The 62,986-nt window shown below is 43.5% G+C and overlaps 1 protein-coding gene across 1 annotated transcript; it reads right to left on the minus strand.

The window, feature by feature from the left end:
- Positions 1-8,541: 8,541 nt before the first annotated feature.
- atp2a3 (ATPase sarcoplasmic/endoplasmic reticulum Ca2+ transporting 3) lies at positions 8,542-58,522 on the minus strand. Its single transcript, XM_080508792.1, has 21 exons — positions 58,196-58,522; positions 45,498-45,515; positions 45,077-45,159; positions 40,778-40,882; positions 40,424-40,562; positions 34,833-34,913; positions 34,454-34,539; positions 32,982-33,446; positions 22,921-23,009; positions 21,613-21,715; positions 20,347-20,478; positions 16,867-16,983; positions 16,561-16,779; positions 14,849-15,184; positions 14,148-14,368; positions 13,843-14,045; positions 12,875-12,960; positions 12,417-12,550; positions 11,393-11,510; positions 10,611-10,728; positions 8,542-10,340 (listed from the first exon to the last, which is right to left on the minus strand). Exons 1-21 carry the CDS (start codon positions 58,311-58,313, stop codon positions 10,297-10,299), a joined length of 3,015 nt encoding a protein of 1,004 aa, XP_080364918.1. The 5' UTR covers positions 58,314-58,522; the 3' UTR covers positions 8,542-10,296.
- Between the last annotated feature and the right edge of the window lie 4,464 nt (positions 58,523-62,986).

The raw sequence follows: 62,986 nt of genomic DNA on the forward strand, positions 1-62,986 counted from the left end.
AAGGGATGGATGGATGGGCTGTGGCTGCCTTGTAGTCTACAGATGAATGGATGGATGGGTCACAGTGAGTTTTTCTGATTGACTGATCATGCTTTAACAGCTCTGTCTGAGTCATCTAGTGTCTTTGAGATTTGTGCATAAGAACTCTAAGAAACAGAAAAGTCTAAACAAGCCCTGAAACGTGGCGTTTAAAAAAAAATAAAATAATAATAATAATTGCTTCATATTAAAATTCAGTACTTGAATTGGAGTTGGTTATATCTAAGTACCGCCCACAATACCATCCTCCTTGTGACCTGGTAGACTTGCACGCCGGTCTCTGAGATCTCCTCTCCCTCCCCGTCACAACAGTGTTGAAAGTTCAGAGCAACTTCATTTGGTTTCTTGGCAACAGCTTCAGCCTCCCGGCACATCGCAGGCTGACACCCCGGGATAACGGGGCAGCATGTCCTCCCTCGCGGCACAATTGGCCCCACAAATTTCAACTCTCTGTCCTCTTTCTGTCTGGAGGCGCTTTTGGAGACGCGAGTCCTCGCGGAGGCCGCCGCCCGGCGAAGCAGCATCTGCTTGTTCTCGCATGAGTCACGGCGAGAAGCAGCCACAGCCTTGTATGTGCAGAGTTAGAGAGTCCGCATGAGACACGTTCAAAGGAGGCGGTTCTGTTGGACGTCGTACAAATGTAGTGAGATATTTAATGATATCTGGCAAAGGGGTCATTTAACCCCTCAGCACTCACCGTCTATAAAGGTCAATCAATGGGAGCTGCTGTGTTGCAGGGAAACGGAGATGCAGAAGAAAACAGGGTGAATGTAGAAACCCTGGCAGGGCAGGAGTGTTGGAAACATTCCCAGTAAAATTCTGATTTAATTTCACTCTTCTTTCCACAAATGGCTTTTTTTGTGGGGGAATCTGACTCACTTTTTTTTTTCTGTGATTGTGTAAAGTTCAGAGTGTCGGTGTTTCCGCGGAAGCTTGATCAAGGTGTCTGATTCATTTTAGTCCTTTTGTCTCAGCAGGAACAGAAATGACAGGTTGGAGCCGCGAAGGAACTGCACGGAATATTGATCGAGGGGCGTCTGTTGTGCTGCTTGCTCAGGCTTCAGTTCAACCAGAGGACGTTGTCCCACACTGCATTATCGCAGCGTTGTCCTCGTGTCACTGTGAAATCAGCGAGATGAAGGCAAACGGGGGACCCACTTCTCTTCAATTTCAGACCAGAAAAAAGAGGCTGGTTTTAATGCATCTGCTGGTGAACTCGGATGGAAATGTGTGGGTCTTTCCATTAGTCACGTCAAGTTTCCCCAGCCTCTTTCCCTCGGCCTTGTGTGTTTGTGTGTCCCTGCTGAGTTTCCCCATCCTGCATCCCCCCTGAGACCCGGGGTGAAAATAACAGCTCTGATGCTGATGAGATCCTCGTCTCTCCTCCCCGCTGACTTCTGCCTCCCTCCTTCACTGCAGGAACTTCCCCTCTGGGGAGGATGCGGATGCGCGTTACACACACATGGGAGCCGAGTGGTAATTGGTAGCCCTGCAGACTGGTGTGTTCATATTTATAACTGTGTTCCAAGTAAAAAAAAAAAAAAAAAAAAAACAACAACGTGTCACTCTTGGGCTTCAGTTTTTTCTCTGTTTGTATTGTCTGCATGACTTGTCTCTACAACCAGACCAGCTGCTTGAGGATAAAGAAAACATACACAAAATCTCAGGTCACCTCATGACTTCCTCTTCATGCAAGCAGAGAATGTGGTGTCACATCACCCCCTGCTGGACAAACCTCTCCACAGCATGAACAGGAAGACCAGCAGTGTGTCACTGGTCATATATTGTCTCCTTACCTGCAGGACTGTAGGAGTTCGAGCCTGAACAGGTGGTCCGGGTTATATTGTGCCCTTCATACCTCCTTCACACATGCATGAGAACATGGAAACCTGAAACAGAACCAGAGTCATTGTGATGTGAGGCGAGTGGTTACCCGGAAATATGATCAGTCCAGTCTTTTCCGATTTCTTTAAGATTACGTACAAGTTGATAACACATCAGAATTCTGATATTCAGACTGAAACAATGACATTATGGAAGATTCCTGAAGACATTCATTGGAAATTGTTGTCTATTTAGATACATTTTGTATTATTTTGATTCATTATCTCAGTTTCCACGTTTTAATGAGTTTTGCACTTTGAAACAGATTTCTTAAAAAGGATGCAATTGTGTTTGAATCTAAAAAGAATCTAAAAATCTAAAAAGTCACAAATGTAAAAAAAAAAACTAAGTCTTTCACAACACTGAGAAATGCTGAAATCTTTTTCCAGACACTTAAATGAGTGTACTATAAAGAATTAAACACTACAGTGCTTCCTAACTTTCCAAATAAATATTTACTTGAACACTTCCTCCAATCTAAACCTGTTTCCAGTCAGAGATAAGTACCCCACACACACTTCACCTTATAACATCTACCTGTATGAGGACTTTAATTCACATGATGAAGACTCTTGGCCCCTTAAAGATAGGAAAGAAAACATCAGTCACAAAATCCACACATTTTCACAAAGAAACTGAATTTAAGCATCTTACTCCTCATCAGATTCAAAATTCTGAGTAGGTCAGTTTGATTTTTGGAATTAAAATTAAAAAAAAAAAGGCGAAGAGTGATTTTCTGTAATACAAATGCAGATACAATACAAACCTATACAAGACTGAACTTGACAGATCGGCGACAGGGAGAACACGCAGTCTTACCGACTGCTTTCTGTTGTATCAACACAGGATTTTGAAACATTTGCGTCTGCAACTGCTGAAAGTCGGCACATATTTCTACACTAAACAGTAAACGGGAACACGGCGTTCACTGGACAGCTGCCTTCACTCAGTGTGACCATGTTTTCAACTGTTTATTAGTTCTTGGCGTTACGCAAAGTCAGACTGAACGGAGCAGTTGTTTGTATTGCTTGGTCGCATGTCTCCAACTGCACTTCACCTTTGCAAGTGTTTGTGTTTCATTGTTTGATATTCAGGTTTTTTTTTTTAATGATCGATGGCCTGTTGACCTGTTCGGCCCTTTTATCTCGTGTCGGCTAGAAGATTCTTCAGGTCCCTTCGGCTCAATGTTTGATTCCCAACATCACACGTTTTCAAAGGAGGAACAGTAGCTACTGCCCATTTCTCACTTGTACCTGGAGACATTTCTCGACTTGCTCATATTCGTCTGAGTTGCTAATCCCCCCATATGATGTAGCAGAGGCTCTCAACCAAAGAGCTTTCTAAGGTTACCGACTCCTTCTGAAAATACAGGCAGTTCTTTTACTCTCAAATTATAAAAGTGTATTCTAATTCAACCCGAACCCAAACCACAGTGAGAAAGATATTGTCGATTGATTTTCTTTTCTGTGGTACACAAACCACTAGTGATATACGAGCAGCACACTCTAGTGGTATGAAGAGGAAAGTCAGGGTTGAAGAAAAATCATCAAAACAATATTTAGTGTGAAGAATGGCTAAAAGATGTAATGAAACACGTCTTTAATTGGTGTATTTAAGTCATTATTGATGCTGATGCTTCTAGGTAAAGAGGTGCTGTACCAAGTTGGGATACGTTTCAAAAATGAATTACAAAAAAGGTTAGTCAGGAAAAACATAATTTTTAAGTTTTCTTTTACTTTCTAAGAAGAAATTATGTTCAAAATATATGATTGGAGGATAAAACTGTTACCTCATTAAATATGGCAGTTTTAGAACTGAATTTATTGTGACAGATTTTTTTTTGTTTTTTAATCCGTCGTACAAAACTCTAAAGAGCAGTCATCATTCAAGATGTCTTGAAAATAAGCCAGGAATTAAAATAGTGGGATCCACTGGAGATTGCAGCTCATGCTGACTCCACTTGACACACAAACTACAATAATACAAAATACAAAAGAGTGTTGTTGTTTTTTTTTTAATAATAATGAACAAAACCCTTGAGGTTTGGGTTGGGGAGGAGATGGTTTCCTGCAGGGGAACAAAAAGCGAGAGATGATCAATGACCTGAACACTAACAAGACCAGCTTTTATTAATGAGTGTGTCTGAATTCATTCAGCAGCCACTCTCAGAGGTGTCTATCGTCGTAAATATTCTGCATGATATGGCAACAGATTCTCACCTCCTCATCCTGCGACGCGTCTCCAGTTGGTGTGGAGCCTCCCACTGCCTGATGGGAATTTGTTGTCCCGCCGCCTCTCTGACTGATCGGCCAGCCGGCGTTGATTGTTGAGCCTTCTTTGTTCGGCCTGCTCAGCAAGTACGCGGTCCTCAGCTTCACGAAGCTGCTCCACCCGACGTTGTTTCTCCTCCTGGTCATCCAGACGACGATCAATGTTCAGCCGTCGCTGTCTGGCCTGCTCCGCGAGTCGCCGTCGCTTCTCTACTTGTTCGTCCAGCCAACGTTCATTATCGGACAACTTGTGTTCTTTGTCTTGACGACGCTGCTCCACCTGGTGGTGCTGCTCCACCTCGTCAGCCACCCGAAGTTTGTGGTTCAGCCCCTGCTGTTCGTCCTGCTCAGTCGATCGATGCTGATCAGCCTGGCAGTTTTTGGCGCGATCACAGATCACATGCTCCTCGGCCTTCTTGTCTTTGGCCGCTTGAAGCTGCTCGGCCCCCTGGTCCTTCACGGAGTATGACTGGAACGTCTCCTGCTATTTGAGGTAGAAAATGAGAGGAAAGACATCGTTAATGTCCACAGAAGGACACAGAGGAAGAAGTCACAGTGATCTTCTTCAAAATAAAAGGAAGGCCTGGTTTGGGCTTGTTTTTAACTTTATCTTATTTTATAAAGTTCTAATTAGCACAGCATATTTTATGATACCCCATCATTTATTTAAGGGTGTATGAAATGTTCATTTAAGCATTTATAACACTGGTCTACATTCTGTCTTGAGCTAACATACTTGTCATAAGTTGTAATTCCTGGTCATTATTCAAATTCTAAACAGAACTTACCAGTGGAGCGGGAGACTGTGCTTCCTCCGTGACCTTCTGCTGAGCGGAATGCAAGGACAATTGCTCAGCAGACTCGGGGATGCAGCATTCAGCAGACTGAAAGTAAGAGAAAGTCATGGTTACCAGCATTGTCATGGGTTGTTGACTGTCTATTCTATACTATTAAAATTCTGAACAGCACTCACCTGAGGAACATGAGACTCTGCTTCATTTGTGACTCTCTCCTCACCAGAATCTGCGCACGAGCCCTCAGCAGACTGGGGGACCCAGACTTCAGACTGGGTCCCCCAGTACTCAGACTGGGACACCCAGACTTCGGACTGGGGGACCCACCACTCACACTGGGGTACCCAGCATTCAACACACTGAAAGTAAAAGAAACTCATGGTTTCCAGGGTTGTCATGGAGTTGTTGACTGTCTATTCTCTACTATTAAAAGTCTAAACAGCACTCACCTGCGGGACACGAGACTGAGCCTCCTCTGAGATCCACTGCAGAGCAGAATCTGGGCATGAGCCCTCAGCAGACTGGGGGACCCAGACTTCAGACTGGGGGACCCAGTACTCAGACTGGGACTCCCAGACTTCGGACTGGGGGACCCACCACTCACACTGGGGTAGCCAGTATTCAGCACACTGAAAGTAAGAGAAAGTCATGGTTTCCAGGGTTGTCATGGGTTGATGACTGTCTATTCTCTACTATTAAAAGTCTAAACAGCCCTTACCTGTGGAGCATCAGAAGGAGCTTCAACCGCCTCCCACTGCTGAGCAGACTGAGGAACCCAGAATTCAAACTGGGGGTCCCAGAATTCAGACTGGGGCACCCAGTACTCAGACTGGGGCACCCAGAATTCAGACTGGGGAACCCAGAATTCAGACTGGGGCATCCAGCTCTCAGAGTCAGGGACCCAGAATTGAAACTGGGGGACCCAGAATTCACACTGGGGGACCCAGAATTCAGACTGGGGCACCCAGCACTCAGGCTGGGGGCCCCAGAATTCAGACTGGGGGACCCAGAGTTCAGACTGGGGGGCCCAGAATTCAGCCTGGGGGAACCAGCATTCAGCGGACTGAAAGTCAGTGAATGACATGCTTTCCAGCGATGTCGTGGGTATGGAAAGTCTCGGAAGAACGCAGGTGAAGGAAGAACGGAGGTGAAGGAAGAACGCAGGTGAAGGTAGAAGGGAGTCGATCGCGCCAGAGGGTTGAACGGACAAAGGTTGAAGGGACGAGGACCATTTATATTCAATATACAATCAAAGCCAAAGTTTGTCCTTTGATCTAGCATCTCGCCTTTGTTCTGACATATGCAAATCAGCCATCTCATTAGCATATGCTAATTAAGCCACGCCCCCAACGACAATGAAACTTCCCAACTTCTTTTAAGGTTTACACCAAGCATGTGGAGATTAATCGATATGAATTGGTATCAAGACCCAAACGTGCGCAATATGAGTGTAACGATCCCTATATATACTGTGAAATCAAGATACATTGGTCACTGCGTACCTGCGTCGGTAAAATCAACGGTTGCATCGATTTTGTCATGTTGTACTTTTTCAAAAAATACATCGTGAAAATTTGTTTTGCACGTCGTATTTTTTTCACGTTGTATTTAATCATTTCCTGTATTACCGAGGTGCCTTGAATGCACCATCAGCCGGCACGCACTTTTCACCCTCAAGCTCGTGCCGCAGCACGGAGGTCACGAGAGCAGCATAAAACATTAATATGAGATATTTGACGCACTGAAACACTTAAAATCAGGCGTTTAGGAGTACTTTGGCTTTTACAAGAAAGACGGTAAACTTGACGAGACGCAGGCGGTTTGTAAAGACTGCCATGCTGCTAAACCTTACACTGGCAACAAGTGTTTCTCTGAAGTAGTGTTTAAGCACAGCAGGTATTATTTACATTATCACTATATTATTGTGACAGCAGAGGCAGTCTGCTTCTTCCTGAGAGAGAGCGAGAGAGAGAAAAGCATAATGAAGAATGGAGTTAGTTTTTTGGGTATTTTTTTAAATTGATTTTCTTCCTAAAGGAGTCCAAATGGAGCCAAAAGTGAACTTATGTGCAAGAAAAGACCACAAGCTCTGAATAAATAACAAGATAAATAATCTTTATTTCCACGTCTTTGTCATTTATAAAATTATGTGTCCACAATTAATATTAACAAGGCAACACAGAGAATCCTTTTTAATTTCTCAGCGGTGGGATTCAGGCTCTAGAGACCGTTGATGTGAACAGAGAAACCCACTGGTCATGAGTTATTGAAGAGGAGCCTGATCGTCGAGGGAGATTAGATTCATTCACGAGCAGATCGTTGGAAGGACCAACCGGGGGTCTCTAAAGCCTGCGTCCCCACCAAGCCCTTCAATGTACAGTCAGAGAACTTCATAACCGAGGATTCGTCACTGCTCATCGCCCAGTGTAAACCAGACACAGTTTCATTCACAATTTCTGAAACTTTCTCACACCGGGTAGCCATCACTGAAATGATCCGCCTCATCGCCGGGGAAATTAGCACAAGCTTAATTCTTGTCTACCTTAAACATAACGTCGTATTCATTTTTTTGTTTGTTTGTTTTCTTCTCCCTACAGTAAAAGACAAAAAAAAAACCCAAGCAACTGTAAAAACCAAACAGGAACAATGAAGAAACAACCTCTATTCTACAAAAACAAACAAAAACTAAGGAGATCCTTGGATACCATGTGCTCAAGATTAAAAAAAAAAGTTTTCTTGTAAGTCTGTCTGTTGTTGGTGAGCAGGTTTCATTGAAGTTATCAAAAATTAAATATTACATACTGTATAGGTTATTATTACAGTAACAAGGTTCCATGCGATCATTATTCTCATCATCTGTACAGAGTTGAGGATTCAGTAGTAAATAACAAGGCTATACAGACTGACGGTGGCCGGAGGCCCAGCATGTTACAGAGCCGTGGAGAGCCGGGATGGGGACGGCGAGTCTGCTGGTCTGGACAGAGGGGCCACCACTTTAAATCAATGGAAACGCTGTTTTTACAACCGGCAGAATCGAATTAAAACCAAAAGGAAAAGCCCGCCCTGAAATCTTCAGGTTATTTTTCTCCTTTCTCTGAGTTTACTTCATCTCCATGGACAGAAAGCAGAAGGATACAACTGGTTTAAAGTTGAATTATTCCTCCAGATTTTTTTTAAACTACGCTCTTGGAAATGAGTCCTGCTGCGTGGAATCGGTTCTGGAAGCAACAGAAAAAGGATGGAAAAAGTAAAGAATTTGCACACTGTGTCAAACGCTGCAGCCAAACTTGTGGATTTTTGTAAGACCTACACGTCTCAGCGTGAAATATTTACCTTTCTATTCCATCAGCGCAGCCTTAAAGATGTAAACCTTTAAGCTGAAACAGCTCGCAGATGTCCATTTTCCACACATCAACACAAACGTATCTGTTAGTGATGTACACACTATCGGTATTTCTGTATGTTGAAGCGGCTTCAGACCCAAAATGCAGACGACCCAGTCCGCAGAGCACCAGCCCCCCCACCCCCCCCCTCCCCTCCCACCAGACACAAAAACCCAGAATGAAGACTTAAAAAGACACGATCTGAAACCCCTGTGGGTTCATTCAGTCAAATACATTATTATTTAGTCTTTATAAAACAATACCCAAGTGAATTGCTAAAGTTCTGAGAGAGAGCAGGAGGAGCTGAGGGGGCAGCGCACAAAGCACAGCAACAAACAAAGTGTGTGTGTGTGTGTGAGTGGAGGGTTCTGTTCAACATTCAGAGTTGCACAAGTGTCATTTTTCGGGCACGTATGAATGGAAGTGGTGCGTGGGAAGCTGGTTTTTAAAGGATTGTAGGGCAACATTCATTTAAACCACGTTGAAGTGGAGGTGCAGTGGGCTGTAATAAGGCATGGATGTGCTTATATATGAATCACAATCAAGCTTTTTTTTTTTTTCTAATTTAAACTCACTTTTAACTATCTGAGTGAATTATTGACTGAAAAGCTCAAAGCAGGCAAATGTATTCAAGTAAGGCTATCGAAAACAGACACACATATAATGTGACGCATGTCAGCTGTCGATCAGGGTTGGAAATAGATGAATAATTTAAAGGATAAACAGAAGCATTGCCTCGATGTTCGGCTTCTCCTTTAAGTCAAGATGAAAGATAAGTTAGAGCGCAGCAGATGGACTTTACAGAGGTCACACAGGCCCAGCCGGGCTGAGCTGGCCTATGACTGATGCTGGTATGGTTGATTTTTTTTATATAATTTCTGCCAAGTGTGTGAGCTGACCCCGGCTCCTCCAATTAAAAAAAAAAAAAAAAAAAAAATAGCTGAAAGAAGCAGCTAAGCAGCATAAAGCTATTCACACCTTTCGGCGGAGCGACACCTCCACGCACGCACACGCTTAAAACTCTCAAACCGAACCCCCGAGGGAGGGAGGGAGGGGAGGCGGTGGTCACCACAGCTGCCTTTCCTTTCTCTAACAGGCAGAGAGGAAGAGGAGGCGGCTGCAGCAGAGCGACAGAGATGGTGACAAACAGGCCACAGAGGCGATCGTGTTGTTCTGATAAGCGGCGCTGGGAGTGTGGAGAGTGGATGCAGTAGCTCTGTAATGATAAGGCTTTGTGGACACGCACACGTGGGTACAGTGGCTCACTCACAAAACACACACACACACACACACACACACACACACACACACACACACACACACACACACACACACACACACACACACACACACACACACACACACACACACACACACACACACACACACACACACACACACACACACACACACACACACACACACACACACACACACACACACACACAGCCGCCGCCGCCTCCAATCCCGTCTGTTTCCCACTTTTTCTTGCCGATGCTCTTCTTTTACCGTCCCTCTCCTCCACACTGCTATATTTATACTGTACAGTCCAAATGAGAAAACAAAAAAACAAAACAAAACCTGTGAGCTGAAATCTCAGACAAAAAAAAAAATTAAGTAGAGCCTCGGGCAGTTTGATCTGGATTTCTGCTGCCGTTTCCACTTCAAACACAGGTCTGCCTGGTTTTTGTTTTTCTTTACACACACACATGCACACAAGCCGTTGCCCGCCAAGCTCTCTCGCTCAGCTCGCTTCTCGCCGCGCTCTGCTGGACATGCAGGAGTGGGTGAACGAGGGCAGAGAAGACACGGGGAGAGAAGGTTCCTAGCCGGTGGAGGGAGGTGGAGATGGTGGTGGTGGTGGTGGGGGTGGGGGTTGGGGGGGGCGTGTGAGTTTAACTGTGTGAGTGCATTGAGGGAGAGGTCTTAGTTCAGCTGCCATCTCTTCCGATATCGCCTCTCATCATCACCTGTCAGAGAGGGAGAAAGAAGAAAAACATTATTTGGGAGTCAATCGGTTTACTTCTGTGAGATTCAAGTGCAAAGGGGTGGGGGTAGAAATGAGCGAAGAGTACCTTTTCCCAGAAGGTGAGATTAAAAAGTTTAAGCTGAATTAGGAATGCAGGAGGAAAAAAAAAAAAAGAAGCAGAAAATAAGATCAGTGGACAGAGAAACCGCACCAATGTTAAGATTCCAAACCTCCGAAAAGGAGGGGATTTTTAGCAGGCGGATTATTTTACCTTCTAGATGATTCCTGGAGACGTATTTCAGCGCCTCGTCCAGGAGAATGACTGGGATGGAAATCTTCAGGACCACCATCCACTGGGACCAGTGCAGAGGAGTCACCTGGAAGATCAGCTGGAGAGACAACATAAAGAGTTGAAGAATACAAAAACATGAAGAAAAGAGAAATATGACCATAAACATCCTTCGAATAACATTCCAATAGTGTAATAGCATAGTAAACCATCATCATAACATATTGCCAACAATCCAATTGTATTAAGAAGTAGCATTTGGTTTTTTTTAACATAATTTTAAATAATGTAACTACAACCAATATTGTAATAATGTAAATATGACTGCATTTCTTAAAATGTCAAGCTTTTTCTGCAGATTTTGCACTTTGCTTATCAAAAATATGCATAGTGGACAACAACGCTCTTAAATATGGCTCAATCTATTATTATTTTATTACACAATTTCCTTCCTTACACTCGGAATAGCCAAAATTATTACATTACTGGGAGTTACTACATAATTGGTAGTTACAGATGTTTTTTGACATGAGGGCATATTTAATCTATATGGCGTTATTTATCACAGAGGGCATTTTAACATTCAGAAGTCGAAAACAACAAACAAGCCATCATGGAAACAGTCTGCACTGATAGGAAAGAAAGGGGGGTGGAAGTGCTTCGTGCAAACGTTGTTCGTAAGGTGTCCAATATTTAAAGTAAATATGGCTCAACTGTTGAATTACTGCTGGTATCAAGGTCAGAGTGGACGCTGAAGGACTCACCGGCAGCGGCTCCACGTAGAGGATGAGGAAGTGGAGGGAGAGGGAGAGGATGATGGCGCCCAGCAGCCAAATATTGACCCAGGGAGGCATCCGCAGCAGCGACTGGTTCTCAGACAAACTGGCAGGGAGGAAAGTCAACCAATCAAAACATGGCGACAACTCGAGTTTCTTGTGTGACACGACAGGCAAAGATCTATCTCGTATCTGAAAAGGTCAGAGCTCAGGCATGACTTTTTTTTGGCAAAGCGAGGAGCAAGATTTTCTTTAAAATCCACTATGTTGCTTTGTCGAACTTGAAATGAAACACAAACTTACAGTCTTGCCTACGGGCAATTTAGAGTCAACAATTGACTTCAAATGTTTGTTTTTGGACTGTCGAGACAAACTGGGGTACCGGGAGGAAACCCGTGTTCAGGGAGAACCAAAAAAGCTCAGGAACCAAAGAAGTTTTGCTCATAAACTAAACTAATCATACTTTATGAATCCCTCGTGAGGACACTTTTTTTTCGGCATGTCATTCGGCCACATTACGGCGCTCCGGGGAACTGATGGAGGTCAAGGGCCTGCAGCGGCTTCTTGTTCGCTCTGGGATTCAAACCTGCAAACTCCCGACGCCATTTTGATTTGATAAAACTAACTGAACAGCTCTTTACTGTGTTTGTAGGTTTATAAGGGTTATTCTCATGAACAAGTGATTCATTTAATTACAGGCCAAAGAAATTAGATTTTGATAGTGAGGAAAATTCAGGTGCACACAAAAACATTTTGGACATTTGGTTAAATGCCATAAATATTAATTTTATCCATAAATGCACACATTTCAACCTAAGACTGAGCAGATGAGGGGCTCTGGACACATTTTGGTCATGATTTACCAAACAGTTTGTGAGGTGACTTTGGCTGTACCAAAGAACAGTATTACAGTCACACATATATAACAAGGTGAACATGGTACACAGCAGCGTCACATGCTCCAGCTGTGTTTAACCATTATGTGTATTTGAACCCGACACCACACACTGACCTGTTGAGCGCGTTGAACATTTCGATGGTGACCAGCACAGACAGCGCCATGGTGGTGGGGTAGCGGGACTCAAACACCTCGCAGTCGATTCCCTTGAACATGGGGTTGTCCTCGGTACACTGCATGAAGTGGCGCTGCAGAGAGAGACAGATGGGAGTCACCGTGCACGAGTGTGTGTGTGTGTGTGTGGGCTGGCAGGTCGTCAGCAGGACCTCTGCCACCCGGTTTGATGGGGGAACAGCTGCAGGCCGCTGGCCTCCTTCCAGCCCTGCGTGCAATCAGTCCACACGGGTCTCACTCTGCTTGCTATTCCTGTCCACTGCTGGGATCACCAAAACATTACTGAGTCCAACAGCAGGAAATATAGAGGCGGCGGCGGGGCGGTCATGAAAAAGTAATATCCTCTGAGAACCAGGCCAAGCTGCAGCAAACAAAAGGAGACACGCGCCGCAACTCACCAGCTGATAGAAAGTCACTTGTGGCCCGTCTTCGTCAAACAGATACCACCAAGTGGCTGCACTCACGGTTCCAAGGCCAACATAGCCTGCAGAGGAAGACATGATTACATGAGGTTTTATTCTTCCATGCGTTTGCGTTTCAGTGCCGGACAGAGGCGGAGCGGGTTTTTCTCGTGGTACTTCAAGAAAGTGCAGGTGACTTCTAAATTGTAGTCAATCCACCAAGCAAATTGTAAAAATCTTTATATAAAATTGTATCAGTGATGCTTTCATGAAAGATAGTCACCTTATTACTTTGCAAACTTGACATGCCGTAAATACCTGCATAGATGCTAAAGGAGATGTTTTTTGGACGTTTTTACTGTATTTTGCACAATAAATTGGCTTTATATTGAGATTGTTGTAATTTTCCGTAATTATTGTTTGATATAAATAGAAGTGCTGTAAATAGAGGTGTTGGTATCTTTATTATCCAAATGATGTTTTCTTTCACGTTTGCTGCTGGCTGTATGACAAATTGTGCTTCGGAGATAATAAAATTCCCCTTAACCTTGAGTTGACCTCGTCTTTCTCCGTGATGCACTGCTGGAACCTGACTTAAGTTTAATAAATCATTAAAAACCCCCAAAAAAACATTTTATTTCATGATATTCAACCATGAAACTTTTATATACTTTATATTTTAATTTTCACTTAAAAGTATCTCAGACTATGATAATATCACCAGGTTATTATTTTTTTTCTTCCAATTTCTACTTGGAAGTCAGTCATGAGTTTTATTGTAAGTACTGTAAACGGACAAACTCGCAGAGATAATCTGCATATTACCATGAAATTAAAGCTCAACATCATCTGTTTGAGGGGGCTTCTCTGTTTGGAGGTTGTCAAAAAAAATGTTTTATTTCAGTTTTATATCTTCATATGAAAATGATTCACTGGAATCAGTTTGAGTATCATATTTTCAGTACCTCCGATGGCGAGGTATCTGAAGAAGAGCCAGCCGGAGATGAGCGGCTCCTTGGGGTTGCGTGGCGGTTTGTCCATGATGTCCAGATCTGGAGGGTTAAAGCCCAGAGCGGTGGCTGGCAGGCCGTCCGTCACCAGGTTGACCCACAGCAGCTGGACTGGAATCAAAGCCTCAGGCAGGCCCAGGATGGCAGTGAGGAAGATGCTGTGGGGGGGAAGAAAAAAAAGAGTAGAGACACAAAGAATCACCTCAAGTTGCAGTGAGAGAGAAAACAGCCTGGAGGTGTTTTTCTTTTTGTCTCCTCACCAGACGACCTCTCCCACATTGGAGGAGATGAGGTATCTGATGAACTGCTTCATGTTGTTGTAGATGGCTCTGCCCTCCTCCACAGCGGCCACAATGGTGGAGAAGTTGTCGTCCGAGAGAACCATCTCGGACGCAGACTTGGCCACGGCCGTGCCCGAACCCATGGCGATGCCGATCTCCGCTTTCTTCAGGGCGGGCGCGTCGTTCACGCCGTCTCCTGTCTGAGACCAGAGGGAAGGGAAAAACCTGTATCATCTGGCTAAAATAAAGACCCGTGCTTGAAACTTCCAAGAAAAAGCTTGTGATTTAGACACTAATGAGGGGTTTCATCAGATCTCGACAGCATCCATCTAAAGCTGCACAGCTCGGGTATTTATCCGACTTCACACGGCTGCAAATCGTGGAGCAAATCTGACAGGCAAACGGCGATATCGTTCCCTCCTGTCTTCCTTTCCGATCAGCCCTTTTCTTTTCCCCCCCCTGAGACGTGCGTCTGATAGGAAGCTGCAGAGCGGGACCGGAGATGACAGCGTCTGATAGCAGCGTTTGAGAGAGCAGCCTCATAGAGACTCCCAACATGTCGCGCCTCAGTGGTCTCCTCTCGTGGATCTTCCACAAGTCATTCGTGGAAAGTGGTTCATTTGTTAATTTTTTGTTTTTGCTCTCAACACACAAAAAGGATCCTCAGCAAATCTCCTCACCATGGCCGTGATCTCATCGAAGGACTGCAGGAATCCCACGATCTTGGACTTGTGAGCCGGCTCCACGCGGGCGAAGCAGCGCGCCCGCTTCACGGCGTCCCTCTGCGCCTCCTGCGGGAGGTCGTCGAACTCGCGGCCCGTGTAGGCCATCCCCATCACGTCCTCGTCCTCCCCGAAGATGCCGATCCGCCTGCAGATGGCCACGGCCGTGCCCTTGTTGTCGCCGGTGATCATGATGACGCGGATCCCCGCCTCGTTGCACAGTTTGATCGAACCGATCACCTCCTTCCTGGGAGGGTCCAGCATCCCCACGCAGCCCACGAAGGTCAGGCCCAACTGGAGGGAGGACAAAGACCGAGCGGAGGAGGGAAGATTAGTATTCAATCGCATTTAAAATACAATTAAATCATTTTCTGTTTTGCAAACAAACTGGAAAGGAAAATGTTTCAGGACAGAAAACAGTAGAAAGCAAAAGTAAGAAAAATTAAGTTTTCAGTGATATTCACATTTATTTCGTTCTTCATACACTCACAACTAATAAACTAAAATGTTTAAACAATTTTCTTGATTTTAATTGTGATAATTAAATCTTTTGGTTATTTGGCCAATCAGTTACTTTTTCACTTGTTTTCGTTTACATGAGTTATTACACTCATTTGTGCCCAGACAATTAATCTGGGATTAATAATGTATTTTCTACTTCTGGTATGCTTCATAAAGTGTGAACCCGACACTCTCTAAAATAAGTGGACCAGCATTTTGGGCTTTGTGCTTTGCCAAAAATGTGAGTGAATTCTTATCATACGCAAAACTGTATTTATTCCTTCCAGCTGTTTGCAGCAGCCTTTCTTCTTTGTTTGTCAAACCCCTCCAGCATCAGGTGTGGGTGGGATATATTTATATCACTGTGCAAGAGAAAACTACATTTAAAATGTGTCGGGTGGAAAAAAAATAAGCATCGATATTTGAGCAAATTTAAGATAACTGATGTCTGGTGTATATCAGAAGTGTGCAGAAAAAAACAACTGTCGCCATATATCAACCTAGTCCATGCATCTGTGGCTCTGATCCAGCAAAAAGCCAGCAATAACTTTTGAATTTACCTAAAACTGTGCAGAGAAGGACGGGATCAGTCATCACCCGAGTCAGACTGGCACAGGCCACAGAAATACTTTATTTGTTACACATCAGCCGTCCTCAAAGCCGAGCTCCTTCACAGGATTTCAAATCAATTCCATTTTGATTTCTGCGGCACAGTCATTTCAACGCACTTTTACAGAGAAAAACCCAACGATTCCACATGAGCAAGCAGAAGTGGAAAGAAAAATGTCTCTTTTTAACAGGAGGAAACCTGCAGAATCAGACTGCATCTTGCCTTTAAGCACTTCCTGATCAAAGTTAATTTCACTTAATATTTTAATTTCAATGTTCATTTTGAGCTTCATCGACATTATTTTGAGCTGCATTGTACAAATACAACGTGCTGCACAAACAAAATGATAAGAGGACTCATGTGGAGTTTCATATGAAGTTGAAAAAAATAAAAAAATCCAAACTGAAGTAAGATCTTGATTAAGGGAGGTTGGAAGAGAAATTCTGTTTATAATAACGGACACTAGTATTTTGTCCTTTCCTCCAGTCTTCATCAACCTTCAAATATACTCACCGAACCCCAAAATGCAACTTTTAATAATGAAAAGCGACCAAAATACCTCATAGTGAGCAAACTTGGCGGAGTTCTCCAGGTCCATGTCCTCTTTGCGTGGTGGACTGTCGTGTGTGGCGAGCGCCAGGCAGCGCAGGGTGTCCCTGCCCGTCCCCCAGTCCCTGATCTTCGACAACAGCTGGTCGCGCAGAGCCGGCGTCAGACCCACCTTCCCCGTTCCAACCCGCAGGTACTGGCAACGCTCAATCACACTCTCCGGCGCTCCCTGAGGACGCAACAGACGTAAACTCTTCGTGCAACACAAATGCAAGTGTGTGTTTGCCATTTATCCCTCCCAGATTGTATTATTTACCTTAATGAACATCTTGCTCTGGGAGCCCGGTTTCACCGGGGTGCAGTACACCGACATGGACTTGCGGTCGCGAGAGAACTCGAGGGTGAACTCCTTCTTCATCAGCTGCCGGATCACCTGGAAGAGGGGGAGGAAGAGGAGGAGGGGAGTCAAAATGACAGATGTAAAGAAGAAAGAGGCAGAGAGGCTGGACTAAGCAGCCGTATTCATGAGGCATCCGTCAGGTGAGCAGCTGTTTGGATGAAGCTCAATAACCAACAATCAAACCTCACGTCTGGGAGCGGCCAGGGTTTATTATAGGGTTTACTGAAGCTTTAGGCGTCCAAAGAAAGACACAAAGACTGTGTATTCCCAGTCGTTGTAAAGCCATGCTCCTCCAGTAGGTGGCCCTGTAAGTTCAGTCTCAAGGAGAGGCTGTGAAGTTTCACTCATTACTGTCCTCTTGCAGGACTTTACAGCAAAGAGAGCAAAGGAAGTTCGTTCTGGCCTGCAGGGGAAATTATTCAGCTTTATAACTCAATACAGTCTGGAAAAGTTAAGTACATGTCAGATAAAGATTTCCCAATGATGGATGCTCATACACAGTCCTCATTTATCTATATTTAGACTGAGGTTCAATGGATTTATTCAGAGATTTGAAATGACAACAAAATGATCAATTATCCAGGACAAATGATCTCGCCGGATATCCAGAACATCAGACATTATCATTATGTCTGTGTACACGGAACGACCGCGGCTCAGCAGACACGAGCATCCAAGTGGAGGTTACAGTGACCCTGGCTGCAGGGGCGACGAGGGGCTGCTGCTGATCGCAGCTTTTCCACTGGATTCTGCAACAGCTGCCCCCTCGTGAACCACATCCCAGAAATAACATGTGCAAATGTGAAAGTGCTGCACTTCCAGGATGTTTTGATTGCACTGTGGTCTCTGCAGGAAGGCCTGCTGGACAAAATAACTGACGAGTGGACGAAAGGCTGAAAACCAATGTCACTCTATTACAGACGCTGAGAAAGGAAGTGACTTAAAACTTTCTGATCATCTGATTCAAACACAAAATTTAGAACGTCATTGTTATTGCTACACCCGGAGTGTCAAACACTTGATTTTTTTTTTATTTCAGAGGCCACAGTTTTATCTCGAGTGGACAAGACTGGTAAAATAATAACTTTTAAATGTTACATTTTCAAGATTTTCTTTGTTGTGGTGCAGAGTAGGTGTATTTTTTTCCCAAAACCAAAAATTGACAAGCTCAACATAAATTTTAATTAAACATTCTGGTGCGAAATACAGTGAAATGTCAAAATAAATTCCCCCTAAAGCTGTTGCATTATGCAAGTTTTTACAAACTCTGATTTTGTCTGCTACTTTTAAGAAATGTGTTTTGGCAGCTGAATCAGAGCCTCTTTCTGACCGATTTTGAATCCCCTGTTCTACAATCATAATATATGAACTACAAAGTATCAAGAATTATTACATTTCTGATGTTTATTATATTTGTGATGTGAGTAGGAAAATTAGAGATTCTGAGATTTATATGCTAAAATGTAAAAAGCAAACAAAAATACTCGGTTTATACTAAATATTCAGTTTATACTAAATCTAACTAAATGGTGGAAATTTCACCGTTTGCATTATATTAAGCTTAAAGGTTATGATCATGAATTTTAACAAGTAGAAATTTCAATATCAAACTGATGCAACACACAAGCCTAATGTCTGAGTTATTTTGAATCTTGTGACATTTTTAACTCCTAACTAAACCACCATGTGTTCACACCCTGAAGTCAAACATCAGCAACAATGAGCTCGAAGAAAGAGTGGGACTTTACGCCTGTTGCCTCAGCATTAATCACTCTGGATTTAACTATAGAATATGTAAATATGTGGCACAAATGCCTGAAAACAGGTGCATGCTGGGTTATTACTAGACTGTGTACTGTATACAGAAAACAGTGAGAATAAACATGTTTAACATACAGATTTGGCTTAAACACTGTTGATAACACTGTCAAATGTACCATTGAAAGTGGTTTTCTTACTAGCAGTTTTTTTTTTATTGCATGCTACGTATCTGGTCTGAATGTGAACTTGTCAGCCGACGGTGTGGAAGAAGTTGCAGTAATTTGTGTGAAATCGGCATTAATATGCTAATTCATGCAGAACCGTGCTCCAAAATCTAATTAGATCATCGTCTCCATATGGAGCGCAGGGTGCTCCAAGTAGCCTGTGAAGTCTGCACCGAGCTGGCGCGCTCACAACAACCAGTCCACGGTGCGGAACAGCGAAGTTCACAACGCAGCTGGAGTGAGACGACGAGGGGCGGAGAGCAAACTCACCTCAGTCCCGCTGCACTCTCGAGTCCTTAACGAGCTGCTACAAGTCACTTTAACCAATAGTAAACAATATATTTCATTTGTGACGCAGTTTATAAAAAATAAAAAAAAAACCTCAAAGTGCTAGAAGAACAAAGTTAATAAAAAAAAAAGAACAAACATCCAAGATTACAAATTCTATTGTGGACGTCCAATATAAAACTTGTTGATAGACTTTAACTACACAGAAACGGGAAACTGCAGCTCTGTTTTCTTTCATTTAGAGAGAGGGAGAGAGAGAGATGGAGGGATAGAGAGAACAATAGAGATAACGGTACAGAGATAGATAGCGATAGAGGGATAGAGAGAGTGACAGAACGAGCGATAGATAGGTAAAGACAGAGCGATAGAGAGCAATAGAGATTAATAAACAGAGCGATAGATAAGGACCGATAGCGAACAATAGAGGAATATATAGAGTGAGAGATAAACATTATAGATATACTTTCATTGTACAAAAAATATAAATGTATTCAAATAATTTAACTAACACTATAATGCCAGGCATGAAAAAATGCAGCGTCGACTTCCTGTTGGGCGAGCGAGGCAATGGTGGCACTGGGAAACGGGCTCACGACATTTTGAGATGAAATCTATCAACTACGACTCGAATAATTTTAAAACTTTCAGTAGAGGCCGACCTCGGATCGTGGGTCTCCAGGATGCCTGAAGTACAGCCAAATAGAATAAACGCAGTGGAAGTTACTTGAGCGAGACGAAGGTCAGGAGCATGTGGAGGACGAGGGCCGAGTTCAGACCGTCGTCACACAGGTTAGCTTTACCCTGCTGGTGATGAGTTGTTGCAATGGTAATCCTGCTTGTGTGATATCAAATAACTGAGTAATTACTGTGGAAAAACTGCATCAGTAAACTCATTATAAAGAGAGCAACATTAAATGCATGCGCGTCGATTTGAGCGTGCAGAAACTTGACTTGTTGAGTCAATCGCAGCTATTTCGTATATCCTTCCAGCAGAAATAATTGGCTTTAGTTTGGCCTCCTGGTAGAGAAGATTACCTTGTCATGGCCCTGACAGTGATCAGTTGTCCACCCATGCCATGATATGACCTTTTAAGGGTAGCGCGCGTCTTCAGATGCCACGTACCGAGTTGCAGGCACCGGCACGTTCCACTTTGGAGAGTCCGGACAAGTCGGTCTTGAAGACGTTCATCTTCTCCACCAGGGTGGTGAGCGCCGTCTCCGTGGCCTCGCCCACCTTCTCGTACACGCCTTTGGCCTGCACGACGAGAGAACAGGGATCAAAATTTGAGCCACACAAGTTGGTCAACCACAATGGTGCGATAAAATATTCAAAGCTGCAACATTTTCCTCTTGGAATGGGAATGAACTGGACCAACACTCACCAGTTCACTCGCAATTAACTGAGGGATGCATGAATGTTGGGGCGTCGCAAGGCTAATAAATACAGAGTTTCTCAATGGTCTAGAAGTCGTTTTGTCATCAATCATCCAGCAGAATGGAGCTCTTAAAACAACCTGGATTAACATCTGATTGATATGCTGACGGCTCATTTCTGTTGCGCTCCAGTCTGCAGAAACTAAATGGAGTGAACAAAATTCAAGGGCCTTTTATCTCCTACAAATGTTTGGAGATACTTTAAAACCTCCATGACGCCTATTGTAATGGAATTAAGTATCTGATGTGTTTATTAATCTTTCAATTCAGGCCATTTCCTAAAAATACGTTAAATCCGAGTGGCCTCTCTTTGACGTTACGCAAGAATGACTCCCGGACAAACATGCGGCGAGTAAACCTGCGGTCCATTCCCCTCCTCTTCCTCCTCCACCATAAATTTTGAGTCATGCATGCAAACCGCTTTTAAACCTGCGCCCTCGCCTGCAGAGACGTGAAGCAGGTGAGCCCAAGCACTAATGGCACATTACACGCCGTTTGTTTGTGTGAGCAGCAATTGTGGCAATAAAACACTTCGCTCCCTTCCTGCTCCTCTCTCCCTCACACCTGGGTGTCTTTATTGAAAAAAAACCAACAACAACTATATATATACATATATATACATACATAGAAACGGGTGGCTAAAAGAGTCATTATTAGAAGAGAAACCAAACGTCATGGGAGGATGCATGGGGAGTGGAGGAGTGCCGTATCCCTGGCCTCGCTCCTCAGCATGGTTACCATGATACCATGGCGATGACAAAGAGGTGAGAAAAAGCAATCCGAACCAGAGAAAAAGATTAGACACCGGAGTAAAATTAGCTCGGCCGAAGGAGAGACGGCTGCAAGTAATGCGTCTAAAAGCTGAAGCTGCCTCCACTCGGGCGCTTATCCACAGATTGTAAACGATTGTGGGGACCCAAGAAGACTCTGCTTAAAAAAGATTGCGCTTATTTACCTCATTGTAGTCCAGAGAAGAGTCGTTGCACATGGAGCACACGGTGGCCAACTCCAAAAGTCCATCGTAGTCCCCACACTGGACGGGCCTTTCTCCTTTAAGTCTGGGACACACACACACACACTCTCTCAACAACAAAACACAAGGGAAAAATCCTTCACAGTTGACTGCACCTCAGACAGAGTAACCTCATGAATATTAATGCTGGGGACGATATTCGGTTGTTTAGCATTCCAGAGTTGACTGGAGAAGCCGAGCTTTTACAGTTGTAAACAGTGTATGTGTGTGAGTTTCTGACAAGCAGTGCTGATTGCATGACAACCATGGATCCATTCCCAGCAGAGACTGCAACCGTTGCTATCGAAGCTCCCACACAATAACCCACACTCGGCTGTTATGAAATCGACAGGTTCATGCAGAGTCAGAATGCTGTACTCACCAAAGAATAAAAACAAACACACACATACACTCAAATCCTCCTATCTGATGACCAGCCACTTACCTGTAGTCCCCCACAACGCATTTTGTTTTAGAGGAAAGTGTCTCTGGATCATCAATAACAACTTTACTTAAGTTTTCTCTACTTTTCTACAATGGAAAAAGATCAAGATTGAGTCACGTGGCTGGAAAGATTACTGAGGAACTTTCTTCTAGAAATAACCATTATGCAACAGAAATATGATTACATGCCGTGTGTTGTTGCAGAAATTCCTTCACATGGACATGTATAACAAAGAAAATCTACTTTTCATCATCAGAGGGGGTTGTAATGACTTGAAGCATTTGTATTTATAGTCTCAGCCAAGGACAAGGAAATGATTAAGTCTGCATTTAGATCCATGTCGATCTACAGTTTACCATTTGCAGGGCGACTCAAATCTTTTTTTTTTGTAACATGAATGCACATACAAAAACAAGCACTCTGTGTAAATATCATATGGGATGTCAAACAGAAGGCCCGAGGGCCAAAACTGGTCCACGAGAGGCTCCAATCTGGACTGCCAAGCAAATTTTTTAAGAATTTCAAAGATTTTCTTCTAAAGAAACTCTTATAGAAATAAGGGACGCAACACAACATTGAGACCCGAGCTGAGATACAGGTGATGATGCCATGAGAGATAGCTATAATTATTAGGATTAAATCAAAATATACAGTTGAAAACATAGGGATAAATAAATATAATAAAAACTTTGCTGGAAGATCTTTAGCGAAATGTAGCAGACAATGGTTTGGACAAGTGTTAATAAAGCAAACAGCCTTCATGTTTTTCTCCTAATCGAGTCATATATTTCCACACTGTGACTCACATCTGTCCCTCGGGGGCATACGTTGATCCAGTTATGTTGAACTCGTGCAGGATGCAGTTTGAATTCTCCACCTTGTCGGTGACGAACATCTGGAGAGGAGAAGAAGAGAAGACGGGGAGGATCAGTCAGGGTGCAGGTCGGTTTGCCCGCGGCTGTTAAAGACCGCTAAAGAAGGGTCAGAAGCACAAATCCATTATCGTCTGCTCAGAAGTGGAAAAGACTTGTGTAAATTTGACAAAAAACAGAAGTTGCAGGAGCTCAAAACAGTGAAGAAAAGCTGCACTGTTCATCCCACAAATGCATGGAGCAGCATTTTAAAAGGAAAATAGTCAAGCTTTATGGTAACACTTCGATCTGTACAACGCAAACACAATGTGGAGATAAATCTTGTCAAGAGCTCAATTTTAAACTTTAATCATGTCTTTTTCCCAGTAAAATGGATACGTGACAATATGCATCCACCAGTCCTGCGTTAATCGCAAATATTGTATCAACACATCGAAGTGCTTCTGTAAAGTAACCTGCTAATGAGAGATAATCATTACTAAGGAGTGGCGCTTGGATATGTTTTCCTTAGCACCCCCCCCACCCCAAACAATTTCACAGAGGTGTTGATTCAATTGTACGCTCCAGCATCGTTAGAGGAGGTGTAAAAAGACTGCATTGTGCTGTTCAGAGGTGTTTTTAATTTTCTTCCCGGTGTCCTGTTTACATTTACACTCCCGGATCCTGAGGGATTTCTCTCGTTTGTTTACTTTGGGGTTCGGAATTCCAGTGTAAAACATGAAATACCACTGGAAAATCCAAAAATACAAGAGTAGCTTTACTTCATGATGATAAAAGGACAATATCCTTCTAATGCATCCCAGTACAATACCGCCTTTATTATCCATTAACGCGGTAATAAATGTATAATTGTATTCCCACATTCCCACAGTGTCGCTAAAACCTGACCGTAAATGATAAAGGCAAAATTTATGGCAGAGAATTTGCAACTGAAGTAATAAACAGAGTCTAAATCCATCACTGAAGGTTGTATAAGTACACACACTTCACTCCAATGCAGAGTGATTAAAAAAAAAAATAAAAAAAAATAATTCTCTTTAGCCGTGTACAGGAGCCGAGTTCACAAATAATTCTACAAACTGGCAAAATTATATATATATATTCTTATCATATTAAGCAGGCTTTGTTTTCAGTATGGCCTTCATCCTCTATTTTGAAGCCTTTCTTGTATAAAATGATGCTCGATGCCTTAAATATTCACCTTCTTTGTATTTTTGCTTCGTTCATCAATAGATCGAAGTCAGTTTATTTCGGAAAGCAGAGAGGATGCAGAAATAAAAAGACCAATTGCTGTCAAATGCAACCTCAAATCAGATAAATTAATGAAATGTGGTCAATGGGAGTGAAAATGCAAAGTCGTCATGAACATACATTCTACGGTCATGATTTTAATTCGCCTCAAAATGAGTCTGTGCACCACCTGCAACAACCAGAGCAAAGAAAGCGATTTCTAATACAAAAAAAAACGTTTTCTTGAAACAGTAAATGCTTTAAAACTCGTTTCATTAAAAACTCACTTTTTTGAAGGTCAGCCTACATTTTTGACTCAAATCCCATTTTAGAAACGACATTCAAATACAAAACAGGAGCCTCGAAATGAAAATGAAGGGCAGTTCAGTTTCTCATCTCAGTTTTCACCCTTCAGAGCAGTAAAGCTTCGCGTCGCCCCAAAGTCATTACCGACCCCAGATTGTCAACCACGAATGGAGAATTACACATTAACCTCATTCTGATCACTTGTAAGTGAAATCACGGATATCAACAACTTATAGTTTTTCTGCTCATGTTCGAGTAGATGGACGATAACTTTTGCCTCCAGAGTGTCATGACTCCCAGTCTACATTCTGCCGTTGCCGTGTAAACGGACATCGGTTTCAGAACGCCGACGTGTAAACGTGGAGGCTTTCTGAAACAAAAATGCAAGAAAAATGTTCCGCCTGCACAGCTCTCACTGTGGCCAACTGAAAAAAAAACACTAATTACTCTTGAAGACGACAACACAGAAGGAAAAGCAGCACGAGTAGAGAATAAATGACTCAGACGTGCGAGTGACGCAGTGATCGCATCACAAACTGCAGGTCACATCAGATAACCAAGCAGAGAGGATCTGAGCCGGCTCGTGAAAAATCACAGGAAAAAAGATCAACAGAAAAGGTCGCTGAACGGGTGGAAATCAAGCTGCAAGAATAGAAGTGCACCACCACCTCTTCTTCTGATTATTTCCAGACATGTAAGCTCGTGAGTCGTGATGTACGGCTTCATCGGTTCCTCACGCTGCCTAACAAGTGCCAGTCGACTGCTGGAAAACAAAGAGGAAGTCTGTGAAAGGAGGAGGGCGAGCTGGAGTCCCAGAGCTGTCCAAGGATCCGCTTTGTTGGCAAATCTTCTTGCTGAAATTCTCTGAGGGAGTGTGGGCCGCTACGCACTGATAATAATATATTGATGAGTGCAGCAGCCAGTGTTTTATATAAAAAAAAAAAAAAAAAACACCAGCAGAGATGGCAAAAGCACTCAGATTAGTTAATTAAAAGTACAAGAGCACATATTAATCCTGAGTCCTGATTTATTCCTTTATTTTAGTAAAAGTAAAAACGTAGAGGTGGAAGCCTTTCACAAATTGCAGAAAGCTTCTGTGGCTCAGCCAAGACTAACACCCACAATCTGATCAAAATACAACGCTAAGATGAATTTTCCTGAGTTTTGCTCCAGAAACTGAATAATTCATTAATGACACGGGCCAATGGCAATAAAGTGCAAATTTTCACAACGTTAAACAAAATCCTTATTACGTTATTACAGATAATCACAGCTTAGATGTATAAAACCATTTTTTTGTCGAAGTCTGTTTCACCTTGGTACAAAAGAGGTCAGTGAGTGCAATGGAGTACAATATCAAACTTCAACAAGCAGGACACAAGCAAACAGTAATAAGTACTTCATCATCAAAAATTTGAAAGTGAAAGCCTTCCGTGACCAGCAATTACTGGGCCGCCTTGAATATTGAGATTTGAACCGACAATTGTCGAGGTTAAAAACAAACAAATAAGGTGATATTTACAAAGTACAGCTGCGTTTCAATGGAGGAAGGAAAAGCAGAAAAGTCGGCCTGATTCATAATCAGTGTTTTTGACTACTTGACTCACAGTGAACGCACACAAAAACCAAAAGGCACGTGAAAAACAAAAATACACATATGCACAGAAATCCCTCATTCAACCTTCCTGTTTGAGACTCCTGTAAAAACCTGGTTAAACTGGTGATGCTGCTTGCAGTGTGTGTGTGTGTGTGTGTGTGTGTGTGTGTGTGTGTGTGTGTGTGTGTGTGTGTGTGTGTGTGTGTGTGTGTGTGTGTGTGTGTGTGTGTGTGTGTGTGTGTGTGTGTGTGTGTGTGTGTGTGTGTGTGTGTGTGTGTGTGTGTGTGTGTGTGTGTGTGTGTGTGTGTGTGTGTGTGTCTCTCTCTCGACCGTAGCCATCGATTGTACAAGGAACACAAGATGAATGGTCTCGTCAGATGAGAGGCAGCTGATGTTCCTCCAGAGCAGGAGCCTAAAAGGCGAATTTTAACCTTTTAATGGGGTAATTATTGCCTAACAATTCTCCGAGCCAGCTGGGTGACGGCCTTTACTCCACTGCTGCTTTCAAGTCCAGACAAGCCCAAACACCGTCACCTGCCAGTCTAAATCATGATCATTATAGCCGCTATGTCATTACAGCTTTTGTCACAAACATGCAATTTTTACATTTTGGACAGTGACATCAATGGTGCTGATGTTTTCCAAGTGTCATTCCCGGACAATGCTGCACAAACAACCACCTGGACAACAACTGCATGGGTGTGTGCGTAAGAGTTGAATGAAAATTACAGAATTCACACCAGGGAAAGTTCAGGATGTTCCTGAATTGGGAACGCAGTGAGTTTACTAAATATTCAATACAGAGATGATTTTATTCTGTCAAGTAGGTTGTATGCGTAACGCTGCACCACATGCAAAAAGATGCTCGGCAAGATCGAAATATCTAAATGTCAAACATAAGACTTGGGACAAAATCGATCTGTAAGAAGCGCCAATCCAACCAAAACAAACCACCAAGCAAATTCTAAGAATTTCAAAGAAAACATTGTTTTTTTTTTATAAATTTCATAAGAATAGTGGACACAAAACTAATTGACAATGTGAGTTTGTATCTACAACCATAATGCAACAGCTATAGGAGAAGCTTTTTGGACATGTCAATGTATTTTGCACCAGAAGGTTTCATTACAATTTTGGATTTTGTGAAAATACAGACATTTTCATCTCTGCACAACAAAGAAAAACTTTAAAGTTTTAATCTAAAAGGCCATTATTTCCCCGGCCAGGCTAACTCAAGATTAAACTGTACATGGCCCCTGAATAAAAATGACATTAAAGTTACTAACAAATGCAATCGTCAGGCAACAAAAAACAACTCATGTCTTGCCCATGAGATGTTTTCATAAAAAGTGCACATGTCATGACTGTTTAATAACAATGATCTGATTTTATAAAAGCTTTAATAAAACAATTACTAGTTTTTCCCATGTATTCACTGCTTTTTATATATATTTTTCCCCCCTCAAGAATTTCATGGAAAACAAAACCATGTGGGGAAAAGTCATGAACCCGGAAACCCAGATTATTAAAGCAACTTGCTCCCCCTGAAGCTCCATGACTGTTTTACCACAGTCGAGCCTGAAACTCCCCACTCTGCCTGCCCTGGTGCCTAAAATACTCAACTGGTGAACCATTCGCACACACACATTAAAAAAAATAAATAAATACATTTAAAAAGCCACCAACAAAGGACTTTTTTCTCCTTAAATGCACAAAACTGTTGGTACATCAGCAGTCGAGGCTGACATCTGCTCTCAAATTAAACATCGCTCACAGCCAGAAAAACTGAATCCAGCCAAAAAATGTTTGCAAACTGAATAAAAATAATAATAATAAAAAAGTTTCAACTTCACTCAAAGATAAACAGACTAAAAAAAACGGGTTAAAGGTTAAAATTTGACACACGTCCCAAGTGAACATGAAAGATTTAGAACTGGACGTCTGCGTCCGTCTGTCCGCCCTCACAACACGAGACGGTACAATAATCAACTCCACAAGAAAGTGGAAGCAAAATATGACGATCAGCAATGGCGAGAGGCCAAAACAGTTCAGCAACATCGGCCTGAGAATTGTGTTTTACAAGCATTTTCGCCATGCTTTCAGAGGAAAACATTTCAAGGAGAAAAGCAACAAATAAATAGTTGGACGCAACAGGCTGCCGCCTGCCTCCGGATAGTCAAGCATAGAAAACTACTGGAACTCTGCTCAACAGCAAGGTGGAGGCAAACACACTTTATTTAAACAATGACAGTTTGTACCTGTGGACTATGAATAATAGAGGCTCAATGTTAACTGACCAAACAATAAGAAGCCTTTGCATTTTCTACCAGCTGGAAAACAAGTTCGCTTAATGTTAAAGTTCTTCCAATCGTTCATTTTTCTGAGAGTTAAACATCTGCATAACTTGAATTGCATATAGAAAAGAATAGGACAGTGTCACAACTTCTAAATTATTTTTTTTTTACAGTTTCTTTGTTGTGGCACAGAGTGCACGTGATGAAAGTGTCCATTTTTGCAAAAATCAGACAATTACTTTGGAAAATTTGCATCATATCAAGATTTCTATTCGAACACAATTGCCCATCCCCGGTATCAGTTACATCATATTCATTACCCTGCTTCTGTGTTTAGCAGCTTTCGACACAGTGACACGTCGGTCTGGTGCATCGTTATCATCGGTATATCCTTAAAGGAACTTTACTCAGGTGCACTGGGAAACAATGTCCGTTTGTAGCACCAATAAATGCGTTCATCTTTTAAATGTATTTTGGCTGAAATGTCAATCATCTTGCTCTGAAGCACATTTTCCCTGCAAGTGATGCAGGTCTGGGCGATCATAATATCGACCAGCTTTTATGTGTCGGACACTTTGCTCCTAGTAATGCTGTACGATGAGGTACCCCTTTAAAGGGGCTTTTAAACATTTTGTCCTTGATAAACATGTAATTATTTGGTGTAATGTGTTATATACACATACAACACAGTGTTTGTGGCACTATCTATAGCAATTGGGAGAAAACAACTTCACAGGAAGTGGATGTGGTTGAAGCATTACTTTTGTACCGCAGACCCTTAGGATATTACAAACAGTCATTTGCAGCCAATAGATCTGTTGGAGCTCCACTATCAAAGTACTGCAGCACAAGAAAACAAGTACGAGGCAAAGCCAACGAACACTAAAGTTTCAAAATGGCATTTAAATGCTCTTCACCCTCTCAGAGTTAAATTCAACAGCCCGGACATTTAAAACGTCTTGACCGCTTAAATCTCTGTCGCATTATATGGTTTCGTTTCAGGATGCCCCTGCCCTTCAAACTGCTACAATTATCTTCAGTTCTTCTTTCCACCAAAGGTCACCGAGCCTCTGTGGATCTCCGTTCCACTATTCTGCCCCGAATCAACAACGGCCCAATAAACTCCTGCAAAGGCAGATCCAGCAGTGAGGCCCGGCTGTGCTTCAGTCAGTTTTCCTCTCACGATGCGATCGGGCTCCAAGGAAAGGAGGCACCGTGTGACCCATGTGACTCGGGTAGTTATTTTCTACTCGCTTCCTCTGAGCCGCTGTGGGGATGAATGGTGAGTAACCCCCGTTTTATGCGTGCATGAGAGGAGAAGAGGAAGGCAAACAGGAAGTGCAGTGTCAGAAAACAGAAGGGAATCCCTGGAAATCCTGCCGATGGGGGGGGGGGGGGGGGGGGGGGGGCTGGGAGACGCACGCAACGATCAGGGTCACTGGCAGGAGCCCAGGGCAGGACTAAAGCACAGATGGATAAGCCACTGCAAACATGTGAGCACTTAAACCTCGACACACTAAACAGGACTGACTCTGAAATCCAAAACACACGACAAACACACACAATTAAACAAGACAATTAAATAAACGGCCCATCTCCAGGACTCAGTGTGATTATTAGAAAATAAATACAATTTTTTTCTAAAAGAAAAGCAGAAGTGTGATTCATCTGCGAGACCGTAAACATGTCACATCTGGTATCGGAGAGAGTTTAGGTGGAAAGCAGAAGGTCAATATTTGCCAGCCGGTCTGCCGCGTGCTTTTTCTGTCCGTGAGGGTTTTAAAGGGCTGAGCAAAGATCGCCGCTCTGCCAACCTCCTGCTGGAGGGAACTCCCTGCAGCTACGCATTAATCACACAGACGCTCCACGTCATCCGAGGCGGGGGGGCAGTGGGGGAGGAGGAGGAGGAGGGGGAGGAGGAGGAGGAGGAGAAACAGCACACAGCCCGTCATGCAGGAAACGCAGTCCTCTGACACCAAACTCCATTTTGAAACGGACAGGAACTCCCAGTGAGGAGGAGCTTAAAAACAATGTTATTTTTCCCATTTTAGCAGGCAATTGTAAGCAATGTTCTAATTTTAATCGTTCCCCTGTTCAAAATTTCTAAATAAACAGAATCAAAATCAAATGAGCTCCTGCAACCAAACCAACACATTGAGACTGAAAGGCATTCAGCTTCTGAGCCACTAAAATGATTCAGCAAAGCTTGTGTTTCACTAAATGTCCAAAAAAAAAAAGGCAATTCCCTTTCAAATGGAGAGCTTTTACTTCGGTAAACTATGTACTCCGTTGGGTAATGACTCCGGCTGAACAACTTTCTATTTGAAATTGTTCACTTGACTTTCAGACGCATGTCCTGGTGTTTCGTATTCACATTTCCATCGAGAAAATCCAACAATTTGACAAACCGCTCACTGATAACATCGTGGGGGAAAGTAACCAGAAGGGACTCTAGGGAAAGAACTTTAAACACGGTGACTCTCCTGCATCCATTTATCTCCACTGCTTCATTTAACTCAGCGTTGTGACCTATGATACATATTTCTGATAAGAAAACTGCACAAAACAAGATTTTTACATGCAATAAATACATGTATTAATGGGTTCTTCCATTATTGGCAGCAGTTCTTCCATTTTTTAAATGCTACTTTAATCATGTAATAAGTCATTATATTATTGAAGATAATGGCTCAAATATCTATTGGCAAATTATGGGCTTTAATACACTGAAATAGATACAAATTTATATTATTAGCAGGCATTACATTACTGGTTAAACATTTGCAGGTGAATTTAGACCGAAACATTATCTCTTTGACTAATTGAAATAAAGCACCTGTAGAAACATTTTAATCTGCATTATTGAAATCATTTACAAAATGTGACTCTTGACCTATGCTTAGGTCAAGAATCAGGTTCAAATATACACAGTCAAAGTAACAAAACAATTGTTTATTCGCCATTACTGCATCACCAGTTCCTACACTCCTGTTGTGGATTGGTGGCATAGACGACAGATGAATGAATCCGTTTTAACTATGAGGGATGAAATACCACGATTTTTCAACCCCGTTTAAGAATGTGACTTGGTAAACTCACTTCCTGAAAAGTCTGTAGATTTACTTGGACTCAAACCTGACTGCACCACCTGAGCCAGCTGTTACCTGCTGCTAAAAGCAGAATTTGCAATATTCTTAACATCCTCAAGTTGCTTTAACTTGCTGAGGCTCAGCCGTTTACATGCAACCTAGCTGCATGTGATCACTTGAGATTCATGTGGGAAGTCATTGGGAGACGAACTTCAATCTGTCCTCATGAACCAATTCACATGTGATCACCAGGTTTAGATGGAGTCCGGGGTCATTATTTAGGGTGAGAGGTGAGACGGCGGACGTGAGGAGGCAACAGAGATTAGCTCTGTGTGTGCGTGTGCGTGTGTGTGTGTGTGTGTACGTACACAACTCAACAGAAGCCAAGACAAACAGCAGTGCTGGCATTTACACTATGCTTAGAGTAAAGTCAATTAGCAAGCAGCACACACACGCACACGCGCACGCACGCACGCACACACACACACACACACACACACACACACACACACACACACACACACACACACACACACACACACACACACACACACACACACACACACACACACACACACGCACACACGCACGCACGCACGCACGCACGCACGCACGCACGCGCACGCACGCACGCACGCACGCGCACGCGCACGCACACGCACTAACAAAGGACAGGGTGAGGCCCGGTGCTTCTTGTGAATAACAGTGGATAAGATCTTTCACTGTTGGTTTAAACTGATGCAATTATATACATATACACAAAGCTATTCATACACTATAACCTGCACAAATGTTGGCGATGCAAGGCTCTGCATTGTGTTTAGCTTTTACCGCCAGTGTGACATTTTGGAAACCCTGGCCCTGCATGTGCCAGCTGATAAACGTCGGCACTCTGGGTGCTGCTGGCTTATGCCAGCCTGTAATACTCCCAACTGCAGCCGACCCAGACCGGCTCCAGTGAAGGTAAACATTACAACATCACAAGGATTTTCCAGCCTTGCTTAAATCCCCTGCTTGCGTAAAAAAAAAAAGAGAGAAAAAAAAAAACATATTGGAAAGAACAAAGAAAAAAAACTCAAAGATGGATGAATTGCTGGCATTAATAATTAACCGCCAACTCTGAGTTCACCTCCACAACACACTCTCACAGGGAATTTCCACAAGTTTTTAAGAAAGTATTAATCATATGACGGAGAAAAGAAAGTGTACTGTGACACATGTCGCTAAGCTAAACGACCTCACTGACATTCAGGCGGAAATGTACGGTTTGGGTTTTCATTTCAGAAAAGTTTTGCGCATACATGGCAACGTTACCGAAAATGCTGAAAACAACGTTGTTTTCCTGCAGAGCCACCAGTGGGTGCTGTTCTTAAAATATAATAAACAAGAACAATGGCGAGTACAGGGACGTTCGTATGGGCAGACGACGCATTTTTCCTTTTCTAAAACATCAAACTGAAGTTGGAGATGGCGACTCACTCTGCAGACGGACATCTGGTTGGTGGTGAGCGTCCCCGTCTTGTCGGAGCAGATCACGGACGTACAGCCCAGCGTCTCCACGGAAGGCAGGCTGCGGACGATGGCGTTCTTCTTGGCCATGCGGCGCGTGCCCAGGGCCAGGCAGGTGGTGATGACGGCGGGCAGGCCCTCGGGGATGGCGGCCACGGCCAGGGCCACGGCGATCTTGAAGTAATAGATGGCGCCCCGCATCCAGGAGCCGCCGTGGACCGGGTCTCCGAAGTGGCCGATGTTGATGACCCACACGGCCACGCAGACCAGCGAGATGACCTTGGAGAGCTGCTGGCCGAACTCGTCCAGCTTCTGCTGCAGCGGCGTCTTCTCCTGCTCCGTGGACGCCATCTGGTTGCGGATCTTGCCGATCTCCGTGGAAACGCCCGTGGCGACCACGATGCCGATGGCGCGGCCTGCGGCGATGTTGGTGCCCTGAGAGAAGAATGCAGGAAAAGGATGAAAGTAGAAGAATTCCTTTAAAATTAAAAACCACAAATAAATCCTCCAGATGACTAAATCTATGGTCTCTGACCAAAACGTCGACTCTTAAGACGTCACATTAGATCAAATGGAGCACTGGATCGCTTTTCTTTTTTTGGTTTTTGCACAATTTTAAACTGGAAGGTTTGAAGGATGGAAAAACAACAGAAATCCACTTTTCACTAATGAATACATCGACCCTATTCTCTTTTTTTAATGCAGATCTAATTTTCCAAAGTTCTCCAGTGTCCCCTGAAGATGACCTCGTGCAGGGAGCCATTTTTTTTTTTTTTTTTTAGATCTTTACATAACTCATGTACTTTTCTCAGATAATTTCCTGAAATATGCAATAATGTTGTACAGTTTTGAAATAACAGTATGTGTAATGATAATTTCTCAATATCACATTATCCTGCACAAGTGGAGCTGGAGTGAACCAATGCAGACAATGATGTCAAGTTGCACTTCCGTTGATTGTTTATTTTAAGCAAAAACAATGAACCTACAGACCTATAGCAAGTTGTATATATTTGTACTAGTTATCTGGTCTAATGAGAACTGTGTGCCCTCCGCCAACCTGCCCTCTACATATCTGACCCGTGTCTAATTACCACCAAGTGTCCATATAATACAACCAAAAAATATCTAAATAAACAAAAATTAAGGCTTCGACAATATGATTTAGGATAAATACATAGACTTAAGTTAATGATGTTAAATTAAAGCTCTTTGAATTTTCTTCTTCCAAGAAACAGTGCTCTTGCTGCTAGCTAATTACATTTTTAAAGAGGTAATTTCAATAAGTCGCACTTTTCTGTCTTGGATATAAAAATGCAGCATTTTAAATCGAGCAACAATTAACGTGTGACATAATGTAGAGCCTTAATCTTCAGAGGTACAGCTTTGCTTACGGAGACATCAGGTCATTAAATGAACAAAGTAAAGAGTCAGTAGCTTACAGAAAACAACATGTTCTTTTTGTCCTGGTTTACGGCTCTGGGGTCGGGAACGGGGTCAGTGTGTTTGATGATGGAGACGGACTCCCCTAAAGGAAGGGAGGAAGACAGGGGGGGGGGGGATTAAAAAAAAACTAAATCAAGACTATAGTGGAGGATTAGCCGTGCATTATTACACCATGTTTCAACAGTAACAGAGCCAAACAAAGTTACCGCCGCTGCCGGAGAGAGAACACAATGTCATATCCAATATCACAAACGCACCGTTGCAGAGTGCTGATAACATTAGGTCCTCCAGGATCAGACAATAAAGCTGCGAGGGAACACACCGCGCCACGCAATTATGAGAAAGCCTGGAGAACGGGAGTGTCGGGTGAACTACCTGTGAGGATGGACTGGTCTACCCGCAGGGTGGTGGACTTTATTGAGGTCACTCGGATGTCAGCAGGCACCTTGTCACCAACTGGAGGAGGAGAATGAAAAAGAAAAAAAAAAAAAAGACAGCGTAGGAGTATTAACAATGAAAACCGAAGCAGGACAGTTTATTGAGAGTCGGACGGCATCGCTTCAGGGCGTCTATGTGACTGAACTGTGGTTGAATTATGGCGGCTGGTTTAAATCCAGTTGGATCATTTACACTGGATGCATTTTATAAGACCTCTTAAAAATGTTTCAGTCGGAGAAATTACAATTGATATCTGGTTCACAATGACCTTCCTGCTCTCATCAGTTGCAAAGTTAATGTGTTCATACATCCAAACAAAATCAGGATATGCAGCCGCGAGTCACGAGTTACAGCTCAGTTACCTTAGTAAAACTAGTTTTCTGAGATTACATGTTAGCTGTGTAATATTAGTAGAAGTCTGTCAAATAAATGTTTAAATATTCAATTAGGACAGGCTTGTTAAACACATTTTAGTTCAGAGGCCACATTTACACCTAAACTAATCTCTAGTGTCATCCCCGGTAAAATAGTGCTATAATAACTTTTAAATTAAAGTTTTTGTTGTGCTGTGGTGCAGATTATACCCGTCAATATTTTCCCCAAAACCAAAACAATAACCATCGAAAACATTCTGCTACTTGTGGGCCGGTTCTATGTTATATTATGATTCCCACGCCTGACTTAGATCTTTCTCATTAGATGATTGATGAACCAAGCAAAGAGTGAGATGTTTAGCAAATTATACAAACATGATTTTTTTTTTCAATGAGTAAATGACAACCACACTTTATTAGAAGGTGAGAACTCACTGCATTCAATATAGAAATCCAGATAAATCCTGATGCTCTCCAGGGTATTCCACCTTTCACAGATTAATAGGCGGAATGATAAAGTGGATTATTTGAGATTATGGAGGACAGAGGAAGGGTTTGTGGTTTTCTGCAGCAGCACCTTCCTCCTGAATATTCGAGACAAGGTGACTAATGCATCTGTGGATTAATCCGTTTTAACCAGTTTATATTCTGGTCACTGCACATTGACCAGTTGATCTTTTTTTTGATTGCTCGTCAAGTACCTTTTATTAAAGTGCACTTACAAAAGCAAAAAAGGTAAATGAGTAGTAATGTTTTGCCTACAGGAATGTCTTTATAAGGCATTTGATTAAAGGGCTGAACTTTGTGCTTTAAACTTTTTAGATCAGCAGAAAACTATCAAGTATTCCAAGAGGGGAGTTTTCATAGTGATTCAACACATTTTAGGTGTTTTTTTTAAATATCATAAACTTATAAATTATTATACTTTGCTTCTATGGACAGTGAATTGATACCATTTTAAAATTTTACAAAAAAGATCAGTGGAAGACTTAAACTCCATAAATCTAGCTTAATTCCCCCCCCCCCCCCCCCAATTACATTCTCCTCCAACCCAAACTTACAGACACAGACAATGAAGGAACAGTGTGCGTTTCCAGTACCGCTGCCTTCTTGAGGAAAGTCCACTTGTCGCTGCGAGCGTAGCTGCAGGCGAGCATTCACTCCCACCTTATTCAAGGTCCGTGTTCAAACAAGAAATCCTTGAGCAAAGAAGCACAGGCGGGCCGAGTTCGGGCTCCAGCTGCAGCCGCAGGTAAACAACAGCTCGATACAACCTTGATGGAGTCACGTTGCAGTTTTAAGGCGATCGATTATTTCCCCTCCCGCTTTGTTCCCTCTTCACACTCTGCAACTCGGTTACTCGCAGCCATAAACTACAGATACCTTGCGTATACACAAGCAATGCAGAAAATGAAATGTAGCTAATGAACCTGCATATTTAGACATTGTAAAGGTCCCGTCTCTCGCTAATAGCCATTCTGGGCAGGCCTGCAGAACGGTGATGGTTCAACCGTTTCTCCCCACAGAAAGTCTTGCTCATTACTTTGTGCAATAAGTGTCCCAGAGTCCTGAGCCGTCAGCGCTTTCCAGCGTTCACTGTGAATGTTCATGTCTTGAGTTTTCTGCACCTCTCTTGACATTCGCTCGCAGACCTGAAGGGGTGGGGAGGGGGGGGGGGGTTTCGGGATGTTTTTTTTTGTTCTCTGACGGGACAGAACAGGCACTTGGAGGCAGAAAAGCAAAATCTGTGCAGCTTAAAAGCCTTTGGTGCCATTCCCAGAGGAGAGTGTGGGAAGGGTGTGTGTGTGTGTGTGTGTGTGTGTGTGGGAGATGGCTGGGGGATACAAGTTCACTGTAGCAGGACAGGCCGAGAGCAGATGAGACATTTTAAAAACGCCTACCAACAGACTGCTGCTCCCACAGACACACCGAGTTCAGATAGTTTTACATATTATAAAGATTAAAAAAAACAAAAAAACTTGCCTGGCTTTAGTATCAAAATATTTTGAACCGTCACCTTTTGTCTCTCAATGATCACTAACAAATTGGACCGTAACACCGGGTGAAGTCAGCCTGCTCGAGCGGGCCAATTGCTCCTTCCACTCGGTAAAACTGGACGCCAAAACAAGCTGCGAAAATCTTGCGTAACATACGGGGAGAAAGGATGTTCCTTAACGTGCAGGATAACCGTGACCCGTTTCTGGCTCGCTGCAGGTTTCCCCCTCTCCTCCGGTCCCGAGTGAACCCTCACAGCACTCCCAACAACCTGACCGCAGCACTCTTTAAAAAAAACCAAACATTTAAAAACAAAACGCCGGGGAAATTTCCAGCGGAGAGGTACATCACAACGGTGTCGTAACCTTGGACGCCATCGCCAGCAGTTGCACGGAGAAAAGCATGGCACGGCGGCAGAAGTGGAAACTCGAGTAAGTATATTTATGGATTTTTCTCTCCTTCAAGGCACTTGCGGTCATCAGTGTCCTTTTCCACCCCCACCCGCACCCCCACCCGCACCACAACATCCCGTGGAACAAGCAGCAGCTTAGAAAAGGTCTGGGAAATCAGCAAAGGGAAAAGTTAAATAACCAACTTGTTTGCTTTGTCACCGAGAGCCTACATGATCCAGGTCGGAGGGGTGTGCTCGGAGATCCCTGACACACATATTTTCGAAGCGAGGGGAGTGCCGTGCGGTCCCTACCTCAGCTGTTTACCTCTGTTTCAAAGTGCTTAGCAACGACGTTATGTCAGACGGAGCCCAGCGCTCAGCGTTACATTCTCCTCGTGCAACCTCCGTCTGTTTTATGATCACAGTTTATTCAAAGAAGCAATAAAAAGTCTATTAATCTGCAGGAACATAATCAGATAATTTTTCAACATGCTGTTTTAACTACAGTAACACACTAAATAAATCTATATATTGTAAAGTTTAACTTTGAAACGTCCTCCCTTCTGCTTCCATCACTGACTTTAGAGTTCAGAGAGATCAGATTAAAGGAAACAAATCAAGTAAACATGTCTATTTTAATAATGAGTTGGCTGCTTCAGTAGATCATGTGATCTGTGGGTCTGACTTTGCTGTTCCTGAAGTGGCGTGTAATATCAGTATGAAATTAGATTTATTATTTTGCTGACAAATTAAACCACAAAAAATAATGGTGCACCATTTACAGAGGTATTATGTTGATCATGAATAGAATTTACAATCGACTTGGATTTAAAATGAAAACAATAACCTGATCCAATTTGTCCAGTTTGCTAGTGAAGTATCTTCGTTCGCTAAATATAATAAAGCAACAGGAGGGATATGCAGACCATTTCTAAACAGATTTATAACCAGTACATCTTTTACATTACATACATTTCACTGTTGTTTAAAAGAAGCTCTGCATGGGTGGCCATTCTATTCAATTCCTGCAAAAGATAATATAAACCAGTTGTAAAATATAACACTTAATCGAATATGCAGTTGACACTGTTTGAAAACCTACAAACTATCAACAGTTTTATGTGCACAGTGCTGATGATCAGGTAGAGTCACAATTTTCCAAGTAGTCTTTTTATTTTTAAGGGGTAAAAGCTCCGATTTGCTGCATTACTGTAACATTACTTGAAACGGGAAGAAATGAGCACGATACCAAATATGGTCATTTTAACTCTTTTCACCATTTGATTTTTCGATACGCGTTTTACTGATCAGTAAAAAAATGTTATCATTAGTTACGTCAGTTGTTGAAAGCTACATCCACTCGTAAAAATTGCACACCGCAATATTTAGGATAAAAAACTTGGCTTGTACGTCTCCCAATTACCCCGTCAGCCGTCACGGATCCAAGCGGGCGGCTGCTGACAGTCGACCCCAAACATCAAGCCTTCTTACTCAAACACCACATGGCTCTCATTTGAAGTCTCGTCCGTCCCCAGCGCCGCGCTGTCATCACCGTTGTCGTCACAATCTTAACCCCTGGTGAACCCCAGCGCCACCGAGGCGAGCCCGGCGGAGCGGGGAGTTGTTGTCATGGCGACGCCGCCGGTGTTGACAGCGCGAGATGACGACGACGACGACGGCGGTGGTGACAGGTGGGCGGGGCCGAGGCCGGGAGTCATTCGGCTACCTGTGCGGGCTTGTCCACGTCTGGCGGCGAACACGCGCATGTGCGATGGGAAGACGCTGGCCGTGACAAGCCCGAATTCCAGAGGAGTTCAACCGCAGACTAAATGAGCGCGTTTGATTTAATGTAAACTGAACCCTCAGCGAGTGGACGGATAATTTACCCCCCCCCCCCCGCGAGAACCCAAGTGCTTTTCACATCTGCCTCGCCAAAGGGGCTTCATCAGACGTCCCTCAGTGATTGTTATTTGAACATACTATTTATTTTAGTGCTAAAATCGCAGGCCTCCAAGCAGCGGGCTTCTCTGAGCTGTGATACACTTAAACACAGACACACACACACACACGACCCTCTGATCCACCTCAGACGCATCTACTACCGCATAAAGCTGACGGATTACACTCTCAAAACCAGCCATGTTTATAGTGGAACGAGCCACATCGTGCAGATGTGTGTGTGTGTGTGTGTGTGTGTGTACGCGTGCGTGCACATTAAACTCTGGCATACACAGATGTTCTGAAGCCAGAGTGACAACAAGACTATATTTAGCCGAGGCTGCCCACACATGGATGATTTTACAGCAGGAGAATCGTGCGTGTAACATCAGAGAGTTAGAGGTGTGTGTGTGTGTGTGTGTGTGTGTGTGTGTGTGTGCGCGCGTGCGTGTGCGTGCGTGCGGCTGACAAACATCCAGCAGCGTGCAGGTGGCGAGACTGAGAGCATGGAAAGCAAAGAGAGCTGGGAAAGCTGTGGAAAATTAAACTGGGTCTTAAATGCAAGCAGTGACCACAGCCACTTGCACAAATCCTCACACACACATAAACACACACTCGCCACACAGAGCAACCCTGGCACCTGCACGTTCAGAGGGAAGACTCTTATGTAATCCGCTCACATATTCCAGCAGTGTTTCCAGACTCATGAATGGGTGGCAGAGGCTGTGTGTGTGTGTGTGTGTGTATGTGTGTGTATGTGTTCCTGGTGAAAGTGGGGATGAAGTAGAGTAAAGGAGTCTCGGTGACCGACGGCGAGGGTTTCAGCTGACCTGCCACCTCCACGATGTCCCCCGGGACGATGTCTCTGGCTTTGATCCTCTGCACGGCCTTGCGGTTCATGCGATACACCTTCCCCATCTCCGGCTCGTACTCCTTCAGAGCCTCGATGGCGTTCTCTGCATTTCGCTCCTGCAAAGTTATTTGTGACACACCTGCATCAAAATTCCTTCTTATTTCACCCAAGTTGTCCCAAAACAATTCTGCCTTTCGTAGCACTAATGATCAGGGATCGAGTCCGATTATGTATGTTTTTTTTTTGTTTTGTTTTTTTCAAACTCATTGTTGGCGTTTGTAACCATGTAAACGTCAACTGAATTCAGCCGCCTCGTGCTTGAAGATCTCACCTGCCAGACCCCAATAACAGCATTGGCGATGAGGATAAGAAGAATAACGACGGGCTCCACAAAAGCGGTGGTGGTCTCCTCTCCTTCTTCAAACAGAGCCAACACCTAGAGGAGCAAACAGCACACAAAGCCTCAGTCCACATGTTATACGGCCTCTGAGCCACCGTCCCTGCAGAGGGAAACTCATTTCATGAGGGAAAACGGCTTAAAAGCACTGGAAAAACATCCGTGTGTTTTAATTCTGAAAAGATCCGACACCACAAATTAAATTTTCTCTTCTTCTCCGTTTATCCAACAATCATTTTAAGCAACAAATGGATATTTTAAACACTTATTCAGCTCTTTTCCCCCCCTCATCTTCTATTATAACCTAAACATCATCAGATGTTTTTTTTGTCTTATATATTGTCTTCTCATTTTTTGTCTGTCAATAAAATCCTACATATGTGTAGTAATCCTCATCACCTGAACTGACCGACCACTTACTACAAACTATAGTGGATAGAAAATGTGCAATACCCCTTGTGCGTCCCTGGTGGTCAATTAAATACACTGCAGTTCAATTTCAGAATTTCTCTTTGCTGGAAAATTTCATCCGACTGGTCGGTTCTGGCCCGCGGCCTATACGTTCAACGCTCCTGATCTACAGTCTTCTGCTGTGTTCGTTTTAATCTGTGAGTTTTGTCTAATTATGTTACAGCTACAGCATCTGTGCCGTTGTGGATCAGTCGGCCTCCGCAGCCTGACTCACCGTCTCCGACACTGAGAAACTAAAATGTGCCAGAGGCTCCAGGTCTGTTCTGGAGTAAATATAATTACAAACTCCTAACTCTTCAGATTGGACACGGCTGCAATGTATTGGAGGGCAAACTAGAACAAAATAAAAACAACTATTTTGTTTCTGTATATCCAGCAGGAAGAATGGGTGTTTTTTGTATGAGATTCAAAGCAAATGCAATTAAATCCCCAAGTTTCATTTAGTTTCATTTGCATTTCTCGGTCTGCTTTAACTTTAGTTTGAAAACTTTTCAGGGAATCCGGATGAATGTGGTTCAGACACTCTGGATATTTTTAGATCAATTTTGCAAAGGCAATCACAAAAAGTATCAATGTATGAGCAAAATTCTAATGTTCGGCATGACATGAACAAACTAAGAGTGTTTAAAACAATTTAACCTGGCAAAAGGGACTTTTACCAAACTGTGACCACAGGGTGAAGTTTTGGCAGAGTACAGCAAAGATCAGGACTGGTAGGAAAATCACACACAAAACATCATTTACATGGAGTGCTTGGGTTTCAACAGGATCTTGCAGCAGTTTGCATGATGAAGGAGCAGCTGATAAACAAGGAAAAGACTAAATCGTCTTTTTTATTGAATGTTTTCAAAGGATTTTTTTATTGACTTTTTGGAATTAAAAGTAGAATAATTTGACAATATGGAAAGTTTATCTTTAAATTAAATGAGCATCAATCTCCTACACTAGATTATCCAGACTGGAGCCTCTTGTGTTTGTTCCACCTGCCTGATGTTTGACATCGTTAAGTTTTTTTTTTTTGTGGGGGGGTATTTATTTCTTAATTTTTTCACTGACCTGTGTTTATTCACTCACATTTTAATCAACATTTTTAGAATATTTTACTTCTTTCAGGTTTTTCTTTTACTTCAGTTGTAGAATGTCTGTCGGTTTCTATTTTCTTTAATCAATTTTATCAATCCAAGTTTTTTGTATGCTTGGGCTAGAAGTTCAATCTTTAATTTTCTCAACTTTTAATGTTTTCTTTCTAAAATGAAGCACTTTGATCTGCAGTTTATTGTTATGTTAAATTATCTATGTCTTATTAACTGAGAATACAGGCTAGGGGCTCTATAATATATTCATATTTCTCTTGTCAACATGTGCAATATGCATGGTTCAAGAGACTGACTGATCTTTAGTAAATTGTGATTTCATGCATTGATGCTGTGATTATGAACACATCTGGCCAATCAGACGGAGCTCCACTGTTCTGAATGTCCAGACACATGGTGGATGTGAATGTCTGTGGCCACAAAGTGTGTCTAAAGAACTCAGTGAGCAATGAATGACTGTAAATTATCAAAGAAAACCATATTACCTACATAAGTGTTGGTATTTATTGTAAATCATGTCATTATTGCTATATTCAACAATCCATAGTCCATGCTGTATCCACTTCAATTCTGGATGAGCTCCAGATTTTAAGAACTTTGTATTGATTTGAAGGAACTCCTACCACATTCTCCTGCTCGGGATGGAAAATTATGCTAATGAGAGCAGTGAAATCAGATTAAAAGCAGATGACAAAGCCAGAAAGGGAACCTCTCAAACTATGCGACAGGTCATTGAGGAGGTTGTTGCCTTGAACGACTATTTTATAAAGTCTAGCAACTGCAAAACTGTATGTACTGAATAAAAATTATACACTCAAAGTTAAACAATCGAAAGCTACTTTATTGGCCATGTATTCATGTTTTGCGGTTATCAATGTTGGATAAAGCAGAATAAAAGATGGATGGATCGACACACACTAATGACTTGATCCAGAAACTGAAAAGAAAAAAAAGCCACAAAGCCTCAGAAGATCAGGACGACTCAAGAAGCCGGCTGGAACATGGAACTTTCTTCACACTCGCGTTTCCATCACTCTCATCAATGACAGATGTAGGAAAACCAAAATAGCCGCACCACAGACAGCGAGGTGGATCAAGTGGGCTCACATTTTGATGATCTAATGCGGCTTATCAAATGATAGAGGAGCGTATCCTCTGCAGAGTATTGAGCAGCAGAATGAACGTCACGGCCGCCTGGGCCCGGTCGATAGCTCATCATTCATGATGGCAAATCTTCCTTCCGACTGAGCCCAGACTGCACAGCAACAATGGGCCGGCCACTCAAAAGACGCCAACATACAATAACCCGGCATTCAGAGGATGGCCTGAATACCTCACCCGCTGAATAGAAGGGCAAAAGTAGACAAGTTAATGAGGGAAGATGGGAGATTCCCCGAGACAACAATCAAACTCTGTCCTTCTACCGGGGTGGGAGATGAAAGATTTGTCCCAAAAATAAATCCCGACCTTACATTTTGAAACGCTGCACTCGGCGCACCCTGCATGCATCAGTGAAAAGGAACCCTATCAGCTTCCCGAGATCAGGAAGAAGAGCTCTGGCTATTGCACAAGGCTGCTGTGACTTTCTGTTTTAATCTACCTCTTTCAGAGAGGCGACGCGATTTTAAGCCTGTAGCGACATGCAAATAGGAATAAATATAAAAAAATAAATAAAAACCCTTTTTCAACACAGTTCTGAAGCTTCAAATGACCATTATTTGTTGTAAATACCTCAGACACACATACAGTATATAGTACATGTGTCTATCATTTCTGAAACCCATTCACTTATAGAATTTTTTTTTTCCGTTCCCCATAAACCATCGTAACGCAACCGTTTCTTTAAACATACAATGTGTATGTGCAATAGTTGGCAATGTGAAGAGATTCCGAGTTTGAATATAGTAAAAGCAGCATACAAACAAGGGCTGGGGTTTCCCTCTGCTTCAGCCACTCCCTGAGCAAACTCAAAAGAGTGACTGAACTGAAGTCAAGAGGTGCTATTAAAGTACAATGCCATTATTATTTATGAACATGCAGGCTCTGAAATGAAGACAAACTGCCGTGGGGTGTGACTTTTTTTTCTCCTTTTTTTAAAGATTTAAAGTCATTTCAGGCCACCTGGCCTCTGCGGCAAGGAGGAGAAGTCGGCCTTCACTCTTTGCAAATTCCCAGATACAGTGTGTCATGTATGTTTTCAGAGCAACTTTCCTACTTGACTAAAATAGCAACAGTCACTTCCATCCAGAAACACCGGGGATGTGCTGTAATAAACGGAAAAATTTACTATTTTGCACTCAGGATTCCCTGACCCCACCCCCCCCCCTCATGGGCCTTCCCCGCCCTCGGACCGAGACCGGGGTCACAGTTTGAGGTATTTTTGATTGATGGGTTTGTTTCCAGCACAGTAGAGGTACTGTGTTCTGATCCCCTCGCTGAAACCATATCAACACCGAGTGGAAAACACGGGTTTCCACACGAGAAGGGCCCGAGAAGAGTGCGGACGCGGGAATAAAGCGACCTCGGGCCAACGGAGCAGTCTATTAGGTGGCAATTTCCTGGCGACCGTCCAAGCAGGGTCTGAAACCCCGTCGGAGGCACATCCCAGCGTTGACGAACAAATGTGTTGGGAGCCACTGGCATTTGTATTTAGCAGGGTTGTACGTACAAAGGAGACGCAGGCAGCCAGCAGCAGGATCCGGACCAGGAGGTCTTCAAACTGCTCCACCACCAGCTCCCACAGGGACTTTCCTGAAATGTGCAAACACACGTGACGCGCCGTTACACTTTGCACCATATTCAAGGTTTCAGACCAGATCTCAAGCTTAAGGGTGGATAGGATCTGCCATGCGTGTTGACATTAGCTTTCTGACACGGTTAAGCAGCTCCAAGTTGTGTTTGTGTGTGTGTGTGTGTGTGTGTGTGTGTGTGTGCGTGTGTGTACCATGGTTATATATCTGCTGTTTACATTGGCAGCGTACCACTCGGCTCATAGAAAGAAAGTTTAAAATAAAAGATCCAAGCACAAGGCGTCTAATCGAGCGGTAAAGAAAGGAGGAACATAGCTAATGAGAAAGATCAATATTTACCTTCTTCAGCCGGGAGCTCTGTGGAGGTCGCATCACGTCGGCAACATCGGACGGGACGGAGCGGGAGGGGAGGGGAGGGGAGGGAGTAGAGAAAGACAACGATCTGTTAGTGCGTTTCATTAAGTCATCCCGACTTTGAGATGCAAGGAAACATGCAAATTGTTCTTGGTTGTGCTTGGCCGAGATGATTAAGCGCTGAAGGGTGGGAGGCAGAACGGCGCCTCAGATGGAGGTCGACGTTTCGAGCGACGCCGACATAAATTAACCGCACATCAGACACTTGGATTTAATCCACAGCGAACACACAGGCCGACATACTCTGGTGCAGTTCAAACAAATTGGGGAGCGTGAACACGGCGCGGGCAAAACACAATGTTGACGAGCTGGAGCCTGAATCATTGAAATGACCAAAGGGTCACAACAACCCGAGAAGAGCAGCAGCTCTGCTTTCCTTTGAAACACATTGTGGATACTTTGCACAAGCTTCAATGTATTCCTTTTGAAAAGCTTTCAAGAGCTGTAGACTATTGGCTGTATTGGTGTTGAAAAGGCTGAAAAAGCTTGACTTGATTTATGATGAGACTCGAGGTTACTAGTTCGCAGCATTTAGACATTTGCGAGTTCACATTACGAGACAGATGAACGATGAAGTGGTTTCTGTCAAAGAAGAAAGAAGTGCTGAAAATAAGGTTAAACTTTATCATCTTCAAGTATTTTGTTGCTGCTCACTCATTTACAAACTGACTCGTATTCTGGAGTCTTGGTAAACACAAAAACCCACAAGTGCAGCTGAAATAGTCTCAAGTTTATCTTCATTATCCCACTGGGGAGAATTTACTTTGCAGCCAAGGTTTTTCTAAAAATAAGTTCACGTTGACACATAATAAAACTTGGTGGTCCAGCGGGGAAATGGAAATTCAAATTGGTGAACAGCACTAGAGCGGAGATACACAAGACTGCAGAGATATACTAGAAAAGTGCAGACAGGCGGCCGCTAGAATAATAAATGAGATGGATAAGATGTAGTACATTACTGATCCAAACAACTGAACTGGGATTATCACAAATTACATTGAAGATTTAATAAAAATGTTTTATTTTAATAATTTCCAAACATGTTCATGAACTTAAATAAGCACCCCCTCCCCCAAGCAGGGTCCTCTTATACAATTCAAGTATATCATAAATTAGTAAATAGTAATAACATACATGTGACATATACTTATATATATATATATATATATATATAAGTATATTACACACAAGCCTGTATATGAGCATACCGACATATTAGTTACAATTATAAAGGTGGATACAAGGTATGTACCTAAACAACAAAGTTAAGTGAAAACAAAACATTCATTATGTTTTCGGCGTTTCTTTACAGGAAAATGGTGTTTGAAGACATTGAAAACTTTTTGAAACCGGCTCCAAACATGGAATTTTTCAAAAATGCACCGACTCTGTTGTGTAAACTTTTGGAAAATGCAACTTGGTGGGAACTCTTGAGCTTCTTCTCCACAGACATGGTGGAAATGCTGCGACTTAGTTAAAATGTCAAAGGGTCTTCTGTTTGCTTCAGTGCATCATAAATGTGTTGATTCGTTCCAAGAGGCCAAGCACTGATTACTTTTTTTCTTTATTAATATTGAAACCAATCGGTCAGGGAAACCTTTGTTCGTTATTCAGGCCGTTTTTCCGTTTCACAGAGTTGTGTTGGGGTCATTGATATTCATGCTACAGCTTCAGCCTCCAAACTGCTGGAGTTTACTTCAGAGTTTCAGCAGTCTGTGCCCACGGCATTAACACCCAGAGTTTTCCCTTGCAGCATGTGGGCTCGATTTCTTTTTTTCTCCCATCATTCTGTCATTATTCACACATCGGTTTTAAACAAAAGTTGTCTTTTTGGGGGGGGGGGGCTTTGTTAAAAAGACCAGCTGAGCATCTTACCCACTCTGATTTGATAACCAGAACAACACCCACCACACACGAGTCACTAGTGTAAGTTTAAAACACATCAGTCATGCTTAAAAAGAAAATAAATAAAAAACATTGACTGAAAAGTACTGTTGGTCGGTGTTGCCAAGACAAGGCACAGCCGAGCTGAGTCACAGCATTTGTCAAGTCCTCATCAAGGCCGAGGCTCAGTTATCACTGAACAGACCCAGAGGAACGAACCTGATGGACGCTGCTCACATGATTCTAAAGTTTCATCCTTTATCATGAGAAGCAGGTTCTCAACAACGTCTTACTACTACTTAATCCTCACTGCAAAACAACCCTCACGGCAATAAAAGAGTGAAGTAAAAGCTTCAATTCCAGCACTCATTACGGAATGATTGGGGGGGGGGGCAGCTATAGTTAGAAGGCCGTGGGCCGCAACCCTAAATGACAGTAGTCTTCTCCTCCCTCAGTGGAAACCTCGTGTTTCTCTGCATGTTTTGACCGCGCCGTGCAACACGAGGATCAAACGTGACCCTGAGTGGAGCGAGCTGGAAAGCGGAAGGGCCATGACGCGAGCCCACAGGCTCCTTCCAAAAACAAAAGGCCCACGGCCGCTCACGTGCAGCCGGCCGGGCCGAGGAACTACTTCATCTCCTGAAGTCATTAAGGAAAAAAAACAAAACAAACAAAAAAACGAAAATGGCTAACAAAAAAGTAAAAATACTTTATTAATCCCAGGAGGAAATTCTTTGCGAGAAAAAAAGCAACAAAAAAACTGAACCACTTCAGGTGACTTGTCTTTTTTCAGCTCCGTTTACACAACAATGATTAAGTGAAAGCCTTTTAGGTGTTCATTTAAAGGACGTCGGTTGTCGGAATTGGTTAACTTTTTGAAAACTGTTCCAAGGTGGAACTTTTCAAAAACACTCGACTCAGACTTCCGTGTAAACGGGGGGAAAAATGCAACTTTCTGGAAACGCTCAGGCTCCATCTCCGCGTAGAGGGCGTAAACTTTGCTCCTGCGCACCACGGCCATAGTAAATAGTTTTTCTGTACAACACACATTAGTAGATGGACAATAACAATGATGGAGTGTCATGACTCCCAGTCCAGATTCTCGGGGGACTTTTTATAGTTTACAACCACCCGTAATAGCGATCCAACTTCGCCGTCTGACCATATGAGTGTCCTCGCCCTCGCCATTGTTGATGTTACATTTATCTCTTTGCATGTGTGTGGTTTCATTACAAAAAACATGGACATTTTAAAATGAAATGTTGCCGTGTAAATGTGGGAATTTTTGGACATGAAAATGCCAAAATTGTGTTTAAGTGAAACGTGTGTAAACGGCCTTGTTTGGGTCGGTGAAGTCTCAGCGGGTGAAGCTGCAAGACGTTTTTACACCGACATTAAAGCTGCTCTGTTATTTGATGATGCCTCGAGTCTCAATCTGCTGAGCATTATTAGGTCTGCGTGGCCATTTAGAAAAACAGGCCAATTAGCGGAGGCCGTCTCTCAGCGCCACAAAAGACCCTCCTCAGCCTCCGCGTAATAATATCTGGTGAGTCATTGTGAGTAGCTTCTCTAAACCTGCCGTCTGGAGGCTTTTCAACAGACCAGGTTGGACACGGTTGAACTCACGGGGGGTGGCGGCGGCAGCGGCGGGTGGTATTTCTGGCTGCACTCTGCCAGCTGCAGCAGCAGAAATGTGGAGAAGTGTGTTCTGCTGTTTTCCGTGCTCCGCCAGTCTGACATAACCCTGTTTCCCCCATTACTGTGCCTCCCTTGGTTGTATAATGTTTTTTATGGCAGACAGGCTGGCTGCAAGTGGAGTGCTGGAGACAAAGAAAGGACTGACTGAAAGGACAAGACGGACAAGTGGGCAAGCGAAGGGAGGGAGGGAGGGAGGGAGGGGTAAATCGAGGGAAAGAGCTGGAGGTGTTGAATGGGGTTCCCCGGCTTCCCTCTGCCAAGGATTCCCTCCCAGTCATCTGGGCTGTGTCAACCCGAGGCTTGCCCAGGCACATTCCTGAACACTGACTTCACCTCTCTCTCCCTCTCTCCATATCCCCACAGCTCCCGCCCTCCGCCTCCTCCCTCGTGGCCCAGACAATGAATAAAAGAGGCTGTTTACGCGCAGCAGAAAAATCGAGCAGTGCCAAGCAGAGGGGAGACACTTCCTGGAGACGGTTGCCAACAACAGCAACAGGGAGACGGTTGCTGCATCCACAGAGTCAGGAAGCGACGCAGGAAACTCTCCATCTATCTGTCCGCACTGCGAATCGTCCACTGATTAAAAAAAAAAAAGGGAGCTTTCAGAGCAGCCTTTATTTTTCCTGTAGATTTAAAAACGGCCCGGTCTCCCAATATGCATTACATTTTAGTGTGGTTAAACAGCGTCAACAAGCTCAAGTTCAGGCCGTCATCTGAAAACTACTGTCACGAGAAAGTTTGCAGCAGTTGCCATGGCGACTTGGCATTCGAAGACTCCTTGAAAACGAGCGTTTCACAAGGTAGCGTGCCAGCGTCTGTCAAGATTCACCAGAATATCCGTTATGCAATCGGCAGAAAGGCGCAGAAACGCCGCCGATGACGGGCGTCAAAAACCAGAGAGCCGGGGTTGTACAGTGGTACAACTCATGCTAACTCAGCCAGTGGGTTTTGCTGCCGACTCGGTCTGGATCCACAACGCAGGAGAACGTAAGACAGGTCTATAAATATCATGACGGTAACCCCTAATGAGGGCTTCCTATATCCACTTAACCTCCTAATGTATTCCCCAGCCGGAAAGAGGTCTGCATGCATTAAGCATATCAAATGTGAAGGATAAATGCACCTCGTTCCCGCCCCTAACGTTATTATCTTTGATATGCAGACGGCATCGCAGGTAACTGTAGAGGCTGCAGCCTGACACAGTCAATGTTTCCGACATTTACACACTTTTCAGGGAGTCCTTTGCAGTAGGACTCCCCGACGGCTGAGGAGCCGACCTTAAGGCGGCAGCCGGTGCGACGGTGCCGAGTCACTAATCACTTCCCTGCCGCGCAACGAGACAAGGACACAAAGGGCCTCACATGTAGCGACACTTCAGTCGTTAAAGGCCAGGAAGGCTTTCATATTGGATTAATGCTGCTCCGCTCGAACACGTGGCGCAAAACAAAACAGGACAAAGACTCTGCTGCCAAGTGAGGATGACAGAAGAGATTAAAGAAAGCCAGACATCCTCCTGCTGAACACAATTACAAAGCGAGCGTTGTACATCCAAACAGAGGCGCTTCCCCCGTTAACCTTCAGAATGGCATTCATCCGTGCCGGGACGATTTCTCGCAGGTTTTGGTCCATACTGGGATGATGGCATCAAACAGTTGAAGATTTTTCAGCTGAAGATCTATGATGTGAAAGTTGTGTTTTCAGTGACTCCAAACAAGGTCCAGTGAAAGTGCAAATGCAAAATCTTCATTGTGTTTTTGGCGTCCAAGTCACTTTTTTCCCCTTCATAGTACACCAACAACTGTGATTGGCTGATTATCCATTTACATTAATAAATAGTTGAACAAGAGTACCACTCACTCTTCTCTTCTTTAGATAGTTTATCCTGCTATTATAAACATGCAACTCAAAAACGTTTATTCAGGCTGATGGTAGGTTTCACGCTGTGTCATTCGGAAACAGTTGGGAAGGCCCCATTTCTCAATTTACAACTTTGACATAATAACAAGCAACATGGCAGTGCGACTTTATAGCTGCTGTCAAGAGTATCGAAAAGAGGCAAAAAATCATCACATACATCAACCGAGCTCAGCAGATTCAATTTATTTTCATACGACATTTGTTGTACAGCTGCTGCTTTATGTTCTGCTGTTGACAGCTCAAACAATCATGAATGTTTTACAGTTGCAAACAGTGGGTGGATTGCACTGAAGTGCAAGAGCCTCGTAAATTAAGACGCAAATAACTAATCTGTGAAAAGAGCCAGTGTTTTTCTTAATTTCACCAAAACGTCTCATGTTCAGCGACATTAACGCAGCTTCTGGGAGCTCTCCCGCTTTTACCGCTTCCAAATTGATCTTCCAACTGAATCTTCCAACGAATTGATGAAAGCACAATTAGTCTTAAGCCAAATCAAAGCACGAGATAAAGTGTCTGAAAATATTCAAATCAATCATCTCGAGGGCACAGCATGTTTAGCAAATTCAACAGTGGTTAAAATATCAGGTGCACAGTTGGTAACTTTGCATATGGTCATGTTTCAAAAAGAAATTAATGAATTAGATTTTTTTTTAAAGTCATCAGCAGACCAAATGGGGGAGAAAAAAAAAAAAAAACGTCATCTGCGAGGCTCAGCTGCTTCCACAGTTTGCACTCTCTCGCCACATTCTTGTCCTTTTGCTCAACAAATTCCATGTAATGTCCTCATCATCTCCCCCCTCGGCAGCTGTGGACCGCTCTGCCATGCCAGTCCAGACTCTAATGAAGTCTCTCAAAAGTGAAGTCAAGTCGCTCGTTTGTGTCATACGAGTGACTCCACCACTGAAGTATTCTGAAATTACTGGGATACAATTACAACACCGCTGATCAATCCAAGTTTCCCTAAAAAGGAAAACGGTAAAGGTAAAGCGAGCAACATCAAGATATGTTGAGAATTCAATGGTCACTCGGCTAAAACTAGAACGGGCACTCAGCAGAGCGTAGACCTTCGCCAACGCCACATTTAGTTTGCGGAACCAAGTTTGCATCACTAGCGTGTTAGCCCTTAGCCCATGTCGATGCCAACTAGCCTGTCAGGCAGCAACATCGCTGTGTGAAACACTGAGCACACAGATAAACCACCACCGGAGTCAATGCGCTCACACCGGCATTTCTGGATACTTGCCGAGCCTAGAAATTAGTTGTAAACTCCGGAGCGTCTCCATGGCAACAGACACTGATCTGTTGATGTCCATGAGGTGCCTCTCACATCCGCGCTGTGTGGGATATTTCGTCAGTTTTGGGGGAACCTTTCGCCGTTAACGTCCCAAAATCTAACGGATTTGTCATTGGATGATGGAAAAACATGCCTGAAGACGTCATGCAATAGTTTTTGTGAACGGTTGCTGAGATCCATACACCAAAAAACAAAACAAAACCAAAAAAAACACTGTGTGAGTTAGACTTATTGCAGATTGTTGGACATTGGCACAGTAATACTCAGACTAGCTTAGCATTCTGATGACTTGTGGGCATAAAGCACATACGTAAAATGTTTAAAACCAGATCAAAAATACAGCAGACGCCATTGTTCGTTTGTTTTTTTTTTATTATTACCAACCTCCCTGAAAGTGCAGTTAAGCTATTCAAAAGCTTTATGGCTTTTACTAATAAGCATAATCATATGGTTTGGACAAACTTTGTTGTTTTTGTAACAAATCTAAGAATATCAACAGAAAACATTTTTGGAGCCGAAATTAGAACAGTTGTCGTCCTGGATCAGGAGCAGAATGCAGCTGCAGGAGCATCTTCCCTCGAACTATTAAACAAAAAGCTGCCGACACATCAACACTCACTTTCTGAAATGAGCTGCAACAATGGACGAAGGTAACGACTCCATTTCAGCACGAAGCAAATTACATCAACAGTCACAGCAAAGGAAAACGAGGACACGGGCAGAAAAAGGAGCACAACATCTCGCTTGCTGCAATTACATTAATTTGACTTTAGTCGTCTCTGATCAACTCGCGATTGTGCTTGTGGCGAAGACCCAGGGAGGAATCACCATGAGTGGAAGTTTCAAAGTGAAAATCTTGCATAGAGAGAATAAAGATTAGATGAGTGTATTCTTGCATCTGCCGTGAAAAAACAATGGCTCTCACAGCTCGATTGACTCTGCTGGCAAGTCATGGAGGAAAAAGGAAAAAATAACTGCTGTCAAATGAGCAGGACATGCATGAGGTGATTAGCACAGAGCTCATATCTTGTCGAGGCTCAACGCTTCCTCTTTAAGGTCACAGCTGTGCAAAAAGCCTGCTTTTTAAAAAATATATATATTTTAACATCTCACCAGACTTACAAGATGGCACCCGGCCGCTCGGTGGCCAACCAGAGCAGCTGAATGCTGTGAAAAAGAGTCAGCAATCCCCAAAACGGCAGAGCAAAATATCTGTGCTACCGCCGGGCTATTTATAGGGTTTATTCTAGGTTTAAAAACCAGAGCGCCACTTCTGCCCAATCAAATGCTCGATCCTGAGCAACTTTACAGATCTGAGCCCCGAAGCAGTGGAGACTGAAAAATTATGGGTTGGAAAAGAAAGGAAAAAAAACTGGAGAAAATAAATGTCAATAGAGGAGCATGTTGTTAATAAAGATGGTGTAAAACAGCATTACCAGCATGGGTTGGCGTGTTTGTGGGCGGTGTGTGGTGACTCTAGCCTCACACTGGGAAACTAAAGCCAAGTCCATTGGGAGTTTGCATGTTCTTCTCATGCATGCGTCGGTTTAACCCTAACCCCAAATGCTATAATGAAAAACATCTCTGAAAGGGGTCAATGTGACCCGCTACAATAAAAAGTTTTGAAAAACTGAGAACATTTAAATGATTGCAAACCCGTTTTAAAATCATTGCATAATAACTCCAAAATGCAAATGTACTTTGAATAAGGCTTGGATACATTTCAACTATAATACAAATGGTTGCCTTTTTCACAGTTTACATTCATGGACGACAACAGCTCCAATTAAAATACTTAATGACTTTTCCAGTAACTCATTTTGTATCAGCTCTTCATTGGATACCCATCATTGGAATGTCATGCATGAAATCCAATATATTAAGTTTTGCAGGCAATCATTTAGCCATATTAGTGATGCACGCTACATCGGCTGTGATTTCCCAAAACAATTATACATAACACACTGCACAAGTTATATGCAGAAGGAAATGGATGAGCCTTAAACAATGTCAGTAAATAGCGCAAGTCACATTTCATATGTAAATTGGACAAAAATGTTGCTCTGAAATAGAAAAAGATTGTTTGAATTCATCATTGATGAAGCTTTTTGTTCATAAATTTTTCTCCACATATTAAAAGTAAAAGCAAATGAGTCTTTCCTCGAGTCATTTTTAAATTATTTGTTGAGGGAAAACTCGACATCCATCACCCGCGGTGAAAGGCAGGTGATGCATATTTTACATGACGAAGTGACAAATGTGGCGCCTGAATGCAGGAGTTTAAAAGTTCAAGCTGCGATAAAGATTATATATCAAAAGAAGAAAAGTGCAGAGAAGCCACTGCAGAGAGGTTTGAAACGCTGCAGGATGAAGGTTGATGTCATATCCTGCAAGTCTTTGTGGTGCAAGTCAGAAGGCAGACGCACAGCATGCGGCGTCTGCTCTGCGGTGGGAGAAGAACCGACGTGTTCCGTGCTGCAGAACGTTAGAGCCCAACGACACACGGCATCATCTCAACACACGATGGTGACGGTGAGGAAGACGAGTGACGAGCCAGAACAGTATCCCACACTCCCGAGGACTTCGAGTTACTTTTCTACCAACTGCAACCGAGACACCGAACCGATCGGCACAACTCAACTCTAGTCGGCAGCCGACAGAGGGCCTGTTTGTTGCAGGAAGAGGAGGAGGAAACTACGCAACTTCCCTCGCGATTCAAACGCAGGAGCGAGTAAGTCAGGCCGCTTTCATGTGGAGTTGTAGAACAGGAAGAGAAACGGCAGCACAAGTGAGATCCGACCAGAGGAAGTTTGAGTTACTGGATCTGGTAAAGTTAAGTAACATCTACCAAAGTGTGAGATCACCCAACGAAAAACTCCAAGTAAAGCACAACGCCAGCAATAAGACGCGCGACGAGGCACATTAGTTCGTCTCATAAGTCGAAAACACCGTTTTTGTGAATAGAAGCACGCGCAGCCAAGGTTGGTCGCGGCCTCACGGTGCAGCGACATGCCTTACGAGGTTGATTAACCTGAATGTGTTGCGCAATCCACTCTGGAAGAGGGAGTGTCGGTGACATTCTGACAACCTGGACCTCTTCTGAAATCACCTGTGGAAAGTTATGACAAAGAATGTAAGAAAAAAAAAAAAAGATTTATTTAACATGTTTTGATTAATAATGCTTCTTAATTCTGTCACATATTAACATTTCAAAAAAAGGAAACTTGGAAATAGAATTTTTTTTCTTTTTAAAAGGAAATTCTCTTAAATGTTACAGAGAGAAAAAGATGAATCGGTAAATTAATGCACTCTGAAGAAAGGCCATCCGCCCTGGACACTCATTCACCCGAGTGTCACTTCCTTTGAAAACTGGCTCCACCTCCACCTTCAAATAGGAAAAGTTGATTGCTCCTGGGGACAAAATGCCCTTTTAGTGACACTTTCTAAAAATGAACACTGTGCACCTTTGAAAGTGGCCACGTGTGTGTGCACACAAGACAAGACAAGACAAAAAAAAAAAAATCACCTTCTTCATACTCCCACTCACAGCGAGAGGCCTGCGACTTCCTCTTTACAACATCAACTCCATCAGAATGAAAGCGATCAATTACATGCAAATACATGCAGCCGCATGCCTTCGGGGCGCGTCTGAATGAGGAGACGAGGCGTCGAGTACACCGAGACTCGCCTGCAGCCGGCCTCCTCTCAGCAGCAACACGCCGATCGGATCGGAACGTACGGTGCAGCCCGAGAGGGGAGCTTCTGCATCGCGACGCACGAGAGTGCCGGCGGAAAGCCACAAAGCCTCCTCGTCACTCAACCGTCTTATCTCGCAGAGCAGCAGCGAAAAGAACAAGCGGCGAGCTCTGCTGCAATGTCACAGAAGGGAGGAGGACTCGGCCAAGAGGGCCAGTTGGGTTGCTGGTTCGATCCATCATCCTTGTGGACGCCAGGTGTGCAGGCACCTCGCAATGGCAAGACAAAACGGTTCCGGACTGCTCAAGCGGCAAAGCGAGCTATATAACTAAAGTCCATTTAAAATCCATTCACAAGAGATTAGAGAATGGATGGGTCTGTAAAAAAGAAATAAAAAAAAAAGCAATCCCCACACGCAGTGGCTCCATCTTTGACCTCTGAATTACCTACCGAGGTATTAGAAGAAGATTCACTGCCATCGTGTTTTGGCTGCGAGGACAGAAGACGTTTCTGGGGCACCAGTCGCGGAGTCCAACTCCCTCATCCAGAGATCCAGCTGTAGAGCCGGAGCGTGAAGCCTCCCGAGGCCCACGCAGGATTGTTTACGTCCGACGCCCGAGGATCTTCCCCGGCGTGTCGATGCAGCCGACTCATGCTCGTTTTGTTTTAAGTTTTTAAACCCCTCATGTGTACACAGAGACACGAATCGTGATCTCAGCTGCACGTGGACGTTCTTCTGTTAATGGATCCTGCTGATAATAAGGTCGTGTCGAGCGTCAGTGGGGGGGGGGGGGGGGGGGGGGGGGACGCCTCCAGAGCCTCGGCTCCCAAGTCTGTGGTTCGTATGCAGAGAGTGGAAAAAGCCATTTAGCAGCCGTACATCACTCTTCAACGACAAGCACCGAGATAGTAAACAAGCAAGTCTGAGGCTGCTTTAACATTTTTTTACCTTCATGAAGCAGTGTACAAGCCCAGAGACATTTGAAAAAAGAAAAAAAAAAGAAAAGGGCATTCCCTCCTTGACCCCCCCCCCCCTCCCCCCTCCCCCCCTCCTCTTATTTCTGTGCAACACGCTCGCACAAGGCAGGAAGTTCACAGCTAAGAGCGAAAGATGTTATCTGCCGCGAGACGTTGCCTATTTTTCCATGAAGTCATCACAAGCCCCTGGGGAGAGCGGCTGGCTGCAACAAAAGGGCTTCTGTTGGACGGGCACAGTGCGCCGCTCCACTCCACAGCTTGGCCGCACATGCAAATGACAGGAGAAGTGGGGAAAGGTGTGCTGATGTCAGGTCCGACATGGAAATCACTCCTCCATGTCAGACCGTGTGTGTATGTGTGTATGTGTGTGTGTGTTAGATGAGGAAGCTGCAAACGGACTAAACTGGACACCTGCAACTAGTTTTAGTCAACAAAATCCCTCTGATCTTGGTCACTTTGAAGGATCCAGTCCTCTTCCCTCTGCCATGTTGTAATCTGAACTCAGAAGTATAGTTCAGGTGCAGAGCAACTGCTGGAAGTGAAAACAGGTTGTTCAACATTTTCAGCTTCATGTATCTTCACCTCTTCTTCATCTCCTGGAGTCTGATCCTGTACTGCTACGCACTTCCTGATCCCTACATGACCGCCAGGGATGCGTGTGTGTGTGTGTGTGTGTGTGTGTGTGTGTGTGTGTGTGTGTGTGTGTGTCCTCCTAAACAGTTTCACACACGTCAATCCAGGAAGGAGTTTTGTTTTTTTTGTATCCGTTTTGTCCTGTACAAGCCACTTTGCAGTAGTTTGGCACCAGAGCTGACGTGAAATGATCATTTGAATGAGGAAACAAAGTAGCTGGGTTATGAATAGTTAGATTAAATTTGTTTATTTGCATTTGATCCCGTGTGTGAGAGCGTATGTATGTGTTTTCAGTACATGCATGTGTCACACATTTCAACTGACAGTGTCGCCAGAGGGAATAACATTGTTTTTTTATTTTTTTGTTTTTCTTTGCGCGCACGATGTGCCTCAGCTTGACGCGCAGCAGCGGCGGTGGCGGTTGAGGGATTTCCTGGCACATGCCGCGATGGGTTAACAGCCTGTAAATACGCACCACCTCTGAAGTGAAGTGAAGAGAGGAAATGATGAATCAAGTACTCACCGTTCGGTCCGTATCTCTCCACATTGACTCGGACCTGCTCCAGAGTCAGACCAGTGTTCTCGTTCACGCCGAAGTTGTCTAAAACTTCAGACGCAGATTTAGTGTGCGCATTTTCCATCTTGGTGGACAAGGGCTTTTAGATGATCGGATCGAAATGCATGTAGCTGGGGAACATCTACTGTGGCAGCCGGAGCGCGTGCAGAGGGGAGGCGGCCGAAACAGCAGTAATTTCCACGGATGGTCGGTTGACGCGCTGGGTTGTGCTCGGGTCACCTGTGCCCCCCTGAAGAAAACCTCCGGACCGGCGGTTTAAGACGCTGCTGCTGCTGCTGCCTCTCTGCTGCCTGACTGCCGCCTACAGCTTCATCTCCGTCTGAAGGTGTGCTGAGTCTGTGCCGGCGCGGACCGCCTCTTGGCCGTTGAGCACTCCCTCCTGCGCTCCCATTGGCTGCGCGTACCTGAGCGCAGCGCGGCGCGGCGTAGCGCGGTGCCGCGGTGCGTAAAAGCGCAGAGCCGCAGTTCGTCCTCACTGCTCTCACTGCTTCTCATCTGAAGTTTGATCTTATTCCTCCAAACTTGAGTTCAGTTCGGTGCACGCCAATGGTCCTGGAGAGGAGAGGAGACACAGTGCGTCGTTCAAGGGCATCCTTAACCCTTTATAGGACGTGCACCGGAATAATACTTAAACGTTTATACCGAGGTTTGCAAAGCCAATACGTAGTTTGAATTCAGTCATTCAATTCAATTCAACTTTATTTATATAGCACCAAATACAACGCTGTCATCTCTAGGTGCTTTTAACAGAGAAAAGAGAAAAACCCGACGACCCAAACAAAATGTATCATACAATTATATTATATTATATTATATTATATTATAAGAAAGAAGTAGGAAGAACAGCATCTCAAAACATAAAAAAAAATAACATTTGAAGCTTTAACATCATGATTAACTTATAAACCTAAACATATTGGAACTCTATATTGATAACAACAACCTGTTAATCTACATCCCATCCTTATCTACCCCACACAGAAAACGTAAAGGGAGCTGCCAACTCTTACAAAGTCACGTTACCTCAAAGATCACACGCCTCAGGTAGTCTCATGTAATCCTTTAGTTGACATGAGACTTCCAGATACATTTCACTGATGATATGATTTGTTCTGAAAATGTATTTTTATAATGTATGAGTAAGTTATTTTTAAAATGATAAATGAAATCAGGTAAGTTGGGACAAATGTGCATCAATCTGTTGATTCATCATCTTCAATTTGATTAAACTTTTGACTGTTGGAAGGATAAAACAAATCTCAGCTCACAATGTCTTTTTAGGACAAAGAGACGATTCAGAAAAACATTTAAGTTTAACATACATATCATGGTGAGAGATAATCCACATATACACGAGGAGAACATGCAAACTCCTTGCAAAAGTCTGTGAGCAAGGAGTCAAACAGGGGTGCTAACCACTACGCCACCATGTAGTCTGGAGAAACAAGTTCTCTTTTTATAATAAATGTTTGTTTTAATAAGATTAATTGGAGTTTTGTTCTAGCATCCTTTTCCAGGCACAGTGAAGTCACAGCACGAGTCCACATGAATGAAGCCCCGAAGCGGGTTGCACAAATATGATGTTGATCCAGTCAATTAGACCGGTTTTACTTTTTCTCTGAAAAGCTCAATACAAAAATAAGACGGACTAATTCTTCAGTTTACAGAGACACTGCACTCCCCCCCGGGCCATTTTCCACTCCGCGGCTGTTCTCACAAGTGACAAAAGGGAGCAGAAAGACAGCTGTAATTTGTGGTGTGCTCTGAAGACAGCATGTAATCACTTGAAATGAAGATCATTTCTGGATTCATCCATTTGACTCGCCCCCAACCCGGCGAAGAGGGGGCTGAGCAACTTGAACTAATAGCTCTGTCAGCAGGTTTTTGGCTTGAAAATCACAGAATCTTTATTTTCAAGAGCTGCGCTGACATCATGCAAGTGCTCACAAGAATGATGGCAGGATGGAAGAGATGTTTTTTTTGTTTTTTTCCTATTTGCAGTTTACAGTCACGTTTGTGTGCAAAAGGAGGAAAGAATGAAGTAATGAGCAACATACAGGTTTTGTATTGCCAGAGATCAGGGGGGGAAAAAAGGCATCTATGGAAAAAAAAAAAAAAGGCTTGATGTCGTCTAACTCCAGGAGGAAATGAAGTTTTCCACTTTTAAAAGTCAGCTGTCGATTTCAACCTTTGTCTGTGGTTTTATTTAAAATCTTTACTCAAAAGTCTTGGAACTTTTGAGAACAATTCTACAGGAAACAAACGTCAATGGAAAATACACAACAACGAAAACATGCGAAATGTGAATTTCTTTTATCTTGTCACTTCAGTTGTTTTTGGCACACTCCCAACTTCTGTGATCTACGTCCTTGTCACATAGTCAGACTGTTGCATTCTCGGCTCTCCTGGTATTGGGAAGCAGACCTCAGGACCGAAGCTGAATGCAGAGCGTCCAGATTCAAGCGAGACTGCGGACTCTGTTTTTACTCAAGAGTTAACAAGACGCAGATGTAAAACATACATTCTTTTAAATATACTATTTAAATTCTCCCTGTATCTCTATAAAATCCTCAGAATTAAAGTTTAACCCCAATAAATATAAATATGGTAGATATGATCAGTGTCTGACCTAAAATGTCACTTAGTGAGTAAAGTGTCATTTGTTCTGACCTTGGAACTCAAAAAGTCCTCAACTCAGAGAACAAAGTCACTTTAACCCTTTGAAGCGAGCGGCCATGTTTTTTCTGTTCATGTTCACCATGTTTTACGATACCAATAGATCTTAAATGAATATCTGGTTTAGATCCCGGTTAACATGATGACGTTCTCAAATGAAAACACAAATCTTCCGTCTTTGTCGTCCGTTTACATGACAACGGTGGTTACAGTCACTTTTTGAAAACGGTTCCCAAGGCGGGACGCTCCGGCTCCATTGTCAGGCAAACAAGGTCAAAACATAACTTTCTGGAAAAAGCTCAGACTCCTTAAATTTGTAGACGGCGGAAACGCGGCGACTGCACATGCTCACTACGGCCGTAGTAAATAGTTCTTCTGGACATGTGCGGAATAGAAATCCAACTTGGCCCATGGTCTGCCATTGTTAATGCTTATATTGTATTCTTTATCTGTGCTAAATCTGTTTCCGGTCCAAATTGGTCCAAGCAAGTGTTGTATCTGATCAGTGACATTTCTGAAATATGTGCTTTGTGTGAAACTTGAACGTTAATAAACATCACAAGTTTTAAAAAGTGTCACCATTTCTGGCATGGAGCCATTGGCACTTGAACCCCATCAACTCCCCCTCGTCTTCAGACAGGGCGATTCATCCCTGCCACTAAAAATATTGTTACCAATATTGTATTATCTATCATGATTTGAATCACTCGCTGCTTTCCTGTGAGTTTGAGCAGCACACATACACATATTCAGTCTTAGGGAATGGTCCATTGCATCAGAGACAATTCTTTGCATGTCATTTAATGACGCTCCTCTGAGACTTCTACTTCCTGGAGAGCTGTTATTTCCTGGAAAACAGAGTGGCTGACATCACACAACATGAAAAGTAGGTGTAATAAAAACCTCACCCTGACCTCTTGTGCCAAATCAAACTCTATTTCTCCCTCTTACTTCATGTTTTCAACCCCTTCCTCCCCAAGGACACCCATAGATTGCCTTTTAGGAAAAAAAAAACACATAACTTACCAAATCCTTACAGTGAGGCCAAACACTGGAGGACACCCGCTGGGGTTTAGAAGAAGGATGTGAAGGCCGTTGATCTGGTTTTCTTTCTTCACGTGCAAAACTCATTTCGACAACCTTGGAGCAGGAACAGCTCGGACCCCCTCTGTGATCCCCGGCATCGTATCAAAGGTTTTCAGGTCCAAGGTTGGGAACCACTCCTCGTGAACAGTGGCTCACTCGTCTGACTCAGTGTATTATAAACGCTGAGCGGCCATTACAGGAACATTAGTGTTTACAATGCATTACAGCTTCTGAATGTGGAGCCCCTGTGGAGTGGATGCTTCTGGGGGGGGGGGGGGGGATTCAGGAGTTTATTGATGCAGTGGCAGAAGTTTAATGAATTTGCCCATTCATGGCCAACTGGGGGAAGAATCAGCCGACTACACTCGAGCATGGAAACCGGAGCTCTGCATTTCCCCTCCATCACTCTATCGTGAGCGCGAGGTTACTGCAGCACAATCTCCCCACAGTGCTGCAGGAGATCGCCCGCACTCGACTGGGACCTTGATGGGCCCAAAGTATGAAAGGAACAGGGTGCTCCAATTCTGTCTTTGCTCACAGCTGGCCTCTTCTCTCACACTACATTAAAAAAAAAAAAGGACGAAAAGAAAAACCTGTATTTATATCTGGCGCTTATGTAACTTTCAGAACTGCTGTCTGGAGGCTGGTAGTGGGCTACATGAAGTTCTTGGATGCCTACAAGTGTTCTCTCCTACTGGCTTTGCCTCTTCCGACGTTCAAATTCAAAGATGGCTATTTTTTTTTTTTTTCTTTTTGTATTGAATATCAGACCCCACTACGGTCGTCCACAGATCCCCCAGCAGACAAGCATGACTACAATCACAGGTTCCACTCATCCTGCTCGCTGCTGCCCACTCACATGCACAGTTGGAGAGATTATCATTAGTCATCAGCAGCTCTGACTCTGTGTGTGTGTGTGTGAGAGAGAGAAAGAGAGAGAGAGAGAGAGAGAGAGAGAGAGAGAGAGAGAGAGCG

Source organism: Blennius ocellaris, assembly GCF_963422515.1.
Source record: "Blennius ocellaris genome assembly, chromosome: 14".
In the NCBI taxonomy this organism is placed as follows: Eukaryota; Metazoa; Chordata; class Actinopteri; order Blenniiformes; family Blenniidae; genus Blennius; species Blennius ocellaris.

Coding starts and splice junctions, on each gene's coding strand:
- atp2a3 (XM_080508792.1), bottom strand. CDS start 58,313: ATGGAAAATGCGCACACTAAATCTGCGTCTGAAGTTTTAGACAACTTC. Junction 21,716..22,920: donor TATGCCCCCGAGGGACAGAT/GTGAGTCACAGT, acceptor TGTGTGTCCCAG/ACTTAAAGGAGAAAGGCCCG. Junction 12,961..13,842: donor CAGATACCTCGCCATCGGAG/GTACTGAAAATA, acceptor CTTCCTCTGCAG/GCTATGTTGGCCTTGGAACC.